Raw genomic sequence first — 71,931 nt, forward strand, 5'->3', positions numbered from 1 at the left:
GGATTCCGGAATGAAAGTATTAACCACAACAAAACAATGGCCAGACTGCCCAGGTAATGCAATCAATGACCATTATCAGGTATCCTCTGCTGTAGACCGCCTCCTTCTGTGATGTATGTATGTTTTAGGGGGGTGGTCTTGGGCTACAGGGTGGGCAGTTTTAAAAGTTTATATAAAGACTGCGCCATTGTTCAGAGTTCCCCTCCCTCCTGTGTGTGGTGAGTGGGGACCCTGTTGCAACAGTTTAATAAAGATCAGGCTTACTAGCTGCTTTGCTTCTCAGTATACTCTGGTTGGCCTCTGTTATTTTCTCCCACCAATGGGGAACCCACTTCAGGACTCTATACGGGCTCTTGGATACCCCATAAGGGAAAAGGAGCTGTTTTTTCTTACTACATTGGACTGAGGGGTACTGAACGCTGTGCTGTACTGTATATACAAGCTTAGCATAGAATGGCGGAACTCAAAACATCAACATTCCAAGAGATCTTGCTCCCCCATTAAGTTTTTAGAGAATCCCCCAACTCAGCTTTGTGTTTTTAATTATATTTTTAATTACTCATGCACCCTTAAGCACACACAATGGGCTAGCCATGGACCCCCCAAAAAAACTCTAGAAATTAATAAATGGTAGGATTTTGACTTATTGGGATAGGACAGAATAAATACAAGCATCGGAGGAATTAGCCCATGCAAAACGACCTGGCAGCTGTGACAGAGACTGGGGATTTGGAAGGTTGTTAGGGTCACTGGGTGTGATGCCACAGGAAGAGGGGGGCGGCTTTGGCATAAGGTCTAGAATAGTAGGGGGTGGGGGGAGGCGGAAAGATCTGTGCTGGCTGGCTGAAATCTTTTTGTGAGAGATTCCTTGGATTCCAGTGCTGAACTGCTCTTGGGGTTTATTAGGGGCTTGTTATATGGACTCCCTCCAACTAAATTCCTGTGTAAATATGTGAATAAATCATGTTTTTTAAAGTTTTGGCAGCATCCGTCATGTCTTCAGTTCTTAAAAGGAGGTTGAGGGCCAAGCAGATCCCAGCAGCCAAGGTCACCCAGAGTCAGTGGGTTCAGGAGGTAGGGAAGTTGCTTGCCTTTGTTTAGCTGATGGGTAGGCAAACTAAGGCCTGGGGGCCACATCCGGCCCAATCGCCTTCTCAATCCAGCCCGCAGATGGTACGGGAATCAGCCCGTTTTTACATGAGTAGAATGTGTCCTTTTATTTAAAATGCATCTCTGGGTTATTTGTGGGGCATAGGAATTCGTTCATCCCCCCCCCCAAAAAAAATCTAGTCCTGCCCTCCACATGGTCTGAGGGACGGTGGACTGGCCCACAGCTGAAAAAAGTTTGCTGACCCCTGGTTAGCTCCATCAGCAGGCAAAGGGAGGAGTGTTCTGGCCACCAAGGTGGGGATGGTCAAGGTAAAGTCTGGTGGCAAGATTTGGATTTGGAAGATGCGACAAGAGATGGGGTAGAGTGGACCACAGAGAGAAAGCAACAGAAACTCTTTTGGGACAAAGGGTATGAGTTTGGAGGCCCTGACCCAAACCCCAGGAGAGTTCTAGGGAGAGTGAATGTGTGAATTAACTAGAATAGACTGGGAACTGTGGGCGGGACTGTTGGATTTACTTAAGAGGAAGAATTCTATGGAAACTCCAGGCAAACTACTGCAGCAAAGGGAGTTGTGTCTTGGAGCCTCATCAAAGGCTCAAGGTCGTTAATTATCCATTCGAGGTGATTCCAGAGACTCGCTGGAGGAAGATGAGCCTTATCAGCTTGGCCGAGGGGAGATACCGACATTCTGCACATCCCAATCCCAAAGTGGGGAGAGACTCCTGTGATTCCTGTGCTTACCCATGATTCAGTTTCCTTGGACTGAGGGGTACTGAACACTGTGCTGTACTGTATATACAACCTTAGCATAGGATGGGGAACTCAAAACATTAATACTTGAAGAGATCTTGCTCCCCCATTGAGTTTACTGGGAAGCCCCCAACTCAGCTTTGTGTCCTGCACAGAGCAAGACAGAGAATGAGAGAGAGAGAGAGAGAGAGAGAGAGAGAGAGAGAGAGAGAGAGAGAGAGAGAGAGATCCACTTCTTCAGTGCCATTCATAATCTTGTAAACTTCTAAAATGTCCATCTTTTTCATTCCTGAATCCAAATGACACAAACATGATACACCTTTGTTACAAAATTATCAAATAACTGTGTCGTTTAGTGGCAGATCAGCCCACCATTCATCATTTGTGAGAAGGGATTGTGGAGAGAGAGAGACAGAGAGACCCAAGGATCTATGCCTTAGTCTAAGATTTTTATTTCAACAATAACAATACAAGATAAATAAAGTTCCAACTCTATGATTCTATGATTCTATGGTTCTTTTTAATAAGTTTGAATTTTAAAATTACATTCTTAATTACTCATGCACACTGAAGCAAACACGCTGGTCTGGCCATGGAAATCCCTCTCAAGATTAGATTAGGTAAGTCATGTTGGTCAATATCTAAATAGCAATACTTTCGCAAACCCCAAATGTTTGTATTGTTCTTACAGCAACTCCTTACTGATTTTATGACAAACCAACTTTAAGCAAGCATTTTCGAATTTGACCTTCTGGGTGTTGACATAAAAAGAGCCTTGCTGGATCCAGACCAAAGGTCAATTTATAGTTGTGTCCACAATGGTCAGCTAAATGCTGCCTGGAAGCCCCCAAACAATAAGGTGGCAATATAAGGCTAAGAGGTTTACATGATGACCACCGTAAAACAATTAAATTGTTCATCCAGTAAATCTCTCAGGGACAAGCAACAGAAGATGCAAAATAAGTCAATTTGTTAGTTGCTTTATCTTGCCCAGGGCAACACTCGCAGTACCTTTATCCATACACCTTTCAGATTATTTCATATCCATTTCCCCATGGCCTCCTAGATCTCTTCCAAATCATCAGAATCAAATTGCATTTCAGTTGTCCCTTGCAAAAAGTCCTCCTTTTTGTTCAACATCAGTTTGAATCTAATAAAATTCATTGAAAATTCTACAGTACTGGTAATGGGGCTTACCTCTGCCGCCACGCCACTACTGCACGATTTCTGTTCTCATCCTGAAGCAAAGTTCTTAACCCAAGGTACTAGTTCTGGGTTAGCGGAGTCTGTAACCTGAAGCGTCTGTAACCCGAGGTACCACTGTATTCCAAATATGGGAACAGCATACATGTGTAATAATGTGGTCAAGTATTATTATTATTTATTAAAATTCTGTATCACCCTTCATCCTAAGATCACAGGACAGCTCACTTTATAAAAAACAAAAAACGAACATGACATACCAACAAACAAAACAATACCCACCCCATTTTAAAAGGCTACAGATTGTTTAATTAGCCAAAGGTTTGGGAGCAGAGGACTTAATTCAGATCTCTTTTATGCATGGATTTTACAGACCTGGGATTCAACCCTTATGGAAAAACTAACTACAGTACAACAAGAATATTGTACTGAGGGGGGAGGAATCTTCTTACGAAATGGTTTGATTTTATTGAATATGCGCAATCCACTGAACATGCTTTCTGTCCACCAGCATCACATGGAATATCATGGAACGATTCATTTGTTTGACCACAACCCTAGAAAATGGTATATATTCTAAGTTCCGCTAATGTTATATTTTTGTTCCTGGAAGACTCTGCACTCTGAGAAGGGGAGTGGGATTTGGAAGGTTGCTGGGGTCACTAGGTGTGATGCTGCAGGAAGAGTTGGGGGGGGGCTTTGGCACAAGACCTCGAGTAGCAGGAGGGGAGGAGGCACCACAGTTTGTGCTGGCTGGCTGAAGTTATTTTGTGAGAGTTGCCTTGGATTCCAGTGCTGAACTCATGTAGAAAACAAGCCTCTATTGGAGCTTGTTAGGGGCTTGTTAGATGGATTCCCTCCAACTAAATTCCTATGTAAATATGAGAATAAATCATGTTTTGTAAAGCTTTGGCAGTATCCGCCCTGTCTTCAAATCTTAAAATGAGGTTGAGGGCCAAGCAGATCCCATCAGCCAAGGTCCCTCAGAGTCCATGGGTTTAGGCGATAGGGAAGTTGCTTGCCTTTATTTAGCCCCATCAGAAGGCAAAGGGCGGAGGGTTCTGGCCACCAAGGTGGGGTGGGTCAAGGAATTGTTCATAAAGTGCCGCCAGCTAAAGCCCGGTGGCAAGATTTGGATTTGGAATATGCGGCAAGAGATGGAGTAGGCTGGACGACCAGGGGGAAGCAGCAGGAATCCTGAGCTTCTGTTTTCAGGCAAACTACTGCAGCAAAGGGAATCTTTGAAGGCCCAGGCAAAGACCTCCTCGCCTCTTGGTGACAGAACGAGACCAATGACTCACACATCACAACGTATACTGGGATTTCAAATGGCCACAACTTTTATTATCAATTTCAGATGTAGGAAACCTTGGCTTAGGCATTGGGGGTCTATCCCTCTCAGCCCTGCAGCCGGGGGAACTGAGGCACAGCGAGGTTCATCAGATCAGAGGGGGCACTGCAAAATGCATGTTTACACAGCAAGGCCCCCCCCCGCACCTTTGGGGCGTTCACTGTGCCAGTCACTCCCTTCACAAACCTGCTTTAATGGGGAACCCTGAAAACACTGTTGCAAGGGGGGAAGAGTCACCATTTCACGCTCCCCTATAAGAAAGATAGACTAAAGGATTCCGCCTAAGGTCTAAAACCACTAAAGTTGTGACAATTGCTATGGGGAAGATGAAACCTGCCATGCGGGGGGAATTCCTTCCCGGTCCTTTAACAGCAACCATCATAGGACCGTAGCAACGCCTGCAAACCTGAAAAGGAGAAAGGTTAACCTATAATAAAGGTGGTGATCAAAGAGAGGGTCAGGTGGGTGGAGCTCCAGAGCCAACTGCGCACTCAGAGCAGGCTCCACCCCATATTCCAACCCCTGGAGTGGAGCAGAGTGGAGCCTGCTCACCTGCGGTCTGCTCACCTGGCCCCGCCCCCAACAGCGCTGCGGATAGGTGTGTTCGATCAGGGGGGTTGGCGGAACCCCCAACGCTCCACAGCACCGGGAAGGTGGGCCACATCCTGCAAATCTCAGTGAGGATCGGGGTTTTCTGCATGCCAGGGGCCTCAAATAGCACCCACAGAGCGCTTATTCGGACTCTAGGGACTGTGGAGTGATTTACATAGAGGCTTATATAAGAATCACTCATACAATGTTTCTGTGTGTCCAAACGTTGTTTGAGATACATAACAGTCCGGCACATGTACCAAAGATGACAGCTGGAGAAGGGGGAACATTATGGAATGATTCATTTTCAACAACACTAGAAAATTGTATATATTCCAAGTTCTGCTGATGCAATCTTTTTGTTCCTGGCAAACTCTACACTCAGGGGAGTGGGAGGGTTTTCTTGTGGTTGTTATTTCTGTACATTGTCTGAAAAAAATCAATAAATTGTGTATTTGGTTCCAATGTAGGTGGAGCAGTGTGTAGTTTCTCCTTAATCCGTAGCCTCTTCAATCCTATTTAAAGAGCAAGTGTTCACACATTTCCTTCATTCTCCACCAAGGGAAGCAGCTGCCACCTACTACAAAACTTTCTGTCTGAATACCACAAATACCGGTAAGTCTTGGAGGGATACTGGACAGGAGCGGAGAGAAACTACTTTAGAATTTGGGGCATAAGGGAGAGAGTACTTTTTTGTGGACCTAACTCTAACTACCTCTTTATAATTATAAATGATATAATCATAAACTCTAAGGTGTTTATTTCAGCAATAACAGTACAAGTTAAATGAAGTTTCTTTTAATAATCCAACAACCAGTCTACTAAAACGGACCATGTATTCTAGCAAAAAACCTTGAATCTAAAAATGACATTAATGCATATTCAAGCAGAATCTCTCTCTGCACAGCTGAAGCAAAATCCCAGGGTGTTCCAGGTGGTGCTTCTTTGTGGACCTGTAGTTTAACTACTTTTTTATAATTATTGAGTGCCAATGATATTCCCTGTGTGATATTGAAGTGAGATGGGGCCTTCCCCAGTGGCGGAGGAAGGGGGGCGGGCCACCCCCGGGTGCCATCTCTGGGAAGTGTGACAAGAGTGTTCGCCACTGAGTGTTTCTGAATAGCAATGAGTAGGGCTTCATGAGTCACCAGGAGACAATGGCTATCTCAATGCTTTGTGAAAATTTATTTCATAAAGTGGTTTTGCATTGTGTGGAAATGTATGTTTTTTGCCTATCACTGACTCTGCTGTCAGGTTATTTTAATAGGACCTCTTGAGCTCTAGAGTTATGGTAGCAGAAGAGGGAGAGAGGAATAGCCACTTCTTTGGTGTCATGCATAATCTTATAAACTTCTGTTATGCCCCTATTTTTATATTCCTGAATCAAAAACACCCAAATGGTGGAGGTTAGTGGCTGATCAGATTACCAGCCCTTCTTGTGTAGAGTGAGGAAGAGATTCCTGAATCAATAAAGAATTGGGAAATCTCTTCCCCCACAGCCCCCATAGATGTGTCCTTCCATCCTCTCCTAGCTCTGAACCTCAACAGTCTGGCACTACAGTACTATTGCTGTAGAGCATGCCCAAGGTTGTGGGTAGGCAATTAGGTTTATCTGCCCCTTCCAGTGCTGTTTGGGAGAACAGGTGGTGTCGGTTCATGCACACAAGTATATCTGCCCCTTCCAGTGCTGTATGGTTGAAAGGATGGTGTCAGTTGATGCACACAATGAGAGAAGCAGCTTCAGATCTGAATTTTGCTCCTCTTTCCAAGATATTCTGAACTGTTAGGCAGTCTCTTCCCATCACAGCTGAGATAGGAAATTAATTAGAACAGCAGTTACCAGCATGGCTCTCATGGGTGCCTGGGTGCCCTCGTATGGTGCCCACAAAAGATCTCGGTAAATATCCCCTCAAAATCAACTGGCTCAGCCTCTCCATTTAATGGGGCTTGAGTATTGAAGGCCCCCTCTTTAATATGTTCTGAACAAGGGAGAGGTGCAAAGAGCTTCTCTTTGTGAACAAGCACAGCAGTGATGGATGTTGGTGTTTTAGCCACACTGAGCCTTCAAACAAGCATTGATTTTCTGCAAAATCTGGATCTTTCGTTTCCCAAACAGCCATTCCCTAAAATCACAAGGCAAACTGCTTTTAAAAGTGATCAGCCTGTTAAACACAATATATATACCCTGGAAGGGGTGTGTGGGTCTCCTATCAAATGGAGAGAGAAATAGATAGAGAAATATGTCTTGACAAGCAGAAGAGGTTTGGTTCGTCTTTCAAAGCACATCACAATTAATTAGTAATCATTTACCTTTGGCATTATATTTGGCACTGGCAGGTATATTGTGTTAAAGCACTGAGACTGTTTTCCAAGAGGCCAGCAAATTCTGTTAATTCTTTCATTATCAAAAATAATACAAATTAATGAAAAAAGTAATTACAAAGCGTAAATAAATGATCAATTTGTGAAATCTTCTGATCTAACTGAATACATTGCTTTCTTTTCCTAGAATCAAGCACAATGCCAGAGATAGTCCCTAAGAACAAAGCCCCAGGGGTTGATTTCTGTGGGGTAGATAAATATTACTACATTGTCCGCTCGGACCTGGGCTGCTACATGAGGTCCACCAATTTCCATGAGGGCAAAGACCTTGAAGTGTTTAGCCTGCACAGTTCCTGCACAGGAGGAGATCACTACTTAGCCCATGAAGATGACCTATTCTACATCATCAAAGGAGACAACTATCGCCGTGTCAGCAACATGAATAAAGACTTAGGTTCTGTAGTATACAGCCTCCATCCCAACTGCCGCGGAGGGGACCATTACCTCTCAGCCTTTGGATCCTTCTATATCATTTTCCAGAAAAGAGGTGTTTACCGTCGGGTCACTAATATGCATGAAGATACAGATGCAGTTGAATACACACTTCACCCAACTTGCAAGGATGGTCTCTATTACTGGGGCATCAAGGATTACTATTACTTTGTAAAACCCCATGATGAATGGGGGGTCCAGTACTATAGATGCACCAACTTCCACGAAAATTTGGATGCTGTTACATACTCCTTCCATAGAGATGTTGTGAACATGCTCCCTGGAGGAATGGCTGTTAGCCGAGGCCCAGCTTATGGTAAGTGGGAAGCTATCAAGACCATCTCCAATGACTCCAACACTCCCATTGTATGGAATAAGAAGATCACTAAGAAAGTGGGATACAACAAGCAGAAGATGAGCAGTGTGGAGCACAACTGGAAGATTTCCATGACTGCCTCATATCAGTCAGGCGCACTCACTGAGGCCATTGCCAAGTACCAGTTCTCTCTCACTGCTGAGTATGGTGGGAAGAGTGTCACCACAGAGCAGGAAGACTGGAATGAAGCCACTGAGATCGAAGAAGCTATTAATTTGACCCTGCAGCCCCATGAGAAGATGTACATATGGCAATATCAGCTGGGTTTGGGCAAGGAAACGGTCTTGTTCTGCCGTGATATGAAATTTACGAATGATTCTACTCCACCTACAGATATTCCTTTGCCACCTTCCAATAAGTGAAAAGAAAAGTGTTAGGCCAAAAGGCATCTTCAAAGGCTTCCTTTCTTTTATAACATTCAATTGATTACTATGGGCTAATATTTAGACAATCTAGAGCTCTCGTAATGGGGCGTTAGCTGAGTAGTATATAGACATGCATACGCTAAACACGAAGTGAGATTAATGATTACTATTATATACTCTCATATGGACATACACATCCTGCTAGGCTACAGTTAGAAAAGCATATCCTAGTTTGTGCATGATGCAGGTGACCCAAGCTGAATGCCTTTCAGATAAGCTACTATTTCCCTGGTGCCTATGAATCCCTTTGCCAAATTTGTGCCTTCAAATAAATTTGTACCTGCTGAACTCTGGAATCTGTCCCACAGTTATACAAATCAAATAAAATGAATAATCAATGGATTAAAAATGTGTTCCGCGCACTTTTCACACTTGTGTACAAAATGATTTTCAACATATATTTTCCAGAAGACACAAATACCTTCTTCCTTTTCCAGAAGCTTTTTCCAGAGGGTATTGAGAAAGTGGGGACCTCTGTTTACAATTTCATGCTGGTGTGCCATCAGAAACCCTCACTTTTTTTCATCATAGTTGTTAGCTGGCACTAATTTTGAGGGTTGGCTTCATTCAGAGATGGGTCCAGGGGCCTGATCCAGCACCACAAGCACATTTTTATGTCGCCTTCCCAACCAAATAAAAAATCCCCCGAATTCGGCAGCAGCAAAACCAGTCTAAAGATCAGAGAGTGTTCAGGTGGTCAGAGAGATTTATGCATGTGTCCTGTGTTCACAGGCATGAGAGTGTGAGGTGACCACAGCCACTTTGGGTCACTCACCAATGACATGCTGGTCCTGGAGAGCTTCCTAAGGGTGAATGTGCCCTTATAGCTAAAAAGCAATAGCTCTTTTAGCCCTACCCCCTCGCTTTCTTAGAGGCACAAGAAGGAGCATTTCTCTTCAACTCTGGTTGCCATTTGATTACTAGCCCTAATTCAAATGCTGGTTTTGACTCATGTGGTTCAAAATCTCAGTACCTCAAGGACGTCTTATATCAGCCTACCTGAGCTCTGCAGTGATCACTTGAAGCCCTTCTCTGTGCGCCCCCTCCAAGAGAGGTGCCGAGGGGGGCAGCAAGAGAAGAGGCCTTGCCATGGTAGCCCCTGGTTGTGTAGTGCTCTCCCTCATCAGGCTTGCCCACCGCTGATGTTCTTAGCTTTTGAATGCCAGGCAAATACATTTTTTCTCCAGGCTTCAGATTCTTTGTATGGATGCAATCTTTATCCATTCCTTTTATTTATTTATTTATTTTAAGAAATTATATCCCACTTTCCACATCATAGGTCTCAGGTTGTCTTTAACAATAAAATGTACCATATACACAATTTAAAACATCACGTTAACTTCCAAAATTTAAAACCTCAACAATTTAACATATATCTCTCAGAAAAGAAAAACAACCACCAGCAGTGAGCGACGGCGCAACAGCACTTTCTCAACCTCACTTTGGGCCAGCCCTCAATTAAATATAGTGTGACCACCTCAAGGTACACCAGTTACACGAATTTCTACAATTTACCTCAGATTATCTAATGGGGGACTTTTGTGAGGTAAAACTTAATGATTTAGAGACTCAGGCAGGAGTTGATCCAACAAACAAGAAAAGTTTTATTAAGCAAAGGAAGTTTATGACACAAAGTGGGTCGGGAAACGAGTTCTTTCAGGTAGAATTTAACTTATTTACTTTAACTATAAGATGTCTCAGGTTTAAACATAACACTTTAGGCACAACTCTTCTTAAACTTCAGTTACTAAACATCAGTTGTTTCACTTCAGGAAGATAAATATTCAGGTTTCCAGAAGAGATGGCAAAATGTTCAAATCAGTTTCTGTCACTTAGATAATACAGGCTGGAAACCTGGAGGTCTCCACCTACGTCAGCCAATCGCCCAATCCCACCTGGGGAGGCATTGCCAGAGGATCGGCAGGTAGGGGGAGGGACCGCCCACAGAACAGAAGGTGAATCTTACCTGCAAAGCAGTGCCAGTTGGCTCCAGAACTTCTGCCCTCCCTCAGTTAAGCCTCCTTTTGCAGGTTAACCTTTAACCTCTTCTCCACAGGTATGTGGGTGCTGCTACGTAATGGTCACTGTTGAAGGGCTGGAAAGGAACTTTCCTGCATTGGCAGCTTTTGCCTTTCCTTTAGTAAAACATCACAACTTTGGCGGTTTCAGGCCTTGGGCAGAATCCTTTAGTCTATCTTCCTAAATGGGTGGCAGGTGAGTGAAGCGGTGACCCATGCCCCCTTTGCGGTGGTGTTCCCGGGGTTCCCCGTTAAATGGATCTTGAGGGGAGGCATTGGCCATATGCCGAGAGGTTGTCATTGCTCTCCCCTGCAATGGCAGCGAAACGGGGGGCAGGCTCTCTGCTTGAACATATGTTCTCCAGAGCCAGCCCGATCCCCACACACTCTGGATAACCCAGATGTCTCTCAGATCCCCGGCTGGAGACTGGGAAGGATAAACGCCCAATGCCTGAGCCAAAGTCTCCCTACATCTGAAACGTAATAAAGATGTGGTCAATTTTATTCTCATAGCATGTTGTCTTGAGTCAATATTCCACTGAGGGGTCACCTGGGCTTGGGGGGACTCCGCCTGTCCACGCAGTGCTTTCAACTCTATACCACTTCCTTCACAGCTTAATACTTTGGCCAAACTGACACCCAGGTAGCCTGAATTCCCACAGGATCTGCCTCTCCTGGCTCAGACTTAGCCCTCCCAGGACACTCCTGTCTGGATACCTTCCCCAGACCCTCAGCCTGGTCTCCCTATCCAAGCTGTGAGGCTCTGTCCTCTCACTATGGATAGTCTCCTCAGTGTATGTATGTTTAACTTCACTCAGCACCAGGACTCTCTATCTCCAACCTGAAACCTGTCTCTCCTCCCAAAACAAAATCCTCTCCTTTTCAACTGCCTCCCCTGGAACCTCAGCCAATCAGATGCTGTTCTTCGTTAACTATTTGCTGTCAGGAAAAAGAAAAAGAAAACACTTGGCGACCCAACGTGCCCAGCAAACAAACTTTTCCATCACACAGTGACCATTTTAACCTTCTGAGAAGCATTCAGGAAGCAAAGGCCTCCTGAATTAAAACAGTTTTGACCAGACCTCTTGAACTCAGTAGGGAGAGTGTCTGCCTAACGTCTTGTGGCAGGAGGTTCCATAGATTTGAGCCCACAACACTGAAGGCACAACTCCCTGTTGACACGAGACATGCTTGTGGTCCATAGAGAAGCATTAACCATGCTTCCCTCAGTGACCTCAGGGATACCTCAGGCTATCTCTGAGGTATCCTGGATGTAAAGTATTCAGGGATTTGTACACAAGTACAAGAACCTTGAGTACAACTCTGAACCAAGCCCGTGGCTGAAGCAAAGTCAGTGGAGGTCTTTTAACAGTGATACCCTGTGTTCATGGTGTTTGTGGTGGTCATCATGTTTCATGGCCTGAGACATTTTGGAATCTGAGGTGTGCCTCAAAGTAGCCCCCTCCCCCCATTTCCACCAGGGAAGAACGGGTGAAGGAAGATGTACATCAGGGACAAGGGAGGAAAAAATATTGACCCCTGCTGCCTCAGTACATCCTGCCGCCTGAGGCAGTCACCTCACCTTGCCTCATGGGTGGAACAGCTCTGTTCTGTCTTTGTGTTCCTCTTTCAGTTGGGGAAGGATAGATTTCCTTATTGCATTGTGGGTAGACGAACACTTTTAATTTTTACATATTTTTAAATTGCATTTGGTTGATATTTATGGTGTTTTTCAACTACTATCTCCCGGGTCCAAAAAACATGTGATGCAAAATAGAAAGCACATCAGGATTTGTACTTATTTATATAATAATGAAGTTAATGGAAATCAACATACATACATGGCCCCTGATTAACCTTAGGAAACAAATTTTCTCCTTACAGAGTGTATTTTTGCTTACAAATCCTGTCTTAAGGGTGTATTTGTGTAGGAATAGGGTGAGCCTGTGACCTGGATTCAGGAATGAAAGTATTAACCACAACAAAACAATGGCCAGACTGCCCAGGTAATGCAATCAATGACCATTATCAGGTATCCTCTGCTGTAGACTGCCTCCTCTGCTGTAGACCACCTCCTTCTGCTGTAGACCACCTCCTATGTTTTAGGGGGGTGGTCTTGGGCTACAGGGTGGGCAGTTTTAAAAGTTTATATAAAGACTGCGCCATTGTTCAGAGTTCCCCTCCCTCCTGTGTGTGGTGAGTGGGGACCCTGTTGCAACAGTTCAGATCAGGCTTACTAGCTGCTTTGTTTCTCAGTATACTCTGGTTGGCCTCTGTTATTTTCTCCCACCAATGGGGAACCCACTTCAAGACTCTATACGGGCTCTTGGATACCCCATAAGGGAAAAGGAGCTGTTTTCTCTTATTACATTGGACTGAGGGGTACTGAACACTGTGCTGTACTGTATATACAAGCTTAGCATAGGATGGGGGAACTCAAAACATCAACATTCCAAGAGATCTTGCTCCCCCATTAAGAGAATCCCCCAACTCACCTTTGTGTTTTTAATTATATTTTTAATTACTCATGCACCCTTAAGCACACACAATGGGCTAGCCATGGACCCCCCCCAAAAAACTCTAGAAATTAATAAATGGTAGGATTTTGACTTATTAGGATAGGACAGAATAAATACAAGCATCAGAGGAATTAGCCCATGCAAAACGACCTGGCAGCTGTGACAGAGACTGGGGATTTGGAAGGTTGTTAGGGTCACTGGGTGTGATGCCACAGGAAGAGGGGGGCGGCTTTGGCATAAGGTCTAGAATAGTAGGGGGTGGGGGGAGGCAGAAAGATCTGTGCTGGCTGGCTGAAATCTTTTTGTGAGAGATTCCTTGGATTCCAGTGCTGAACGGCTCTTGGGGTTTATTAGGGGCTTGTTATATGGACTCCCTCCAACTAAATTCCTGTGTAAATATGTGAATAAATCATGTTTTTTAAAGTTTTGGCAGCATCCGTCATGTCTTCAGTTCTTAAAAGGAGGTTGAGGGCCAAGCAGATCCCAGCAGCCAAGGTCACCCAGAGTCAGTGGGTTCAGGAGGTAGGGAAGTTGCTTGCCTTTGTTTAGCTGATGGGTAGGCAAACTAAGGCCTGGGGGCCGCATCCGGCCCAATCGCCTTCTCAATCCGGCCCGCAGATGGTCCGGGAATCAGCCCGTTTTTACATGAGTAGAATGTGTCCTTTTATTTAAAATGCATCTCTGGGTTATTTGTGGGGCATAGGAATTCGTTCATCCCCCCCCAAAAAAAAAATCTAGTCCTGCCCTCCACATGGTCTGAGGGACGGTGGACTGGCCCACAGCTGAAAAAAGTTTGCTGACCCCTGGTTAGCTCCATCAGCAGGCAAAGGGGGGAGTGTTCTGGCCACCAAGGTGGGGATGGTCAAGGTAAGTCTGGTGGTAAGATTTGGATTTGGAAGATGCGACAAGAGATGGGGTAGAGTGGACCACAGAGAGAAAGCAACAGAAACTCTTTTGGGACAAAGGGTATGAGTTTGGAGGCCCTGACCCAAACCCCAGGAGAGTTCTAGGGAGAGTGAATGTGTGAATTAACTAGAATAGACTGGGAACTGTGGGCGGGACTGTTGGATTTACTTAAGAGGAAGAATTCTATGGAAACTCCAGGCAAACTACTGCAGCAAAGGGAGTTGTGTCTTGGAGCCTCATCAAAGGCTCAAGGTCATTAATTATACATTCGAGGCGATTCCAGAGACTCGCTGGAGGAGCCTTATCAGCTTGGCCGAGGGGAGATACCGACATTCTGCACATCCCAATCCCAAAGTGGGGAGAGACTCCTGTGATTCCTGTGCTTACCCAGGATTCAGTTTCCTTGGTCTGAGGGGTACTGAACACTGTGCTGTACTGTATATACAACCTTAGCATAGGATGGGGGAACTCAAAACATTAATACTTGAAGAGATCTTGCTCCCCCATTGAGTTTACTGGGAAGCCCCCAACTCAGCTTTGTGTCCTGCACAGAGCAAGACAGAGAATGAGAGAGAGAGAGAGAGAGAGAGAGAGAGAGAGAGAGAGAGAGAGAGAGAGAGAGAGAGAGAGAGATCCACTTCTTCAGTGCCATTCATAATCTTGTAAACTTCTAAAATGTCCATCTTTTTCATTCCTGAATCCAAATGACACAAACATGATACACCTTTGTTACAAAATTATCAAATAACTGTGTCGTTTAGTGGCAGATCAGCCCACCATTCATCATTTGTGAGAAGGGATTGTGGAGAGAGAGAGACAGAGAGACCCAAGGATCTATGCCTTAGTCTAAGATTTTTATTTCAACAATAACAATACAAGATAAATAAAGTTCCAACTCTATGATTCTATGATTCTATGGTTCTTTTTAATAAGTTTGAATTTTAAAATTACATTCTTAATTACTCATGCACACTGAAGCAAACACGCTGGTCTGGCCATGGAAATCCCTCTCAAGATTAGATTAGGTAAGTCATGTTGGTCAATATCTAAATAGCAATACTTTCGCAAACCCCAAATGTTTGTATTGTTCTTACAGCAACTCCTTACTGATTTTATGACAAACCAACTTTAAGCAAGCATTTTCGAATTTGACCTTCTGGGTGTTGACATAAAAAGAGCCTTGCTGGATCCAGACCAAAGGTCAATTTATAGTTGTGTCCACAATGGTCAGCTAAATGCTGCCTGGAAGCCCCCAAACAATAAGGTGGCAATATAAGGCTAAGAGGTTTACATGATGACCACCGTAAAACAATTAAATTGTTCATCCAGTAAATCTCTCAGGGACAAGCAACAGAAGATGCAAAATAAGTCAATTTGTTAGTTGCTTTATCTTGCCCAGGGCAACACTCGCAGTACCTTTATCCATACACCTTTCAGATTATTTCATATCCATTTCCCCATGGCCTCCTAGGTCTCTTCCAAATCATCAGAATCAAATTGCATTTCAGTTGTCCCTTGCAAAAAGTCCTCCTTTTTGTTCAACATCAGTTTGAATCTAATAAAATTCATTGAAAATTCTACAGTACTGGTAATGGGGCTTACCTCTGCCGCCACGCCACTACTGCACGATTTCTGTTCTCATCCTGAAGCAAAGTTCTTAACCCAAGGTACTAGTTCTGGGTTAGCGGAGTCTGTAACCTGAAGCGTCTGTAACCCGAGGTACCACTGTATTCCAAATATGGGAACAGCATACATGTGTAATAATGTGGTCAAGTATTATTATTATTTATTAAAATTCTGTATCACCCTTCATCCTAAGATCACAGGACAGCTCACTTTATAAAAAACAAAAAACGAACATGACATACCAACAAACAAAACAATACCCACCCCATTTTAAAAGGCTACAGATTGTTTAATTAGCCAAAGGTTTGGGAGCAGAGGACTTAATTCAGATCTCTTTTATGCATGGATTTTACAGACCTGGGATTCAACCCTTATGGAAAAACTAACTACAGTACAACAAGAATATTGTACTGAGGGGGGAGGAATCTTCTTACGAAATGGTTTGATTTTATTGAATATGCGCAATCCACTGAACATGCTTTCTGTCCACCAGCATCACATGGAATATCATGGAACGATTCATTTGTTTGACCACAACCCTAGAAAATGGTATATATTCTAAGTTCCGCTAATGTTATATTTTTGTTCCTGGAAGACTCTGCACTCTGAGAAGGGGAGTGGGATTTGGAAGGTTGCTGGGGTCACTAGGTGTGATGCTGCAGGAAGAGTTGGGGGGGGGCTTTGGCACAAGACCTCGAGTAGCAGGAGGGGAGGAGGCACCACAGTTTGTGCTGGCTGGCTGAAGTTATTTTGTGAGAGTTGCCTTGGATTCCAGTGCTGAACTCATGTAGAAAACAAGCCTCTATTGGAGCTTGTTAGGGGCTTGTTAGATGGATTCCCTCCAACTAAATTCCTATGTAAATATGAGAATAAATCATGTTTTGTAAAGCTTTGGCAGTATCCGCCCTGTCTTCAAATCTTAAAATGAGGTTGAGGGCCAAGCAGATCCCATCAGCCAAGGTCCCTCAGAGTCCATGGGTTTAGGCGATAGGGAAGTTGCTTGCCTTTATTTAGCCCCATCAGAAGGCAAAGGGCGGAGGGTTCTGGCCACCAAGGTGGGGTGGGTCAAGGAATTGTTCATAAAGTGCCGCCAGCTAAAGCCCGGTGGCAAGATTTGGATTTGGAATATGCGGCAAGAGATGGAGTAGGCTGGACGACCAGGGGGAAGCAGCAGGAATCCTGAGCTTCTGTTTTCAGGCAAACTACTGCAGCAAAGGGAATCTTTGAAGGCCCAGGCAAAGACCTCCTCGCCTCTTGGTGACAGAACGAGACCAATGACTCACACATCACAACGTATACTGGGATTTCAAATGGCCACAACTTTTATTATCAATTTCAGATGTAGGAAACCTTGGCTTAGGCATTGGGGGTCTATCCCTCTCAGCCCTGCAGCCGGGGGAACTGAGGCACAGCGAGGTTCATCAGATCAGAGGGGGCACTGCAAAATGCATGTTTACACAGCAAGGCCCCCCCCGCACCTTTGGGGCGTTCACTGTGCCAGTCACTCCCTTCACAAACCTGCTTTAATGGGGAACCCTGAAAACACTGTTGCAAGGGGGGAAGAGTCACCATTTCACGCTCCCCTATAAGAAAGATAGACTAAAGGATTCCGCCTAAGGTCTAAAACCACTAAAGTTGTGACAATTGCTATGGGGAAGATGAAACCTGCCATGCGGGGGGAATTCCTTCCCGGTCCTTTAACAGCAACCATCATAGGACCGTAGCAACGCCTGCAAACCTGAAAAGGAGAAAGGTTAACCTATAATAAAGGTGGTGATCAAAGAGAGGGTCAGGTGGGTGGAGCTCCAGAGCCAACTGCGCACTCAGAGCAGGCTCCACCCCATATTCCAACCCCTGGAGTGGAGCAGAGTGGAGCCTGCTCACCTGCGGTCTGCTCACCTGGCCCCGCCCCCAACAGCGCTGCGGATAGGTGTGTTCGATCAGGGGGGTTGGCGGAACCCCCAACGCTCCACAGCACCGGGAAGGTGGGCCACATCCTGCAAATCTCAGTGAGGATCGGGGTTTTCTGCATGCCAGGGGCCTCAAATAGCACCCACAGAGCGCTTATTCGGACTCTAGGGACTGTGGAGTGATTTACATAGAGGCTTATATAAGAATCACTCATACAATGTTTCTGTGTGTCCAAACGTTGTTTGAGATACATAACAGTCCGGCACATGTACCAAAGATGACAGCTGGAGAAGGGGGAACATTATGGAATGATTCATTTTCAACAACACTAGAAAATTGTATATATTCCAAGTTCTGCTGATGCAATCTTTTTGTTCCTGGCAAACTCTACACTCAGGGGAGTGGGAGGGTTTTCTTGTGGTTGTTATTTCTGTACATTGTCTGAAAAAAATCAATAAATTGTGTATTTGGTTCCAATGTAGGTGGAGCAGTGTGTAGTTTCTCCTTAATCCGTAGCCTCTTCAATCCTATTTAAAGAGCAAGTGTTCACACATTTCCTTCATTCTCCACCAAGGGAAGCAGCTGCCACCTACTACAAAACTTTCTGTCTGAATACCACAAATACCGGTAAGTCTTGGAGGGATACTGGACAGGAGCGGAGAGAAACTACTTTAGAATTTGGGGCATAAGGGAGAGAGTACTTTTTTGTGGACCTAACTCTAACTACCTCTTTATAATTATAAATGATATAATCATAAACTCTAAGGTGTTTATTTCAGCAATAACAGTACAAGTTAAATGAAGTTTCTTTTAATAATCCAACAACCAGTCTACTAAAACGGACCATGTATTCTAGCAAAAAACCTTGAATCTAAAAATGACATTAATGCATATTCAAGCAGAATCTCTCTCTGCACAGCTGAAGCAAAATCCCAGGGTGTTCCAGGTGGTGCTTCTTTGTGGACCTGTAGTTTAACTACTTTTTTATAATTATTGAGTGCCAATGATATTCCCTGTGTGATATTGAAGTGAGATGGGGCCTTCCCCAGTGGCGGAGGAAGGGGGGCGGGCCACCCCCGGGTGCCATCTCTGGGAAGTGTGACAAGAGTGTTCGCCACTGAGTGTTTCTGAATAGCAATGAGTAGGGCTTCATGAGTCACCAGGAGACAATGGCTATCTCAATGCTTTGTGAAAATTTATTTCATAAAGTGGTTTTGCATTGTGTGGAAATGTATGTTTTTTGCCTATCACTGACTCTGCTGTCAGGTTATTTTAATAGGACCTCTTGAGCTCTAGAGTTATGGTAGCAGAAGAGGGAGAGAGGAATAGCCACTTCTTTGGTGTCATGCATAATCTTATAAACTTCTGTTATGCCCCTATTTTTATATTCCTGAATCAAAAACACCCAAATGGTGGAGGTTAGTGGCTGATCAGATTACCAGCCCTTCTTGTGTAGAGTGAGGAAGAGATTCCTGAATCAATAAAGAATTGGGAAATCTCTTCCCCCACAGCCCCCATAGATGTGTCCTTCCATCCTCTCCTAGCTCTGAACCTCAACAGTCTGGCACTACAGTACTATTGCTGTAGAGCATGCCCAAGGTTGTGGGTAGGCAAGTAGGTTTATCTGCCCCTTCCAGTGCTGTTTGGGAGAACAGGTGGTGTCGGTTCATGCACACAAGTATATCTGCCCCTTCCAGTGCTGTATGGTTGAAAGGATGGTGTCAGTTGATGCACACAATGAGAGAAGCAGCTTCAGATCTGAATTTTGCTCCTCTTTCCAAGATATTCTGAACTGTTAGGCAGTCTCTTCCCATCACAGCTGAGATAGGAAATTAATTAGAACAGCAGTTACCAGCATGGCTCTCATGGGTGCCTGGGTGCCCTCGTATGGTGCCCACAAAAGATCTCGGTAAATATCCCCTCAAAATCAACTGGCTCAGCCTCTCCATTTAATGGGGCTTGAGTATTGAAGGCCCCCTCTTTAATATGTTCTGAACAAGGGAGAGGTGCAAAGAGCTTCTCTTTGTGAACAAGCACAGCAGTGATGGATGTCGGTGTTTTAGCCACACTGAGCCTTCAAACAAGCATTGATTTTCTGCAAAATCTGGATCTTTCGTTTCCCAAACAGCCATTCCCTAAAATCACAAGGCAAACTGCTTTTAAAAGTGATCAGCCTGTTAAACACAATATATATACCCTGGAAGGGGTGTGTGGGTCTCCTATCAAATGGAGAGAGAAATAGATAGAGAAATATGTCTTGACAAGCAGAAGAGGTTTGGTTCGTCTTTCAAAGCACATCACAATTAATTAGTAATCATTTACCTTTGGCATTATATTTGGCACTGGCAGGTATATTGTGTTAAAGCACTGAGACTGTTTTCCAAGAGGCCAGCAAATTCTGTTAATTCTTTCATTATCAAAAATAATACAAATTAATGAAAAAAGTAATTACAAAGCGTAAATAAATGATCAATTTGTGAAATCTTCTGATCTAACTGAATACATTGCTTTCTTTTCCTAGAATCAAGCACAATGCCAGAGATAGTCCCTAAGAACAAAGCCCCAGGGGTTGATTTCTGTGGGGTAGATAAATATTACTACATTGTCCGCTCGGACCTGGGCTGCTACATGAGGTCCACCAATTTCCATGAGGGCAAAGACCTTGAAGTGTTTAGCCTGCACAGTTCCTGCACGGGAGGAGATCACTACTTAGCCCATGAAGATGACCTATTCTACATCATCAAAGGAGACAACTATCGCCGTGTCAGCAACATGAATAAAGACTTAGGTTCTGTAGTATACAGCCTCCATCCCAACTGCCGAGGAGGGGACCATTACCTCTCAGCCTTTGGATCCTTCTATATCATTTTCCAGAAAAGAGGGGTTTACCGTCGGGTCAGTAATATGCATGAAGATACAGATGCAGTTGAATACACACTTCACCCAGCTTGCAAGGATGGTCTCTATTACTGGGGCATCAAGGATTACTATTACTTTGTAAAACCCCATGATGAATGGGGGGTCCAGTACTATAGATGCACCAACTTCCATGAAAATGTGGATGCTGTTACATACTCCTTCCATAGAGATGTTGTGAACATGCTCCCTGGAGGAATGGCTGTTAGCCGAGGCCCAGCTTATGGTAAGTGGGAAGCTATCAAGACCATCTCCAATGACTCCAACACTCCCATTGTATGGAATAAGAAGATCACCAAGAAAGTGGGATACAACAAGAAGGAGATGAGCAGTGTGGAGCACAACTGGAAGATTTCCATGACTGCCTCATATCAGTCAGGCGCACTCACTGAGGCCATTGCCAAGTACCAGTTCTCTCTCACTGCTGAGTATGGTGGAAAGAGTGTCAACACAGAGCAGGAAGACTGGAATGAAGCCACGGAGATCGAAGAAGCTATTAATTTGACCCTGCAGCCCAATGAGAAGATGTACATATGGCAATACCAGCTGGGTTTGGGCAAGGAAACGGTCTTGTTCTGTCGTGATATGAAATTTTCGAGTGATTCTACTCCACCTACAGATATTCCTTTGCCACCTTCCAATAAGTGAAAAGAAAAGTATTAGGCCATTAGGCACCTTCAAAGGCTTCCTCTCTATTATATCATTTAATTGATTACTATGGGCTAATATTTAGACAATCTAGAGCTCTTGTAATGGGGAGTTAGCGGAGTAGGATATAAACGTGCATAAGCTAAAGACGAAGTGAGATTAATGATTACAGTACTAGACATATTATATACTCTCATATGGACATACACATCCTGCTAGGCTACAGTTAGAAAAGCATATCCTAGTTTGTGCATGATGCAGGTGACCCAAGCTGAATGCCTTTCAGATAAGCTACTATTACCTGGTGCCTATGAATCCCTTTGCCAAATTTGTGCCTTCATCTTAATTTGTACCTGCTGAACTCTGCTATCTGTCCCACTGTTATACAAATCAAATAAAATGAATAATCAATGATTAAAAATGTGTTCTGTGCGCTTTTCACACTTGTGTACAAAATGATTTTCAACATATATTTTCCAGAAGACACAAATACCTTCTTCCTTTTCCAGAAGCTTTTTCCAGACTTATTGAGGAAGTGGGGACCTCTGTTTACAATTTCATGCTGGTGTGCCATCAGAAACCCTCACTTTTTTTCATCATAGTTGTTAGCTGGCACCAATTTTGAGGGTTGGCTTCATTCAGAGATGGGTCCAGGAGCCTGATCCAGCACCACAAGCACATTTTTATGTCGCCTTCCCAACCAAATAAAAAATCCCCCGAATTCGACAGCAGCAAAACTAGTCTAAAGATTAGACACAGTGTTCATGTGGTCAGAGATATTTATGCATGTGTCCTGTGTTCACAGGTATGAGAGTGTGAGGTGACCACAGCCACTTAGGGTCACTCACCAATGGCATGCTGGTCCTGGAGAGCTTCCTAAGGGTGAATGTGCCCTTATAGCTAAAAAGCAATAGCTCTTTTAGCCCTACCCTCTCGCTTTCCTAGAGGCACAAGAAGGAGCATTTCTCTTCAACTCTGGTTGCCATTTGATTACTAGCCCTAATTCAAATGCTGGTTTTGACTCATGTGGTTCAAAATCTCAGTACCTCAAGGACGTCTTATATCAGCCTACCTGAGCTCTGCAGTGATCACTTGAAGCCCTTCTCTGTGCGCCCCCTCCAACAGAGGTGCCAAGGGGGGCAGCAAGAGAAGAGGCCTTGCCATGGTAGCCCATGGTTGTGTAGTGCTCTCCCTCATCAGGCTTGCCCACCGCTGATGTTCTTAGCTTTGGAATGCCAGGCAAATACATTTTTTCTCCAGGCTTCAGATTCTTTGTATGGATGCAATCTTTATCCATTCCTTTTATTTATTTATTTATTTTAAGAAATTATATCCCACTTTCCACATCATAGGTCTCAGGTTGTATTTAACAATAAACTGTACCATATACACAATTTAAAACATCACGTTAACTTCCAAAATTTAAAACCTCAACAATTTAACATATCTCTCTCAGAAAAGAAAAGCAACCACCAGCAGTGAGCGACAACAGCACTTTCTCAACCTCACATTGGGCCAGCCCTCAATATAGTGTGACCACCTCAAGGTACACCAGTTACACGAACTTCTACAATTTACCTCAGATTATCTAGTGGGGGACATGTATGAGGTAAAAATGATTTAGAGTCTCAGGCAGGAGTTGCTCAAACAAACAAGAAAAGTTTTATTAAAAAAGGAAGTTTATGACACAAAGTGGGTCGGGAAACGAGTTCTTTCAGGTAGAATTTAACTTATTTACTTTAACTATAAGATGTCTCAGGTTTAAACATAACACTTTAGGCACAACTCTTCTTAAACTTCAGTTACTAAACATCAGTTGTTTCACTTCAGGTAGATAAATATTCAGGTTTCCACAATAGATGACAAAATGTTCAAATCAGTTTCTGTCACTTAGATAATACAGGCTGGATACCTGGAGGTCTCCACCTACGTCAGCCAATCGCCCAATCCCACCTGGGGAGGCGTTGCCAGAGGATCGGCAGGTAGGGGGAGGGACCGCCCACAGAACAGAAGGTGAATCTTACCTGCAAAGCAGTGCCAGTTGGCTCCAGAACTTCTGCCCTCCCTCAGTTAAGCCTCCTTTTGCAGGTTAACCTTTAACCTCTTCTCCAGAGGTACGTGGGTGCTGCTACGTAATGGTCACTGTTGAAGGGCTGGAAAGGAACTTTCCTGCATTGGCAGCTTTTGCCTTTCCTTTAGTAAAACATCACAACTTTGGCGGTTTCAGGCCTTGGGCAGAATCCTTTAGTCTATCTTCCTAAATGGGTGGCAGGTGAGTGAAGCGGTGACCCATGCCCCCTTTGCGGTGGTGTTCCCGGGGTTCCCCGTTAAATGGATCTTGAGGGGAGGCATTGGCCATACGCCGAGAGGTTGTCATTGCTCTCCCCTGCAATGGCAGCGAAACGGGGGGCAGGCTCTCTGCTTGAGCATATGTTCTCCAGAGCCAGCCCGATCCCCACACATTCTGGATAACCCAGATGTCTCTCAGATCCCCGGCTGGAGACTGGGAAGGATAAACGCCCAATGCCTGAGCCAAGGTCTCCCTACATCTGAAACGTAATAAAGATGTGGTCAATTTTATTCTCATAGCATGTTGTCTTGAGTCAATATTCCACTGAGGGGTCACCTGGGCTTGGGGGGACTCCGCCTGTCCACGCAATGCTTTCAACTCTATACCACTTCCTTCACAGCTTAATACTTTGGCCAAACTGACACCCAGGTAGCCTGAATTCCCACAGGATCTGCCTCTCCTGGCTCAGACTTAGCCCTCCCAGGACACTCCTGTCTGGATACCTTCCCCAGACCCTCAGCCTGGTCTCCCTATCCAAGCTGTGAGGCTCTGTCCTCTCGCTATGGATAGTCTCCTCAGTGTATGTATGTTTAACTTCACTCAGCACCAGGACTCTCTATCTCCAACCTGAAACCTGTCTCTCCTCCCAAAACAAAATCCTCTCCTTTTCAACTGACTCCCCTGGAACCCCGGCCAATCAGAAGCTGTTCTTCGTTAACTATTTGCTGGCAGGAAAAAGAAAAAGAAAACACTTGGCGACCCAACGTGCCCAGCAAACAAACTTTTCCATCACACAGTGACCATTTTAACCTTCTGAGAAGCATTCAGGATGCAAAGGCCTCCTGAATTAAAACAGTTTTGACCAGACCTCTTGAACTCAGTAGGGAGAGTGTCTGCCTAACGTCTTGTGGCATGAGGTTCCATAGTTTTGAGCCCACAACACTGAAGGCACAACTCTTTGTTGACACGAGACACGCTTGTGGTCCATAGAGAAGCACTAACCATGCTTCCCCCAGTGACCTCAGGGATACCTCAGGCTATCTCTGAGGTATCCTGGATGTAAAGTATTCAGGGATTTGTACACGAGTACAAGAACCTTGAGTACAACTCTGAACCAAGCCCGTGGCTGAGGCAAAGTCAGTGGAGGTCTTTTAACAGTGATGCCATGTGTTCATGGTGTTTGTGGTGGTCATCATGTTTCATGGCCTGAGACATTTTGGCATCTGAGATGTGCCTCAAAATAGCCCCCTCCCCCCATTTCCACCAGGGAAGAACGGGTGAAGGAAGATGTACATCAGGGACAAGGGAGGACAAAATATTGACCCCTGCTGCCTCAGTACATCCTGCCGCCTGAGGCAGTCACCTCACCTTGCCTCATGGGTGGAACAGCTCTGTTCTGTCTTTGTGTTCCTCTTTCAGTTGGGGAAGGATAGATTTCCTTATTGGATTGTGGGTAGACAAACACTTTTAATTTTTACATATTTTTAAATTGCATTTGGTTGATATTTATGGTGTTTTTCAACTACTATCTCCCGGGTCCAAAAAACATGTGATGCAAAATAGAAAGCACATCAGGATTTGTACTTATTTATATAATAATGAAGTTAATGGAAATCAACATACATACATGGCCCCTGATTAACCTCAGGAAACAAATTTTCTCCTTACAGAGTGTATTTTTGCTTACAAATCCTGTCTTAAGGGTGTATTTGTGTAGGAATAGGGTGAGCCTGTGACCTGGATTCTGGAATGAAAGTATTAACCACAACAAAACAATGGCCAGACTGTCCAGGTAATGCAATCAATGACCATTATCAGGTATCCTCTGCTGTAGACCGCCTCCTTCTGTGATGTATGTATGTTTTAGGGGGGTGGTCTTGGGCTACAGGGTGGGCAGTTTTAAAAGTTTATATAAAGACTGCGCCATTGTTCAGAGTTCCCCTCCCTCCTGTGTGTGGTGAGTGGGGACCCTGTTGCAACAGTTCAGATCAGGCTTACTAGCTGCTTTGCTTCTCAGTATACTCTGGTTGGCCTCTGTTATTTTCTCCCACCAATGGGGAACCCACTTCAGGACTCTATACAGGGTCTTGGATACCCCATAAGGGAAAAGGAGCTGTTTTCTCTTATTACATTGGACTGAGGGGTACTGAACACTGTGCTGTACTGTATATACAAGCTTAGCATAGGATGGGGGAACTCAAAACATCAACATTCCAAGAGATCTTGCTCCCCCATTAAGTTTTTAGAGAATCCCCCAACTCAACTTTGTGTTTTTAATTATATTTTTAATTACTCATGCACCCTTAAGCACACAAAATGGGCTAGCCATGGCCCCCCCTAAACTCTAGAAATTAATAAATGGTAGGATTTTGACTTATTGGGATAGGACAGAATAAATACAAGCATCGGAGGAATTAGCCCATGCATAACGACCTGGCAGCTGTGACAGAGACTGGGGATTTGGAAGGTTGTTAGGGTCACTGGGTGTGATGCCACAGGAAGAGGGGGGCGGCTTTGGCATATGTCCTAGAATAGTAGGAGGTGTGGGGAGGCAGAAAGATCTGTGCTGGCTGGCTGAAATCTTTTTCTGGGAGATTCCTTGGATTCCAGTGCTGAACTGCTCTTGGGGTTTATTAGGGGCTTGTTATGTGGACTCCCTCCAACTAAATTCCTGTGTAAATATGTGAATAAATCATGTTTTTTAAAGTTTTGGCAGCATCCGTCATGTCTTCAGTTCTTAAAAGGAGGTTGAGGGCCAAGCAGATCCCAGCAGCCAAGGTCACCCAGAGTCAGTGGGTTCAGGAGGTAGGGAAGTTGCTTGCCTTTGTTTAGCTGATGGGTAGGCAAACTAAGGCCTGGGGGCCGCATCCGGCCCAATCGCCTTCTCAATCCGGCCCGCAGATGGTCCGGGAATCAGCCCGTTTTTACATGAGTAGAATGTGTCCTTTTATTTAAAATGCATCTCTGGATTATTTGTGGGGCATAGGAATTCCCTCATCCCCCCCCCCAAAATCTAGTCCTGGCCACCACATGGTCTGAGGGACGGTGGACCGGCCCACAGCTGAAAAAAGTTTGCTGACCCCTGGTTAGCTCCATCAGCAGGCAAAGGGGGGAGTGTTCTGGCCACCAAGGTGGGGATGGTCAAGGTGAAGTCTGGTGGCAAGATTTGGATTTGGAAGATGCGACAAGAGATGGGGTAGAGTGGACCACAGAGAGAAAGCAACAGAAACTCTTTTGCGACAAAGGGTATGAGTTTGGAGGCCCTGACCCAAACCCCAGGAGAGTTCTAGGGAGAGTGAATGTGTGAATTAACTAGAATAGACTGGGAACTGTGGGCGGGACTGTTGGATTTACTTAAGAGGAAGAATTCTATGGAAACTCCAGGCAAACTACTGCAGCAAAGGGAGTTGTGTCTTGGAGCCTCATCAAAGGCTCAAGGTCGTTAATTATCCATTCGAGGTGATTCCAGAGACTCGCTGGAGGAAGATGAGCCTTATCAGCTTGGCCGAGGGGAGATACCGACATTCTGCACATCCCAAAATGGGGAGAGACTCCTGTGATTCCTGTGCTTACCCAGGATTCAGTTTCCTTGGTCTGAGGGGTACTGAACACTGTGCTGTACTGTATATACAACCTTAGCATAGGATGGGGGAACTCAAAACATTAATACTTGAAGAGATCTTGCTCCCCCATTGAGTTTACTGGGAAGCCCTCAACTCAGCTTTGTGTCCTGCACAGAGCAAGACAGAGAATGAGAGAGAGAGAGAGAGAGAGAGAGAGAGAGAGAGAGAGAGAGAGAGAGATCCACTTCTTTAGTGCCATTCATAATCTTGTAAACTTCTAAAATGTCCATCTTTTTCATTCCTGAATCCAAATGACACAAACATGATACACCTTTGTTACAAAATTATCAAATAACTGTGTCGTTTAGTGGCAGATCAGCCCACCATTCATCATTTGTGAGAAGGGATTGTGGAGAGAGAGAGACAGAGAGACCCAAGGATCTATGCCATTTTTTTAAAAAAATATATTTTATTGAATTTTAACATAAATATATTTCACAAACGTACAAAAGACAAAATGAAAAAGAAAAAACAGAGAAAAGGATAAAAAGAGAGAAAAAAAGAAAAACACGAAAAACATACAACTTTAAAAGACATTGATCGACTTCCCCTTATCTCGATTTCGGAAAATATTACCTTGTTTATCTATCTGCTGTGTCTATTCCTTAATAAAACTTTTTACGTAGTAAGCGTTATCTCATGCCTACTGTGATTTCTGTAAGTACATATATGTTTCTGATCAACATTTTGATTTTCCCTTTATCTCTATTTCCATATATATCCTAAATTTATCCCATTCATTATTAAACTTTGCACTTCTTTGATTTCTTATTTTCTGTGTCAATTTAGCCAACTCCAAATAATCGGATAATTTAAGTTGCCACTCCTTTAGTGTTGGGATTTTTGGTGTTTTCCAGTACTGTGCTATGAGGGTTCTGGCGGCCGCCATTGCATATTGAAAAAAGGTTCTATCTTCTTCTTTGATATCCTTACCAATTATCCCCAGTAGGAAGGCTTCGGGTTTTTTAACAAACGTATATTTAAGAATTTTTTTTAATTCATTATAGATGGATTCCCAAAATTTTTTGAGAATCTCGCACGTCCACCACGTATGGATGAAATCGCCCTCCTTGCTCTTACATTTCCAACACAATTTATCGCCTGTTCTATACATTTTATGTAGTTTTACCGGCGTTATGTACCATCTGTACATCATCTTATATATGTTTTCCTTTAGTGTCGTGCATGCTGAGAAATTCATATCTTTACACCACAATGCCTTCCATTTGTCAAACTCTATGTTGTACCCTAGGTCTACCGCCCACTTCACCATCACATCCTTTACTTCCTCATCCTTGGTGTCCCACTCAAGCAACTGGTTGTACATTTTTGATAATAATTTTGTTTTGCTTTCTATTATTTCAATCTGAAATCTAGATTTCTTGTCATTTATTCCGATCTTATTATTAGTCTAAGATTTTTATTTCAACAATAACAATACAAGATAAATAAAGTTCCAACTCTATGATTCTATCGTTCTTTTTAATAAGTTTGAATTTTAAAATTGCATTCTTAATTACTCATGCACACTGAAGCAAACACGCTGGTCTGGCCATGGAAATCCCTCTTGAGATTAGATTAGGTAAATCATGTTGGTCAATATCTAAATAGCAATACTTTCGCAAACCCCAAATGTTTGTATTGTTCTTACAGCAACTCCTTACTGATTTTATGACAAACCAACTTTAAGCAAGCATTTTCGAATTTGGCCTTCTGGGTGTTGACATAAAAAGAGCCTTGCTGGATCCAGACCAAAGGTCAATTTATAGTTGTGTCCACAATGGTCAGCTAGATGCTGCCTGGAAGCCCCCAAACAATAAGGTGGCAATATAAGGCTATGAGGCTTACATGATGACCACCGTAAAACAATTAAATTGTTCATCCAGTAAATCTCTCAGGGACAAGCAACAGAAGATGCAAAATAAGTCAATTTGTTAGTTGCTTTATCTTGCCCAGGGCAACACTCGCAGTAGCTTTATCCATACCCGTAACAGATTATTTCATATCCATTTCCCCATGGCCTCCTAGGTCTCTTCCAAATCATCAGAATCAAATTGCATTTCAGTTGTCCCATGCAAAAAGTCCTCCTTTTTGTTCAACATCAGTTTGAACCTAATAAAATTTATTGAAAGTTCTACAGTACTGGTAATGGGGCTTACCTCTGCCGCCACGCCACTACTGCACGATTTCTGTTCTCGTCCTGAAGCAAAGTTCTTAACCCAAGGTACTAGTTCTGGGTTAGCGGAGTCTGTAACCTGAAGCGTCTGTAACCCGAGGTACCACTGTATTCCAAATATGGGAACAGCATACATGTGTAATAATGTGGTCAAGTATTATTATTATTTATTAAAATTCTGTATCACCCTTCATCCTAAGATCACAGGACAGTTCATTTTATAAAAAACAAAAAATGAACATGACATACCAACAAACAAAACAATACCCACCCCATTTTAAAAGGCTACAGATTGTTTAATTAGCCAAAGGTTTGGGAGCAGAGGACTTAATTCAGATCTCTTTTATGCATGGATTTTACAGACCTGGGATTCAACCCTTATGGAAAAACTAACTACAGTACAACAAGAATATTGTACCGAGGGGGGAGGAATCTTCTTACGAAATGGTTTGATTTTATTGAATATGCGCAATCCACTGAACATGCTTTCTGTCCACCAGCATCACATGGAATATCATGGAACGATTCATTTGTTTGACCACAACCCTAGAAAATGGTATATATTCTAAGTTCCGCTAATGTTATATTTTTGTTCCTGGAAGACTCTGCACTCTGAGAAGGGGAGTGGGATTTGGAAGGTTGCTGGGGTCACTAGGTGTGATGCTGCAGGAAGAGTTGGGGGGGGGGCTTTGGCACAAGACCTCGAGTAGCAGGAGGGGAGGAGGCACCACAATTTGTGCTGGCTGGCTGAAGTTATTTTGTGAGAGTTACCTTGGATTCCAGTGCTGAACTAATGTAGAAAACAAGCCTCTATTGGAGCTTGTTAGGGGCTTGTTAGATGGATTCCCTCCAACTAAATTCCTCTGCAAATATGTGAATAAATCATGTTTTGTAAAGCTTTGGCAGTATCCGCCCTGTCTTCAAATCTTAAAATGAGGTTGAGGGCCAAGCAGATCCCATCAGCCAAGGTCCCTCAGAGTCCATGGGTTTAGGCGATAGGGAAGTTGCTTGCCTTTATTTAGCAGCATCAGAAGGCAAAGGGCGGAGGGTTCTGGCCACCAAGGTGGGGTGGGGGTGGGTCAAGGAATTGTTCATAAAGTGCCGCCAGCTAAAGCCCGGTGGCAAGATTTGGATTTGGAATATGCGGCAAGAGATGGAGTAGGCTGGATCACAAAGAGGAAGCAGCAGGAATCCTGAGCTTCTGTTTTCAGGCAAACTACTGCAGCAAAGGCAATCTTTGAAGGCCCAGGCAAAGACCTCCTCCCCTCTTGGTGACAGAACGAGACCAAGGACTCACACACCACAACGTATACTGGGATTTCAAATGGCCACAACTTTTATTATCAATTTCAGATGTAGGAAACCTTGGCTTAGGCATTGGGGGTCTATCCCTCTCAGCCCTGCAGCCGGGGGAACTGACGCACAGCGAGGTTCATCAGATCAGAGGGGGCACTGCAAAATGCATGTTTACACAGCAAGGCCCCCCCCCCGCACCTTTGGGGCATTCACTGTGCCAGTCACTCCCTTCACAAACCTGCTTTAATGGGGAACCCTGAAAACACTGTTGCAAGGGGGGAAGAGTCACCATTTCACGCTCCCCTATAAGAAAGATAGACTAAAGGATTCCGCCTAAGGTCTAAAACCACTAAGGTTGTGACAATTGCTATGGGGAAGATGAAACCTGCCATGCGGGGGGAATTCCTTCCCGGTCCTTTAACAGCAACCATCATAGGACCGTAGCAACGCCTGCAAACCTGAAAAGGAGAAAGGTTAACCTATAATAAAGGTGGTGATCAAAGAGAGGGTCAGGTGGGTGGAGCTCCAGAGCCAACTGCGCACTCAGAGCAGGCTCCGCCCCATATTCCAACCCCTGGAGTGGAGCAGAGTGAAGCCTGCTCACCTGCGGTCTGCTCACCTGGCCCCGCCCCCAACAGCGCTGCGGATAGGTGTGTTTGATCAGGGGGTTTGACGGAACCCCCATCGCTCCACGGCACCGGGAAGGTGGGCCACATCCTGCAAATCTCAGTGAGGATCGGGGTTTTCTGCATACCAGGGGCCTCAAATTGCACCCAGCGAGCACTTATTCAGACTCTAGGGACTGTGGAGTGATTTACATAGAGGCTTATATAAGAATCACTCATACAATGTTTCTGTGTGTCCAAACGTTGTTTGAGATACGCAACAGTCCGGCACATGTACCAAAGATGAGAGCTGGAGAAGGGGGAACATTATGGAATGATTCATTTTCAACAACACTAGAAAATTGTATATATTCCAAGTTCTGCTGATGCAATATTTTTGTTCCTGGCAAACTGTACACTCAGGGGAGTGGGAGGGTTTTCTTGTGGTTCTTATTTCTGTACATTGTCTGAAAAAAATCAATAAATTGTGTATTTGGTTCCAATGTAGGTGGAGCAGTGTGTAGTTTCTCCTTAATCCGTAGCCTCTTCAATCCTATTTAAAGAGCAAGTGTTCACACATTTCCTTCATTCTCCACCAAGAGAAGCAGCTGCCACCTACTACAAAACTTTCTGTCTGAATACCACGAATACCGGTAAGTCTTGGAGGGATACTGGGCAGGAGCGGAGAGAAACTACTTTAGAATTTGGGGCATAAGGGAGAGAGTACTTTTTTGTGGACCTAACTCTAACTACCTCTTTATAATTATAAATGATATAATCATAAACTCTAAGGTGTTTATTTCAGCAATAACAGTACAAGTTAAATGAAGTTTCTTTTAATAATCCAACAACCAGTCTACTAAAACAGACCATGTATACTAGCAAAAAACCTTGAATCTAAAAATGACATTAATGCATATTCAAGCAGAATCTCTCTCTGCACAGCTGAAGCAAAATCCCAGGGTGTTCCAGGTGGTGCTTCTTTGTGGACCTGTAGTTTAACTACTTTTTTATAATTATTGAGTGCCAATGATATTCCCTGTGTGATATTGAAGTGACATGGGGCCTTCCCCAGTGGCGGAGGAAGGGGGGCGGGCCACCCCCGGGTGCCATCTCTGGGAAGTGTGACAAGAGTGTTCGCCACTGAGTGTTTCTGAATAGCAATGAGTAGGGCTTCATGAGTCACCAGGAGACAATGGCTATCTCAATGCTTTGTGAAAATTTATTTCATAAGGGAGTTTTGCATTGTGTGGAAATGTATGTTCTTTTGCCTATCACTGACTCTGCTGTCAGGTTATTTTAATAGGACCTCTTGAGCTCTAGAGTTATGGCAGCAGAAGAGGGAGAGAGGAATAGCCACTTCTTTAGTGTCATGCATAATCTTATAAACTTCTGTTATGCCCCTATTTTTATATTCCTGAATCAAAAACACCCAAATGGTGGAGGTTAGTGGCTGATCAGATTACCAGCCCTTCTTGTGTAGAGTGAGGAAGAGATTCCTGAATCAATAAAGAATTGGGAAATCTCTTCCCCCACAGCCCCCATAGATGTGTCCTTCCATCCTCTCCTAGCTCTGAACCTCAACAGTCTGGCACTACAGTACTGTTGCTGTAGAGCATGCCCAAGGTTGTGGGTAGGCAATTAGGTTTATCTGCCCCTTCCAGTGCTGTTTGGGAGAACAGGTGGTGTCGGTTCATGCACACAAGTATATCTGCCCCTTCCAGTGCTGTATGGTTGAAAGGATGGTGTCAGTTGATGCACACAATGAGAGAAGCAGCTTCAGATCTGAATTTTGCTCCTCTTCCAAGATATTCTGAACTGTTAGGCAGTCTCTTCCCATCACAGCTGAGATAGGAAATTAATTAGAACAGCAGTTACCAGCATGGCTCTCATGGGTGCCTGGGTGCCCTCGTATGGTGCCCACAAAAGATCTCGGTAAATATCCCCTCAAAATCAACTGGCTCAGCCTCTCCATTTAATGGGGCTTGAGTATTGAAGGCCCCATCTTTAATATGTTCTGAAAAAGGGAGAGGTGCAAAGAGCTTCTCTTTGTGAACAAGCACAGCAGTGATGGATGTCGGTGTTTTAGCCACACTGAGCCTTCAAACAAGCATTGATTTTCTGCAAAATCTGGATCTTTCGTTTCCCAAACAGCCATTCCCTAAAATCACAAGGCAAACTGCTTTTAAAAGTGATCAGCCTGTTAAACACAATTTATATTCCCTGGAAGGGGTGTGTGGGTCTCCTATCAAATGGAGAGAGAAATAGATAGAGAAATATGTCTTGACAAGCAGAAGAGGTTTGGTTCGTCTTTCAAAGCACATCACAATTAATTAGTAATCATTTACCTTTGACATTATATTTGGCACTGGCAGGTATATTGTGTTAAAGCACTGAGACTGTTTTCCAAGAGGCCAGCAAATTCTGTTAATTCTTTCATTATCAAAAATAATACAAATAAATGAAAAAAGTAATTACAAAGCGTAAATAAATGATCAATTTGTGAAATCTTCTGATCTAACTGAATACATTGCTTTCTTTTCCTAGAATCAAGCACAATGCCAGAGATAGTCCCTAAGAACAAAGCCCCAGGGGTTGATTTCTGTGGGGTAGATAAATATTACTACATTGTCCGCTCGGACCTGGGCTGCTACATGAGGTCCACCAATTTCCATGAGGGCAAAGACCTTGAAGTGTTTAGCCTGCACAGTTCCTGCACAGGAGGAGATCACTACTTAGCCCATGAAGATGACCTATTCTACATCATCAAAGGAGACAACTATCGCCGTGTCAGCAACATGAATAAAGACTTAGGTTCTGTAGTATACAGCCTCCATCCCAACTGCCGCGGAGGGGACCATTACCTCTCAGCCTTTGGATCCTTCTATATCATTTTCCAGAAAAGAGGTGTTTACCGTCGGGTCACTAATATGCATGAAGATACAGATGCAGTTGAATACACACTTCACCCAACTTGCAAGGATGGTCTCTATTACTGGGGCATCAAGGATTACTATTACTTTGTAAAACCCCATGATGAATGGGGGGTCCAGTACTATAGATGCACCAACTTCCACGAAAATTTGGATGCTGTTACATACTCCTTCCATAGAGATGTTGTGAACATGCTCCCTGGAGGAATGGCTGTTAGCCGAGGCCCAGCTTATGGTAAGTGGGAAGCTATCAAGACCATCTCCAATGACTCCAACACTCCCATTGTATGGAATAAGAAGATCACTAAGAAAGTGGGATACAACAAGCAGAAGATGAGCAGTGTGGAGCACAACTGGAAGATTTCCATGACTGCCTCATATCAGTCAGGCGCACTCACTGAGGCCATTGCCAAGTACCAGTTCTCTCTCACTGCTGAGTATGGTGGGAAGAGGGTCAACACAGAGCAGGAAGACTGGAATGAAGCCACTGAGATCGAAGAAGCTATTAATTTGACCCTGCAGCCCAATCAGAAGATGTACATATGGCAATATCAGCTGGGTTTGGGCAAGGAAACGGTCTTGTTCTGCCGTGATATGAAATTTACGAATGATTCTACTCCACCTACAGATATTCCTTTGCCACCTTCCAATAAGTGAAAAGAAAAGTGTTAGGCCAAAAGGCATCTTCAAAGGCTTCCTTTCTTTTATAACATTCAATTGATTACTATGGGCTAATATTTAGACAATCTAGAGCTCTCGTAATGGGGCGTTAGCTGAGTAGTATATAGACATGCATACGCTAAACACGAAGTGAGATTAATGATTACTATTATATACTCTCATATGGACATACACATCCTGCTAGGCTACAGTTAGAAAAGCATATCCTAGTTTGTGCATGATGCAGGTGACCCAAGCTGAATGCCTTTCAGATAAGCTACTATTTCCTGGTGCCTATGAATCCCTTTGCCAAATTTGTGCCTTCATCTTAATTTGTACCTGCTGAACTCTGGAATCTGTCCCACAGTTATACAAATCAAATAAAATGAATAATCAATGGATTAAAAATGTGTTCCGCGCACTTTTCACACTTGTGTACAAAATGATTTTCAACATATATTTTCCAGAAGACACAAATACCTTCTTCCTTTTCCAGAAGCTTTTTCCAGACTTATTGAGAAAGTGGGGACCTCTGTTTACAATTTCATGCTGGTGTGCCATCAGAAACCCTCACTTTTTTTCATCATAGTTGTTAGCTGGCACTAATTTTGAGGGTTGGCTTCATTCAGAGATGGGTCCAGGGGCCTGATCCAGCACCACAAGCACATTTTTATGTCGCCTTCCCAACCAAATAAAAAATCCCCCGAATTCGGCAGCAGCAAAACCAGTCTAAAGATCAGAGAGTGTTCAGGTGGTCAGAGAGATTTATGCATGTGTCCTGTGTTCACAGGCATGAGAGTGTGAGGTGACCACAGCCACTTTGGGTCACTCACCAATGGCATGCTGGTCCTGGAGAGCTTCCTAAGGGTGAAGGTGCCCTTATAGCTAAAAACCAATAGCTCTTTTAGCCCTACCCCCTCGCTGTCCTAGAGGCACAAGAAGGAGCATTTCTCTTCAACTCTGGTTGCCATTTGATTACTAGCCCTAATTCAAATGCTGGTTTTGACTCATGTGGTTCAAAATCTCAGTACCTCAAGGACGTCTTATATCAACCTACCTGAGCTCTGCAGTGATCACTTGAAGCCCTTGTCTGTGTGCCCCCTCCAACAGAGGTGCCGAGGGGGGCAGCAAGAGAAGAGGCCTTGCCAGTGGTAGCCCCTGGTTGTGTAGTGCTCTCCCTCATCAGGCTTGCCCACCGCTGATGTTCTTAGCTTTTGAATGCCAGGCAAATACATTTTTTCTCCAGGCTTCAGATTCTTTGTATGGATGCAATCTTTATCCATTCCATTTTATTTATTTATTTATTTATTTATTTATTTAAAGAAATAATATACCACTTTCCGCATCATAGGTCTCAGGTTGTATTTAACAATAAAATGTACCATATACACAACTTAAAACATCACATTAACGTCCAAAATTTAAAACCTCAACAATTTAACATATCTCTCTCAGAAAAGAAAAGCAACCACCAGCAGTGAGCGACAGCACAACAGCACTTTCTCAACCTCACTTTGGGCCAGCCCTCAATATAGTGTGACCACCTCAAGGTACACCAGTTACACGAACTTCTACAATTTACCTCAGATTATCTAGTGGGGGACATGTATGAGGTAAAAATCATTTAGAGTCTCAGGCAGGAGTTGCTCAAACAAACAAGAAAAGTTTTATTAAACAAAGGAAGTTTATGACACAAAGTGGGTCGGGAAACGAGTTCTTTCAGGTAGAATTTAACTTATTTACTTTAACTATAAGATGTCTCAGGTTTAAACATAACACTTTAGGCACAACTCTTCTTAAACTTCAGTTACTAAACATCAGTTGGTTCACTTCAGGAAGATAAATATTCAGGTTTCCAGAAGAGATGGCAAAATGTTCAAATCAGTTTCTGTCACTTAGATAATACAGACTGGAAACCTGGAGGTCTCCACCTACGTCAGCCAATCGCCTAATCCCACCTGGTGAGGCGTTGCCAGAGGATCGGCCAGGTAGGGGGAGGGACCGCCCACAGAAGAGAAGGTGAATCTTACCTGCAAAGCAGTGCCAGTTGGCTCCAGAACTTCTGCCCTCCCTCAGTTAAGCCTCCTTTTGCAGGTTAACCTTCAACCTCTTCTCCAGAGGTACGTGGGTGCTGCTACGTAATGGTCACTGTTGAAGGGCTGGAAAGGAACTTTCCTGCATTGGCAGCTTTTGCCTTTCCTTTAGTAAAACATCACAACTTTGGTGGTTTCAGGCCTTGGGCAGAATCCTTTAGTCTATCTTCCTAAATGGGAGGCGGGTGCGTGAAGCGGTGACCCACGCCCCCCTTGCGGTGGTGTTCCCGGGGTTCCCTGTTAAATGGGTCTTGAGGGGAGGCATTGGCCATATGCCAAGAGGTTGTCATTGCTCTCCCCTGCAATGGCAGCGAAACGAGGGGCAGGCTCTCTGCTTGAACATATGTTCTCCAGAGCCAGCCCGATCCCCACACATTCTGGATAACCCAGATGTCTCTCAGATCCCCAGCTGCGGACTGGGAAGGATAAACGCCCAATGCCTGAGCCAAGGTCTCCCTACATCTGAAACGTAATAAAGATGTGGTCAATTTTATTCTCATAGCATGTTGTCTTGAGTCAATGTTCCACTGAGGGGTCACCTGGGCTTGGGGGGACTCCGCCTGTCCACGCAATGCTTTCAACTCTATACCACTTCCTTCACAGCTTAATACTTTGGCCAAACTGACACCCAGGTAGCCTGAATTCCCACAGGATCTGCCTCTCCTGGCTCAGACTTAGCCCTCCCAGGACACTCCTGTCTGGATACCTTCCCCAGACCCTCAGCCTGGTCTCCCTATCCAAGCTGTGAGGCTCTGTCCTCTCGCTATGAATAGTCTCCTCAGTGTATGTATGTTTAACTTCACTCAGCACCAGGACTCTCTATCTCCAACCTGAAACCTGTCTCTCCTAACAAAACAAAATCCTCTCCTTTTCAACTGCCTCCCCTGGAACCCCAGCCAATCAGAAGCTGTTCTTCGTTAACTATTTGCTGGCAGGAAAAAGAAAAAGAAAACACTTGCCGACCCAACGTGCCCAGCAAACAAACTTTTCCATCACACAGTGACCATTTTAACCTTCTGAGAAGCATTCAGGATGCAAAGACCTCCTGAATTAAAACAGTTTTGACCAGACCTCTTGAACTCAGTAGGGAGAGTGTCTGCCTAACGTCTTGTGGCAGGAGGTTCCATAGATTTGAGCCCACAACACTGAAGGCACAACTCCCTGTTGACACGAGACACGCTTGTGGTCCATAGAGAAGCATTAACCATGCTTCCCCCAGTGACCTCAGGGAGGTATCCTGGATGTAAAGTATTCAGGGATTTGCACATGAGTACAAGAACATTGAGTACAACTCTGAACCAAGCCCGTGGCTGAGGCAAAGTCAGTGGAGGTCTTTTAACAGTGATGCCATGTGTTCATGGTGTTTGTGGTGGTCATCATGTTTCATGGCCTGAGACATTTTGGCATCTGAGATGTGCCTCAAAATAGCCCCCTCCCCCCATTTCCACCAGGGAAGAACGGGTGAAGGAAGATGTACATCAGGGACAAGGGAGGACAAAATATTGACCCCTGCTGCCTCAGTACATCCTGCCGCCTGAGGCAGTCACCTCACCTTGCCTCATGGGTGGAACAGCTCTGTTCTGTCTTTGTGTTCCTCTTTCAGTTGGGGAAGGATAGATTTCCTTATTGGATTGTGGGTAGACAAACACTTCTAATTTTTACATATTTTTAAATTGCATTTGGTTGATATTTATGGTGTTTTTCAACTACTATCTCCCGGGGCCAAAAAACATGTGATGCAAAATAGAAAGCACATCAGGATTTGTACTTATTTATATAATAATGAAGTTAATGGAAATCAACATACATACATGGCCCCTGATTAACCTCAGGAAACAAATTTTATCCTTACAGAGTGTATTTTTGCTTACAAATCCTGTCTTAAGGGTGTATTTGTGTAGGAATAGGGTGAGCCTGTGACCTGGATTCAGGAATGAAAGTATTATCCACAACAAAACAATGGCCAGACTGCCCAGGTAATGCAATCAATGACCATTATCAGGTATCCTCTGCTGTAGACTGCCTCCTCTGCTGTAGACCACCTCCTTCTGTGATGTATGTATGTTTTAGGGGGGTGGTCTTGGGCTACAGGGTGGGCAGTTTTAAAAGTTTATATAAAGACTGCGCCATTGTTCAGAGTTCCCCTCCCTCCTGTGTGTGGTGAGTGGGGACCCTGTTGCAACAGTTTAATAAAGATCAGGCTTACTAGCTGCTTTGCTTCTCAGTATAATCTGGTTGGCCTCTGTTATTTTCTCCCACCAATGGGGAACCCACTTCAGGACTCTATACGGGCTCTTGGATACCCCATAAGGGAAAAGGAGCTGTTTTCTCTTATTACATTGGACTGAGGGGTACTGAACACTGTGCTGTACTGTATATACAAGCTTAGCATAGGATGGGGGAACTCAAAACATCAACATTCCAAGAGATCTTGCTCCCCCATTAAGTTTTTAGAGAATCCCCCAACTCAGCTTTGTGTTTTTAATTATATTTTTAATTACTCATGCACCCTTAAGCACACAAAATGGGCTAGCCATGGACCCCCCCAAAAAAACTCTAGAAATTAATAAATGGTAGGATTTTGACTTATTGGGATAGGACAGAATAAATACAAGCATCGGAGGAATTAGCCCATGCAAAACGACCTGGCAGCTGTGACAGAGACTGGGGATTTGGAAGGTTGTTAGGGTCACTGGGTGTGATGCCACAGGAAGAGGGGGGCGGCTTTGGCATAAGGTCTAGAATAGTAGGGGGTGGGGGGAGGCAGAAAGATCTGTGCTGGCTGGCTGAAATCTTTTTGTGAGAGATTCCTTGGATTCCAGTGCTGAACGGCTCTTGGGGTTTATTAGGGGCTTGTTATATGGACTCCCTCCAACTAAATTCCTGTGTAAATATGTGAATAAATCATGTTTTTTAAAGTTTTGGCAGCATCCGTCATGTCTTCAGTTCTTAAAAGGAGGTTGAGGGCCAAGCAGATCCCAGCAGCCAAGGTCACCCAGAGTCAGTGGGTTCAGGAGGTAGGGAAGTTGCTTGCCTTTGTTTAGCTGATGGGTAGGCAAACTAAGGCCTGGGGGCCGCATCCGGCCCAATCGCCTTCTCAATCCGGCCCGCAGATGGTCCGGGAATCAGCCCGTTTTTACATGAGTAGAATGTGTCCTTTTATTTAAAATGCATCTCTGGGTTATTTGTGGGGCATAGGAATTCGTTCATCCCCCCCCACCAAAAAAAAATCTAGTCCTGCCCTCCACATGGTCTGAGGGACGGTGGACTGGCCCACAGCTGAAAAAAGTTTGCTGACCCCTGGTTAGCTCCATCAGCAGGCAAAGGGGGGAGTGTTCTGGCCACCAAGGTGGGGATGGTCAAAGTAAAGTCTGGTGGCAAGATTTGGATTTGGAAGATGCGACAAGAGATGGGGTAGAGTGGACCACAGAGAGAAAGCAACAGAAACTCTTTTGGGACAAAGGGTATGAGTTTGGAGGCCCTGACCCAAACCCCAGGAGAGTTCTAGGGAGAGTGAATGTGTGAATTAACTAGAATAGACTGGGAACTGTGGGCGGGACTGTTGGATTTACTTAAGAGGAAGAATTCTATGGAAACTCCAGGCAAACTACTGCAGCAAAGGGAGTTGTGTCTTGGAGCCTCATCAAAGGCTCAAGGTCGTTAATTATACATTCGAGGCGATTCCAGAGACTCGCTGGAGGAAGACGAGCCTTATCAGCTTGGCCGAGGGGAGATACCGACATTCTGCACATCCCAATCCCAAAGTGGGGAGAGACTCCTGTGATTCCTGTGCTTACCCAGGATTCAGTTTCCTTGGTCTGAGGGGTACTGAACACTGTGCTGTACTGTATATACAACCTTAGCATAGGATGGGGGAACTCAAAACATTAATACTTGAAGAGATCTTGCTCCCCCATTGAGTTTACTGGGAAGCCCCCAACTCAGCTTTGTGTCCTGCACAGAGCAAGACAGAGAATGAGAGAGAGAGAGAGAGAGAGAGAGAGAGAGAGAGATCCACTTCTTCAGTGCCATTCATAATCTTGTAAACTTCTAAAATGTCCATCTTTTTCATTCCTGAATCCAAATGACACAAACATGATACACCTTTGTTACAAAATTATCAAATAACTGTGTCGTTTAGTGGCAGATCAGCCCACCATTCATCATTTGTGAGAAGGGATTGTGGAGAGAGAGAGACAGAGAGACCCAAGGATCTATGCCTTAGTCTAAGATTTTTATTTCAACAATAACAATACAAGATAAATAAAGTTCCAACTCTATGATTCTATGATTCTATGGTTCTTTTTAATAAGTTTGAATTTTAAAATTACATTCTTAATTACTCATGCACACTGAAGCAAACACGCTGGTCTGGCCATGGAAATCCCTCTCAAGATTAGATTAGGTAAGTCATGTTGGTCAATATCTAAATAGCAATACTTTCGCAAACCCCAAATGTTTGTATTGTTCTTACAGCAACTCCTTACTGATTTTATGACAAACCAACTTTAAGCAAGCATTTTCGAATTTGACCTTCTGGGTGTTGACATAAAAAGAGCCTTGCTGGATCCAGACCAAAGGTCAATTTATAGTTGTGTCCACAATGGTCAGCTAAATGCTGCCTGGAAGCCCCCAAACAATAAGGTGGCAATATAAGGCTAAGAGGTTTACATGATGACCACCGTAAAACAATTAAATTGTTCCTCCAGTAAATCTCTCAGGGACAAGCAACAGAAGATGCAAAATAAGTCAATTTGTTAGTTGCTTTATCTTGCCCAGGGCAACACTCGCAGTAGCTTTATCCATACCCGTAACAGATTATTTCATATCCATTTCCCCATGGCCTCCTAGATCTCTTCCAAATCATCAGAATCAAATTGCATTTCAGTTGTCCCTTGCAAAAAGTCCTCCTTTTTGTTCAACATCAGTTTGAATCTAATAAAATTCATTGAAAATTCTACAGTACTGGTAATGGGGCTTACCTCTGCCGCCACGCCACTACTGCACGATTTCTGTTCTCATCCTGAAGCAAAGTTCTTAACCCAAGGTACTAGTTCTGGGTTAGCGGAGTCTGTAACCTGAAGCGTCTGTAACCCGAGGTACCACTGTATTCCAAATATGGGAACAGCATACATGTGTAATAATGTGGTCAAGTATTATTATTATTTATTAAAATTCTGTATCACCCTTCATCCTAAGATCACAGGACAGTTCACTTTATAACAAACAAAAAACGAACATGACATACCAACAAACAAAACAACACCCACCCCATTTTAAAAGGCTACAGATTGTTTAATTAGCCAAAGGTTTGGGAGCAGAGGACTTAATTCAGATCTCTTTTATGCATGGATTTTACAGACCTGGGATTCAACCCTTATGGAAAAACTAACTACAGTACAACAAGAATATTGTACCGAGGGGGGGAGGAATCTTCTTACGAAATGGTTTGATTTTATTGAATATGCACAATCCACTGAACATGCTTTCTGTCCACCAGCATCACATGGAATATCATGGAACGATTCATTTGTCTGACCACAACCCTAGAAAATGGTATATATTCTAAGTTCCGCTAATGTTATATTTTTGTTCCTGGAAGACTCTGCACTCTGAGAAGGGGAGTGGGATTTGGAAGGTTGCTGGGGTCACTAGGTGTGATGCTGCAGGAAGAGTTGGGGGGGGGGGCTTTGGCACAAGACCTTGAGTAGCAGGAGGGGAGGAGGCACCACAGTTTGTGCTGGCTGGCTGAAGTTATTTTGTGAGAGTTGCCTTGGATTCCAGTGCTGAACTAATGTAGAAAACTAGCCTCTATTGGAGCTTGTTAGGGGCTTGTTAGATGGATTCCCTCCAACTAAATTCCTATGTAAATATGAGAATAAATCATGTTTTGTAAAGCTTTGGCAGTATCCGCCCTGTCTTCAAATCTTAAAATGAGGTTGAGGGCCAAGCAGATCCCATCAGCCAAGGTCCCTCAGAGTCCATGGGTTTAGGGCGATAGGGAAGTTGCTTGCCTTTATTTAGCTCCATCAGAAGGCAAAGGGCGGAGGGTTCTGGCCACCAAGGTGGGGTGGGTCAAGGAATTGTTCATAAAGTGCCCCCAGCTAAAGCCCGGTGGCAAGATTTGGATTTGGAATATGCGGCAAGAGATGGAGTAGGCTGGACGACCAGGGGGAAGCAGCAGGAATCCTGAGCTTCTGTTTTCAGGCAAACTACTGCAGCAAAGGGAATCTTTGAAGGCCCAGGCAAAGACCTCCTCGCCTCTTGGTGACAGAACGAGACCAATGACTCACACATCACAACGTATACTGGGATTTCAAATGGCCACAACTTTTATTATCAATTTCAGATGTAGGAAACCTTGGCTTAGGCATTGGGGGTCTATCCCTCTCAGCCCTGCAGCCGGGGGAACTGAGGCACAGCGAGGTTCATCAGATCAGAGGGGGCACTGCAAAATGCATGTTTACACAGCAAGGCCCCCCCCCCCGCACCTTTGGGGCGTTCACTGTGCCAGTCACTCCCTTCACAAACCTGCTTTAATGGGGAACCCTGAAAACACTGTTGCAAGGGGGGAAGAGTCACCATTTCACGCTCCCCTATAAGAAAGATAGACTAAAGGATTCCGCCTAAGGTCTAAAACCACTAAAGTTGTGACAATTGCTATGGGGAAGATGAAACCTGCCATGCGGGGGGAATTCCTTCCCGGTCCTTTAACAGCAACCATCATAGGACCGTAGCAACGCCTGCAAACCTGAAAAGGAGAAAGGTTAACCTATAATAAAGGTGGTGATCAAAGAGAGGGTCAGGTGGGTGGAGCTCCAGAGCCAACTGCGCACTCAGAGCAGGCTCCTCCCCATATTCCAACCCCTGGAGTGGAGCAGAGTGGAGCCTGCTCACCTGCGGTCTGCTCACCTGGCCCCGCCCCCAACAGCGCTGCGGATAGGTGTGTTCGATCAGGGGGGTTGGCGGAACCCCCAACGCTCCACAGCACCGGGAAGGTGGGCCACATCCTGCAAATCTCAGTGAGGATCGGGGTTTTCTGCATGCCAGGGGCCTCAAATAGCACCCACAGAGCGCTTATTCGGACTCTAGGGACTGTGGAGTGATTTACATAGAGGCTTATATAAGAATCACTCATACAATGTTTCTGTGTGTCCAAACGTTGTTTGAGATACATAACAGTCCGGCACATGTACCAAAGATGACAGCTGGAGAAGGGGGAACATTATGGAATGATTCATTTTCAACAACACTAGAAAATTGTATATATTCCAAGTTCTGCTGATGCAATATTTTTGTTCCTGGCAAACTCTACACTCAGGGGAGTGGGAGGGTTTTCTTGTGGTTGTTATTTCTGTACATTTTCTGAAAAAAATCAATAAATTGTGTATTTGGTTCCAATGTAGGTGGAGCAGTGTGTAGTTTCTCCTTAATCCGTAGCCTCTTCAATCCTATTTAAAGAGCAAGTGTTCACACATTTCCTTCATTCTCCACCAAGAGAAGCAGCTGCCACCTACTACAAAACTTTCTGTCTGAATACCACAAATACCGGTAAGTCTTGGAGGGATACTGGACAGGAGCGGAGAGAAACTACTTTAGAATTTGGGGCATAAGGGAGAGAGTACTTTTTTGTGGACCTAACTCTAACTACCTCTTTATAATTATAAATGATATAATCATAAACTCTAAGGTGTTTATTTCAGCAATAACAGTACAAGTTAAATGAAGTTTCTTTTAATAATCCAACAACCAGTCTACTAAAACAGACCATGTATTCTAGCAAAAAACCTTGAATCTAAAAATGACATTAATGCATATTCAAGCAGAATCTCTCTCTGCACAGCTGAAGCAAAATCCCAGGGTGTTCCAGGTGGTGCTTCTTTGTGGACCTGTAGTTTAACTACTTTTTATAATTATTGAGTGCCAATGATATTCCCTGTGTGATATTGAAGTGACATGGGGCCTTCCCCAGTGGCGGAGGAAGGGGGGCGGGCCACCCCCGGGTGCCATCTCTGGGAAGTGTGACAAGAGTGTTCGCCACTGAGTGTTTCTGAATAGCAATGAGTAGGGCTTCATGAGTCACCAGGAGACAATGGCTATCTCAATGCTTTGTGAAAATTTATTTCATAAAGTGGTTTTGCATTGTGTGGAAATGTATGTTTTTTGCCTATCACTGGCTCTGCTGTCAGGTTATTTTAATAGGACCTCTTGAGCTCTAGAGTTATGGTAGCAGAAGAGGGAGAGAGGAATAGCCACTTCTTTGGTGTCATGCATAATCTTATAAACTTCTGTTATGCCCCTATTTTTATATTCCTGAATCAAAAACACCCAAATGGTGGAGGTTAGTGGCTGATCAGATTACCAGCCCTTCTTGTGTAGAGTGAGGAAGAGATTCCTGAATCAATAAAGAATTGGGAAATCTCTTCCCCCACAGCCCCCATAGATGTGTCCTTCCATCCTCTCCTAGCTCTGAACCTCAACAGTCTGGCACTACAGTACTGTTGCTGTAGAGCAGGCCCAAGGTTGTGGGTAGGCAAGTAGGTTTATCTGCCCCTTCCAGTGCTGTTTGGGAGAACAGGTGGTGTCGGTTCATGCACACAAGTATATCTGCCCCTTCCAGTGCTGTATGGTTGAAAGGATGGTGTCAGTTGATGCATACAATGAGAGAAGCAGCTTCAGATCTGAATTTTGCTCCTCTTTCCAAGATATTCTGAACTGTTAGGCAGTCTCTTCCCATCACAGCTGAGATAGGAAATTAATTAGAACAGCAGTTACCAGCATGGCTCTCATGGGTGCCTGGGTGCCCTCGTATGGTGCCCACAAAAGATCTCGGTAAATATCCCCTCAAAATCAACTGGCTCAGCCTCTCCATTTAATGGGGCTTGAGTATTGAAGGCCCCATCTTTAATATGTTCTGAAAAAGGGAGAGGTGCAAAGAGCTTCTCTTTGTGAACAAGCACAGCAGTGATGGATGTCGGTGTTTTAGCCACACTGAGCCTTCAAACAAGCATTGATTTTCTGCAAAATCTGGATCTTTCGTTTCCCAAACAGCCACTCCCTAAAATCACAAGGCAAACTGCTTTTAAAAGTGATCAGCCTGTTAAACACAATATATATACCCTGGAAGGGGTGGGTGGGTCTCCTATCAAATGGAGAGAGAAATAGATAGAGAAATATGTCTTGACAAGCAGAAGAGGTTTGGTTCGTCTTTCAATGCACCTCACAATTAATTAGTAATCATTTACCTTTGGCATTATATTTGGCACTGGCAGGTATATTGTGTTAAAGCACTGAGACTGTTTTCCAAGAGGCCAGCAAATTCTGTTAATTCTTTCATTATCAAAAATAATACAAATAAATGAAAAAAGTAATTACAAAGCGTAAATAAATGATCAATTTGTGAAATCTTCTGATCTAACTGAATACATTGCTTTCTTTTCCTAGAATCAAGCACAATGCCAGAGATAGTCCCTAAGAACAAAGCCCCAGGGGTTGATTTCTGTGGGGTAGATAAATATTACTACATTGTCCGCTCGGACCTGGGCTGCTACATGAGGTCCACCAATTTCCATGAGGGCAAAGACCTTGAAGTGTTTAGCCTGCACAGTTCCTGCACAGGAGGAGATCACTACTTAGCCCATGAAGATGACCTATTCTACATCATCAAAGGAGACAACTATCGCCGTGTCAGCAACATGAATAAAGACTTAGGTTCTGTAGTATACAGCCTCCATCCCAACTGCCGCGGAGGGGACCATTACCTCTCAGCCTTTGGATCCTTCTATATCATTTTCCAGAAAAGAGGTGTTTACCGTCGGGTCACTAATATGCATGAAGATACAGATGCAGTTGAATACACACTTCACCCAACTTGCAAGGATGGTCTCTATTACTGGGGCATCAAGGATTACTATTACTTTGTAAAACCCCATGATGAATGGGGGGTCCAGTACTATAGATGCACCAACTTCCACGAAAATTTGGATGCTGTTACATACTCCTTCCATAGAGATGTTGTGAACATGCTCCCTGGAGGAATGGCTGTTAGCCGAGGCCCAGCTTATGGTAAGTGGGAAGCTATCAAGACCATCTCCAATGACTCCAACACTCCCATTGTATGGAATAAGAAGATCACTAAGAAAGTGGGATACAACAAGCAGAAGATGAGCAGTGTGGAGCACAACTGGAAGATTTCCATGACTGCCTCATATCAGTCAGGCGCACTCACTGAGGCCATTGCCAAGTACCAGTTCTCTCTCACTGCTGAGTATGGTGGGAAGAGGGTCAACACAGAGCAGGAAGACTGGAATGAAGCCACTGAGATCGAAGAAGCTATTAATTTGACCCTGCAGCCCAATCAGAAGATGTACATATGGCAATATCAGCTGGGTTTGGGCAAGGAAACGGTCTTGTTCTGCCGTGATATGAAATTTACGAATGATTCTACTCCACCTACAGATATTCCTTTGCCACCTTCCAATAAGTGAAAAGAAAAGTGTTAGGCCAAAAGGCATCTTCAAAGGCTTCCTTTCTTTTATAACATTCAATTGATTACTATGGGCTAATATTTAGACAATCTAGAGCTCTCGTAATGGGGCGTTAGCTGAGTAGTATATAGACATGCATACGCTAAACACGAAGTGAGATTAATGATTACTATTATATACTCTCATATGGACATACACATCCTGCTAGGCTACAGTTAGAAAAGCATATCCTAGTTTGTGCATGATGCAGGTGACCCAAGCTGAATGCCTTTCAGATAAGCTACTATTTCCTGGTGCCTATGAATCCCTTTGCCAAATTTGTGCCTTCATCTTAATTTGTACCTGCTGAACTCTGGAATCTGTCCCACAGTTATACAAATCAAATAAAATGAATAATCAATGGATTAAAAATGTGTTCCGCGCACTTTTCACACTTGTGTACAAAATGATTTTCAACATATATTTTCCAGAAGACACAAATACCTTCTTCCTTTTCCAGAAGCTTTTTCCAGACTTATTGAGAAAGTGGGGACCTCTGTTTACAATTTCATGCTGGTGTGCCATCAGAAACCCTCACTTTTTTTCATCATAGTTGTTAGCTGGCACTAATTTTGAGGGTTGGCTTCATTCAGAGATGGGTCCAGGGGCCTGATCCAGCACCACAAGCACATTTTTATGTCGCCTTCCCAACCAAATAAAAAATCCCCCGAATTCGGCAGCAGCAAAACCAGTCTAAAGATCAGAGAGTGTTCAGGTGGTCAGAGAGATTTATGCATGTGTCCTGTGTTCACAGGCATGAGAGTGTGAGGTGACCACAGCCACTTTGGGTCACTCACCAATGGCATGCTGGTCCTGGAGAGCTTCCTAAGGGTGAAGGTGCCCTTATAGCTAAAAACCAATAGCTCTTTTAGCCCTACCCCCTCGCTGTCCTAGAGGCACAAGAAGGAACATTTCTCTTCAACTCTGGTTGCCATTTGATTACTAGCCCTAATTCAAATGCTGGTTTTGACTCATGTGGTTCAAAATCTCAGTACCTCAAGGACGTCTTATATCAACCTACCTGAGCTCTGCAGTGATCACTTGAAGCCCTTGTCTGTGTGCCCCCTCCAACAGAGGTGCCGAGGGGGGCAGCAAGAGAAGAGGCCTTGCCAGTGGTAGCCCCTGGTTGTGTAGTGCTCTCCCTCATCAGGCTTGCCCACCGCTGATGTTCTTAGCTTTTGAATGCCAGGCAAATACATTTTTTCTCCAGGCTTCAGATTCTTTGTATGGATGCAATCTTTATCCATTCCATTTTATTTATTTATTTATTTATTTATTTATTTATTTATTTATTTATTTAAAGAAATAATATACCACTTTCCGCATCATAGGTCTCAGGTTGTATTTAACAATAAAATGTACCATATACACAACTTAAAACATCACATTAACGTCCAAAATTTAAAACCTCAACAATTTAACATATCTCTCTCAGAAAAGAAAAGCAACCACCAGCAGTGAGCGACAGCACAACAGCACTTTCTCAACCTCACTTTGGGCCAGCCCTCAATATAGTGTGACCACCTCAAGGTACACCAGTTACACGAACTTCTACAATTTACCTCAGATTATCTAGTGGGGGACATGTATGAGGTAAAAATGATTTAGAGTCTCAGGCAGGAGTTGCTCAAACAAACAAGAAAAGTTTTATTAAACAAAGGAAGTTTATGACACAAAGTGGGTCGGGAAACGAGTTCTTTCAGGTAGAATTTAACTTATTTACTTTAACTATAAGATGTCTCAGGTTTAAACATAACACTTTAGGCACAACTCTTCTTAAACTTCAGTTACTAAACATCAGTTGGTTCACTTCAGGAAGATAAATATTCAGGTTTCCAGAAGAGATGGCAAAATGTTCAAATCAGTTTCTGTCACTTAGATAATACAGACTGGAAACCTGGAGGTCTCCACCTACGTCAGCCAATCGCCTAATCCCACCTGGTGAGGCGTTGCCAGAGGATCGGCCAGGTAGGGGGAGGGACCGCCCACAGAAGAGAAGGTGAATCTTACCTGCAAAGCAGTGCCAGTTGGCTCCAGAACTTCTGCCCTCCCTCAGTTAAGCCTCCTTTTGCAGGTTAACCTTCAACCTCTTCTCCAGAGGTACGTGGGTGCTGCTACGTAATGGTCACTGTTGAAGGGCTGGAAAGGAACTTTCCTGCATTGGCAGCTTTTGCCTTTCCTTTAGTAAAACATCACAACTTTGGTGGTTTCAGGCCTTGGGCAGAATCCTTTAGTCTATCTTCCTAAATGGGAGGCGGGTGCGTGAAGCGGTGACCCACGCCCCCTTTGCGGTGGTGTTCCCGGGGTTCCCTGTTAAATGGGTCTTGAGGGGAGGCATTGGCCATATGCCAAGAGGTTGTCATTGCTCTCCCCTGCAATGGCAGCGAAACGAGGGGCAGGCTCTCTGCTTGAACATATGTTCTCCAGAGCCAGCCTGATCCCCACACATTCTGGATAACCCAGATGTCTCTCAGATCCCCAGCTGCGGACTGGGAAGGATAAACGCCCAATGCCTGAGCCAAGGTCTCCCTACATCTGAAACGTAATAAAGATGTGGTCAATTTTATTCTCATAGCATGTTGTCTTGAGTCAATGTTCCACTGAGGGGTCACCTGGGCTTGGGGGGACTCCGCCTGTCCACGCAATGCTTTCAACTCTATACCACTTCCTTCACAGCTTAATACTTTGGCCAAACTGACACCCAGGTAGCCTGAATTCCCACAGGATCTGCCTCTCCTGGCTCAGACTTAGCCCTCCCAGGACACTCCTGTCTGGATACCTTCCCCAGACCCTCAGCCTCGTCTCCCTATCCAAGCTGTGAGGCTCTGTCCTCTCGCTATGAATAGTCTCCTCAGTGTATGTATGTTTAACTTCACTCAGCACCAGGACTCTCTATCTCCAACCTGAAACCTGTCTCTCCTAACAAAACAAAATCCTCTCCTTTTCAACTGCCTCCCCTGGAACCCCAGCCAATCAGAAGCTGTTCTTCGTTAACTATTTGCTGGCAGGAAAAAGAAAAAGAAAACACTTGCCGACCCAACGTGCCCAGCAAACAAACTTTTCCATCACACAGTGACCATTTTAACCTTCTGAGAAGCATTCAGGATGCAAAGACCTCCTGAATTAAAACAGTTTTGACCAGACCTCTTGAACTCAGTAGGGAGAGTGTCTGCCTAACGTCTTGTGGCAGGAGGTTCCATAGATTTGAGCCCACAACACTGAAGGCACAACTCCCTGTTGACACGAGACACGCTTGTGGTCCATAGAGAAGCATTAACCATGCTTCCCCCAGTGACCTCAGGGAGGTATCCTGGATGTAAAGTATTCAGGGATTTGCACATGAGTACAAGAACATTGAGTACAACTCTGAACCAAGCCCGTGGCTGAGGCAAAGTCAGTGGAGGTCTTTTAACAGTGATGCCATGTGTTCATGGTGTTTGTGGTGGTCATCATGTTTCATGGCCTGAGACATTTTGGCATCTGAGATGTACCTCAAAATAGCCCCCTCCCCCCATTTCCACCAGGGAAGAACGGGTGAAGGAAGATGTACATCAGGGACAAGGGAGGACAAAATATTGACCCCTGCTGCCTCAGTACATCCTGCCGCCTGAGGCAGTCACCTCACCTTGCCTCATGGGTGGAACAGCTCTGTTCTGTCTTTGTGTTCCTCTTTCAGTTGGGGAAGGATAGATTTCCTTATTGGATTGTGGGTAGACAAACACTTCTAATTTTTACATATTTTTAAATTGCATTTGGTTGATATTTATGGTGTTTTTCAACTACTATCTCCCGGGGCCAAAAAACATGTGATGCAAAATAGAAAGCACATCAGGATTTGTACTTATTTATATAATAATGAAGTTAATGGAAATCAACATACATACATGGCCCCTGATTAACCTCAGGAAACAAATTTTATCCTTACAGAGTGTATTTTTGCTTACAAATCCTGTCTTAAGGGTGTATTTGTGTAGGAATAGGGTGAGCCTGTGACCTGGATTCAGGAATGAAAGTATTATCCACAACAAAACAATGGCCAGACTGCCCAGGTAATGCAATCAATGACCATTATCAGGTATCCTCTGCTGTAGACTGCCTCCTCTGCTGTAGACCACCTCCTTCTGTGATGTATGTATGTTTTAGGGGGGTGGTCTTGGGCTACAGGGTGGGCAGTTTTAAAAGTTTATATAAAGACTGCGCCATTGTTCAGAGTTCCCCTCCCTCCTGTGTGTGGTGAGTGGGGACCCTGTTGCAACAGTTTAATAAAGATCAGGCTTACTAGCTGCTTTGCTTCTCAGTATAATCTGGTTGGCCTCTGTTATTTTCTCCCACCAATGGGGAACCCACTTCAGGACTCTATACGGGCTCTTGGATACCCCATAAGGGAAAAGGAGCTGTTTTCTCTTATTACATTGGACTGAGGAATTAGCATCGGAGGAATTAGCCCATGCAAAACGACCTGGCAGCTGTGACAGAGACTGGGGATTTGGAAGGTTGTTAGGGTCACTGGGTGTGATGCCACAGGAAGAGGGGGGGCGGCTTTGGCATATGTCCTAGAATAGTAGGAGGTGTGGGGAGGCAGAAAGATCTGTGCTGGCTGGCTGAAATCTTTTTCTGGGAGATTCCTTGGATTCCAGTGCTGAACTGCTCTTGGGGTTTATTAGGGGCTTGTTATGTGGACTCCCTCCAACTAAATTCCTGTGTAAATATGTGAATAAATCATGTTTTTTAAAGTTTTGGCAGCATCCGTCATGTCTTCAGTTCTTAAAAGGAGGTTGAGGGCCAAGCAGATCCCAGCAGCCAAGGTTACCCAGAGTCAGTGGGTTCAGGAGGTAGGGAAGTTGCTTGCCTTTGTTTAGCTGATGGGTAGGCAAACTAAGGCCTGGTGGCCGCATCTGGCCCAATCGCCTTCTCAATCCGGCCCGCAGATGGTCCGGGAATCAGCCCGTTTTTACATGAGTAGAATGTGTCCTTTTATTTAAAATGCATCTCTGGGTTATTTGTGGGGCATAGGAATTCGTTCATCCCCCCCCACCAAAAAAAAATCTAGTCCTGCCCTCCACATGGTCTGAGGGACGGTGGACTGGCCCACAGCTGAAAAAAGTTTGCTGACCCCTGGTTAGCTCCATCAGCAGGCAAAGGGGGGAGTGTTCTGGCCACCAAGGTGGGGATGGTCAAAGTAAAGTCTGGTGGCAAGATTTGGATTTGGAAGATGCGACAAGAGATGGGGTAGAGTGGACCACAGAGAGAAAGCAACAGAAACTCTTTTGGGACAAAGGGTATGAGTTTGGAGGCCCTGACCCAAACCCCAGGAGAGTTCTAGGGAGAGTGAATGTGTGAATTAACTAGAATAGACTGGGAACTGTGGGCGGGACTGTTGGATTTACTTAAGAGGAAGAATTCTATGGAAACTCCAGGCAAACTACTGCAGCAAAGGGAGTTGTGTCTTGGAGCCTCATCAAAGGCTCAAGGTCGTTAATTATACATTCGAGGCGATTCCAGAGACTCGCTGGAGGAAGACGAGCCTTATCAGCTTGGCCGAGGGGAGATACCGACATTCTGCACATCCCAATCCCAAAGTGGGGAGAGACTCCTGTGATTCCTGTGCTTACCCAGGATTCAGTTTCCTTGGTCTGAGGGGTACTGAACACTGTGCTGTACTGTATATACAACCTTAGCATAGGATGGGGGAACTCAAAACATTAATACTTGAAGAGATCTTGCTCCCCCATTGAGTTTACTGGGAAGCCCCCAACTCAGCTTTGTGTCCTGCACAGAGCAAGACAGAGAATGAGAGAGAGAGAGAGAGAGAGAGAGAGAGAGAGAGAGAGAGATCCACTTCTTCAGTGCCATTCATAATCTTGTAAACTTCTAAAATGTCCATCTTTTTCATTCCTGAATCCAAATGACACAAACATGATACACCTTTGTTACAAAATTATCAAATAACTGTGTCGTTTAGTGGCAGATCAGCCCACCATTCATCATTTGTGAGAAGGGATTGTGGAGAGAGAGAGACAGAGAGACCCAAGGATCTATGCCTTAGTCTAAGATTTTTATTTCAACAATAACAATACAAGATAAATAAAGTTCCAACTCTATGATTCTATGATTCTATGGTTCTTTTTAATAAGTTTGAATTTTAAAATTACATTCTTAATTACTCATGCACACTGAAGCAAACACGCTGGTCTGGCCATGGAAATCCCTCTCAAGATTAGATTAGGTAAGTCATGTTGGTCAATATCTAAATAGCAATACTTTCGCAAACCCCAAATGTTTGTATTGTTCTTACAGCAACTCCTTACTGATTTTATGACAAACCAACTTTAAGCAAGCATTTTCGAATTTGACCTTCTGGGTGTTGACATAAAAAGAGCCTTGCTGGATCCAGACCAAAGGTCAATTTATAGTTGTGTCCACAATGGTCAGCTAAATGCTGCCTGGAAGCCCCCAAACAATAAGGTGGCAATATAAGGCTAAGAGGTTTACATGATGACCACCGTAAAACAATTAAATTGTTCATCCAGTAAATCTCTCAGGGACAAGCAACAGAAGATGCAAAATAAGTCAATTTGTTAGTTGCTTTATCTTGCCCAGGGCAACACTCGCAGTACCTTTATCCATACCCGTAACAGATTATTTCATATCCATTTCCCCATGGCCTCCTAGATCTCTTCCAAATCATCAGAATCAAATTGCATTTCAGTTGTCCCTTGCAAAAAGTCCTCCTTTTTGTTCAACATCAGTTTGAATCTAATAAAATTCATTGAAAATTCTACAGTACTGGTAATGGGGCTTACCTCTGCCGCCACGCCACTACTGCACGATTTCTGTTCTCATCCTGAAGCAAAGTTCTTAACCCAAGGTACTAGTTCTGGGTTAGCGGAGTCTGTAACCTGAAGCGTCTGTAACCCGAGGTACCACTGTATTCCAAATATGGGAACAGCATACATGTGTAATAATGTGGTCAAGTATTATTATTATTTATTAAAATTCTGTATCACCCTTCATCCTAAGATCACAGGACAGTTCACTTTATAACAAACAAAAAACGAACATGACATACCAACAAACAAAACAACACCCACCCCATTTTAAAAGGCTACAGATTGTTTAATTAGCCAAAGGTTTGGGAGCAGAGGACTTAATTCAGATCTCTTTTATGCATGGATTTTACAGACCTGGGATTCAACCCTTATGGAAAAACTAACTACAGTACAACAAGAATATTGTACCGAGGGGGGAGGAATCTTCTTACGAAATGGTTTGATTTTATTGAATATGCACAATCCACTGAACATGCTTTCTGTCCACCAGCATCACATGGAATATCATGGAACGATTCATTTGTTTGACCACAACCCTAGAAAATGGTATATATTCTAAGTTCCGCTAATGTTATATTTTTGTTCCTGGAAGACTCTGCACTCTGAGAAGGGGAGTGGGATTTGGAAGGTTGCTGGGGTCACTAGGTGTGATGCTGCAGGAAGAGTTGGGGGGGGGCTTTGGCACAAGACCTTGAGTAGCAGGAGGGGAGGAGGCACCACAGTTTGTGCTGGCTGGCTGAAGTTATTTTGTGAGAGTTGCCTTGGATTCCAGTGCTGAACTAATGTAGAAAACTAGCCTCTATTGGAGCTTGTTAGGGGCTTGTTAGATGGATTCCCTCCAACTAAATTCCTATGTAAATATGAGAATAAATCATGTTTTGTAAAGCTTTGGCAGTATCCGCCCTGTCTTCAAATCTTAAAATGAGGTTGAGGGCCAAGCAGATCCCATCAGCCAAGGTCCCTCAGAGTCCATGGGTTTAGGGCGATAGGGAAGTTGCTTGCCTTTATTTAGCTCCATCAGAAGGCAAAGGGCGGAGGGTTCTGGCCACCAAGGTGGGGTGGGTCAAGGAATTGTTCATAAAGTGCCCCCAGCTAAAGCCCGGTGGCAAGATTTGGATTTGGAATATGCGGCAAGAGATGGAGTAGGCTGGACGACCAGGGGGAAGCAGCAGGAATCCTGAGCTTCTGTTTTCAGGCAAACTACTGCAGCAAAGGGAATCTTTGAAGGCCCAGGCAAAGACCTCCTCGCCTCTTGGTGACAGAACGAGACCAATGACTCACACATCACAACGTATACTGGGATTTCAAATGGCCACAACTTTTATTATCAATTTCAGATGTAGGAAACCTTGGCTTAGGCATTGGGGGTCTATCCCTCTCAGCCCTGTAGCCGGGGGAACTGAGGCACAGCGAGGTTCATCAGATCAGAGGGGGCACTGCAAAATGCATGTTTACACAGCAAGGCCCCCCCCCCGCACCTTTGGGGCGTTCACTGTGCCAGTCACTCCCTTCACAAACCTGCTTTAATGGGGAACCCTGAAAACACTGTTGCAAGGGGGGAAGAGTCACCATTTCACGCTCCCCTATAAGAAAGATAGACTAAAGGATTCCGCCTAAGGTCTAAAACCACTAAAGTTGTGACAATTGCTATGGGGAAGATGAAACCTGCCATGCGGGGGGAATTCCTTCCCGGTCCTTTAACAGCAACCATCATAGGACCGTAGCAACGCCTGCAAACCTGAAAAGGAGAAAGGTTAACCTATAATAAAGGTGGTGATCAAAGAGAGGGTCAGGTGGGTGGAGCTCCAGAGCCAACTGCGCACTCAGAGCAGGCTCCGCCCCATATTCCAACCCCTGGAGTGGAGCAGAGTGGAGCCTGCTCACCTGCGGTCTGCTTACCTGGCCCCGCCCCCAACAGCGCTGCGGATAGGTGTGTTCGATCAGGGGGGTTGGCGGAACCCCCAACGCTCCACAGCACCGGGAAGGTGGGCCACATCCTGCAAATCTCAGTGAGGATCGGGGTTTTCTGCATGCCAGGGGCCTCAAATAGCACCCACAGAGCGCTTATTCGGACTCTAGGGACTGTGGAGTGATTTACATAGAGGCTTATATAAGAATCACTCATACAATGTTTCTGTGTGTCCAAACGTTGTTTGAGATACATAACAGTCCGGCACATGTACCAAAGATGACAGCTGGAGAAGGGGGAACATTATGGAATGATTCATTTTCAACAACACTAGAAAATTGTATATATTCCAAGTTCTGCTGATGCAATATTTTTGTTCCTGGCAAACTCTACACTCAGGGGAGTGGGAGGGTTTTCTTGTGGTTGTTATTTCTGTACATTGTCTGAAAAAAATCAATAAATTGTGTATTTGGTTCCAATGTAGGTGGAGCAGTGTGTAGTTTCTCCTTAATCCGTAGCCTCTTCAATCCTATTTAAAGAGCAAGTGTTCACACATTTCCTTCATTCTCCACCAAGAGAAGCAGCTGCCACCTACTACAAAACTTTCTGTCTGAATACCACAAATACCGGTAAGTCTTGGAGGGATACTGGACAGGAGCGGAGAGAAACTACTTTAGAATTTGGGGCATAAGGGAGAGAGTACTTTTTTGTGGACCTAACTCTAACTACCTCTTTATAATTATAAATGATATAATCATAAACTCTAAGGTGTTTATTTCAGCAATAACAGTACAAGTTAAATGAAGTTTCTTTTAATAATCCAACAACCAGTCTACTAAAACAGACCATGTATTCTAGCAAAAAACCTTGAATCTAAAAATGACATTAATGCATATTCAAGCAGAATCTCTCTCTGCACAGCTGAAGCAAAATCCCAGGGTGTTCCAGGTGGTGCTTCTTTGTGGACCTGTAGTCTAACTACTTTTTTATAATTATTGAGTGCCAATGATATTCCCTGTGTGATATTGAAGTGACATGGGGCCTTCCCCAGTGGCGGAGGAAGGAGGGTGGGCCACCCCCGGGTGCCATCTCTGAGGAAGTGTGACAAGAGTGTTCGCCACTGAGTGTTTCTGAATAGCAATGAGTAGGGCTTCATGAGTCACCAGGAGACAATGGCTATCTCAATGCTTTGTGAAAATTTATTTCATAAAGTGGTTTTGCATTGTGTGGAAATGTATGTTTTTTGCCTATCACTGACTCTGCTGTCAGGTTATTTTAATAGGACCTCTTGAGCTCTAGAGTTATGGTAGCAGAAGAGGGAGAGAGGAATAGCCACTTCTTTAGTGTCATGCATAATCTTATAAACTTCTGTTATGCCCCTATTTTTATATTCCTGAATCAAAAACACCCAAATGGTGGAGGTTAGTGGCTGATCAGATTACCAGCCCTTCTTGTGTAGAGTGAGGAAGAGATTCCTGAATCAATAAAGAATTGGGAAATCTCTTCCCCCACAGCCCCCATAGATGTGTCCTTCCATCCTCTCCTAGCTCTGAACCTCAACAGTCTGGCACTACAGTACTATTGCTGTAGAGCATGCCCAAGGTTGTGGGTAGGCAAGTAGGTTTATCTGCCCCTTCCAGTGCTGTTTGGGAGAACAGGTGGTGTCGGTTCATGCACACAAGTATATCTGCCCCTTCCAGTGCTGTATGGTTGAAAGGATGGTGTCAGTTGATGCACACAATGAGAGAAGCAGCTTCAGATCTGAATTTTGCTCCTCTTTCCAAGATATTCTGAACTGTTAGGCAGTCTCTTCCCATCACAGCTGAGATAGGAAATTAATTAGAACAGCAGTTACCAGCATGGCTCTCATGGGTGCCTGGGTGCCCTCGTATGGTGCCCACAAAAGATCTCGGTAAATATCCCCTCAAAATCAACTGGCTCAGCCTCTCCATTTAATGGGGCTTGAGTATTGAAGGCCCCATCTTTAATATGTTCTGAAAAAGGGAGAGGTGCAAAGAGCTTCTCTTTGTGAACAAGCACAGCAGTGATGGATGTCGGTGTTTTAGCCACACTGAGCCTTCAAACAAGCATTGATTTTCTGCAAAATCTGGATCTTTCGTTTCCCAAACAGCCATTCCCTAAAATCACAAGGCAAACTGCTTTTAAAAGTGATCAGCCTGTTAAACACAATATATATACCCTGGAAGGGGTGAGTGGGTCTCCTATCAAATGGAGAGAGAAATAGATAGAGAAATATGTCTTGACAAGCAGAAGAGGTTTGGTTCGTCTTTCAATGCACCTCACAATTAATTAGTAATCATTTACCTTTGGCATTATATTTGGCACTGGCAGGTATATTGTGTTAAAGCACTGAGACTGTTTTCCAAGAGGCCAGCAAATTCTGTTAATTCTTTCATTATCAAAAATAATACAAATTAATGAAAAAAGTAATTACAAAGCGTAAATAAATGATCAATTTGTGAAATCTTCTGATCTAACTGAATACATTGCTTTCTTTTCCTAGAATCAAGCACCATGCCAGAGATAGTCCCTAAGAACAAAGCCCCAGGGGTTGATTTCTGTGGGGTAGATAAATATTACTACATTGTCCGCTCGGACCTGGGCTGCTACATGAGGTCCACCAATTTCCATGAGGGCAAAGACCTTGAAGTGTTTAGCCTGCACAGTTCCTGCACAGGAGGAGATCACTACTTAGCCCATGAAGATGACCTATTCTACATCATCAAAGGAGACAACTATCGCCGTGTCAGCAACATGAATAAAGACTTAGGTTCTGTAGTATACAGCCTCCATCCCAACTGCCGCGGAGGGGACCATTACCTCTCAGCCTTTGGATCCTTCTATATCATTTTCCAGAAAAGAGGTGTTTACCGTCGGGTCAGTAATATGCATGAAGATACAGATGCAGTTGAATACACACTTCACCCAGCTTGCAAGGATGGTCTCTATTACTGGGGCATCAAGGATTACTATTACTTTGTAAAACCCCATGATGAATGGGGGGTCCAGTACTATAGATGCACCAACTTCCATGAAAATGTGGATGCTGTTACATACTCCTTCCATAGAGATGTTGTGAACATGCTCCCTGGAGGAATGGCTGTTAGCCGAGGCCCAGCTTATGGTAAGTGGGAAGCTATCAAGACCATCTCCAATGACTCCAACACTCCCATTGTATGGAATAAGAAGATCACTAAGAAAGTGGGATACAACAAGCAGAAGATGAGCAGTGTGGAGCACAACTGGAAGATTTCCATGACTGCCTCATATCAGTCAGGCGCACTCACTGAGGCCATTGCCAAGTACCAGTTCTCTCTCACTGCTGAGTATGGTGGGAGGAGTGTCAGCACAGAGCAGGAAGACTGGAATGAAGCCACTGAGATCGAAGAAGCTATTAATTTGACCCTGCAGCCCCATGAGAAGATGTACATATGGCAATATCAGCTGGGTTTGGGCAAGGAAACGGTCTTGTTCTGCCGTGATATGAAATTTACGAATGATTCTACTCCACCTACAGATATTCCTTTGCCACCTTCCAATAAGTGAAAAGAAAAGTGTTAGGCCAAAAGGCATCTTCAAAGGCTTCCTTTCTTTTATAACATTCAATTGATTACTATGGGCTAATATTTAGACAATCTAGAGCTCTCGTAATGGGGCGTTAGCTGAGTAGTATATAGACATGCATATGCTAAACACGAAGTGAGATTAATGATTACTATTATATACTCTCATATGGACATACACATCCTGCTAGGCTACAGTTAGAAAAGCATATCCTAGTTTGTGCATGATGCAGGTGACCCAAGCTGAATGCCTTTCAGATAAGCTACTATTTCCCTGGTGCCTATGAATCCCTTTGCCAAATTTGTGCCTTCAAATAAATTTGTACCTGCTGAACTCTGGAATCTGTCCCACAGTTATACAAATCAAATAAAATGAATAATCAATGGATTAAAAATGTGTTCCGCGCACTTTTCACACTTGTGTAAAAAATGATTTTCAACATATATTTTCCAGAAGACACAAATACCTTCTTCCTTTTCCAGAAGCTTTTTCCAGAGGGTATTGAGAAAGTGGGGACCTCTGTTTACAATTTCATGCTGGTGTGCCATCAGAAACCCTCACTTTTTTTCATCATAGTTGTTAGCTGGCACTAATTTTGAGGGTTGGCTTCATTCAGAGATGGGTCCAGGGGCCTGATCCAGCACCACAAGCACATTTTTATGTCGCCTTCCCAACCAAATAAAAAATCCCCCGAATTCGGCAGCAGCAAAACCAGTCTAAAGATCTGAGAGTGTTCAGGTGGTCAGAGAGATTTATGCATGTGTCCTGTGTTCACAGGCATGAGAGTGTGAGGTGACCACAGCCACTTTGGGTCACTCACCAATGACATGCTGGTCCTGGAGAGCTTCCTAAGGGTGAAGGTGCCCTTATAGCTAAAAAGCAATAGCTCTTTTAGCCCTACCCCCTCGCTTTCTTAGAGGCACAAGAAGGAGCATTTCTCTTCAACTCTGGTTGCCATTTGATTACTAGACCTAATTCAAATGCTGGTTTTGACTCATGTGGTTCAAAATCTCAGTACCTCAAGGACGTCTTATATCAGCCTACCTGAGCTCTGCAGTGATCACTTGAAGCCCTTCTCTGTGCGCCCCCTCCAAGAGAGGTGCCGAGGGGGGCAGCAAGAGAAGAGGCCTTGCCATGGTAGCCCCTGGTTGTGTAGTGCTCTCCCTCATCAGGCTTGCCCACCGCTGATGTTCTTAGCTTTTGAATGCCAGGCAAATACATTTTTTCTCCAGGCTTCAGATTCTTTGTATGGATGCAATCTTTATCCATTCCTTTTATTTATTTATTTATTTTAAGAAATTATATCCCACTTTCCACATCATAGGTCTCAGGTTGTCTTTAACAATAAAATGTACCATATACACAATTTAAAACATCACGTTAACTTCCAAAATTTAAAACCTCAACAATTTAACATATATCTCTCAGAAAAGAAAAACAACCACCAGCAGTGAGCGACGGCGCAACAGCACTTTCTCAACCTCACTTTGGGCCAGCCCTCAATTAAATATAGTGTGACCACCTGAAGGTACACCAGTTACACGAATTTCTACAATTTACCTCAGATTATCTAATGGGGGACTTTTGTGAGGTAAAACTTAATGATTTAGAGACTCAGGCAGGAGTTGATCCAACAAACAAGAAAAGTTTTATTAAGCAAAGGAAGTTTATGACACAAAGTGGGTCGGGAAACGAGTTCTTTCAGGTAGAATTTAACTTATTTACTTTAACTATAAGATGTCTCAGGTTTAAACATAACACTTTAGGCACAACTCTTCTTAAACTTCAGTTACTAAACATCAGTTGTTTCACTTCAGGAAGATAAATATTCAGGTTTCCAGAAGAGATGGCAAAATGTTCAAATCAGTTTCTGTCATTTAGATAATACAGGCTGGAAACCTGGAGGTCTCCACCTACGTCAGCCAATCGCCTAATCCCACCTGGTGAGGCGTTGCCAGAGGATCGGCCAGGTAGGGGGAGGGACCGCCCACAGAACAGAAGGTGAATCTTACCTGCAAAGCAGTGCCAGTTGGCTCCAGAACTTCTGCCCTCCCTCAGTTAAGCCTCCTTTTGCAGGTTAACCTTTAACCTCTTCTCCAGAGGTACGTGGGTGCTGCTACGTAATGGTCACTGTTGAAGGGCTGGAAAGGAACTTTCCTGCATTGGCAGCTTTTGCCTTTCCTTTAGTAAAACATCACAACTTTGGCGGTTTCAGGCCTTGGGCAGAATCCTTTAGTCTATCTTCCTAAATGGGTGGCAGGTGAGTGAAGCGGTGACCCATGCCCCCTTTGCGGTGGTGTTCCCGGGGTTCCCCGTTAAATGGATCTTGAGGGGAGGCATTGGCCATACGCCGAGAGGTTGTCATTGCTCTCCCCTGCAATGGCAGCGAAACGGGGGGCAGGCTCTCTGCTTGAGCATATGTTCTCCAGAGCCAGCCCGATCCCCACACATTCTGGATAACCCAGGTGTCTCTCAGATCCCCAGCTGGAGACTGGGAAGGATAAACGCCCAATGCCTGAGCCAAGGTCTCCCTACATCTGAAACGTAATAAAGATGTGGTCAATTTTATTCTCATAGCATGTTGTCTTGAGTCAATATTCCACTGAGGGGTCACCTGGGCTTGGGGGGACTCCGCCTGTCCACGCAATGCTTTCAACTCTATACCACTTCCTTCACAGCTTAATACTTTGGCCAAACTGACACCCAGGTAGCCTGAATTCCCACAGGATCTGCCTCTCCTGGCTCAGACTTAGCCCTCCCAGGACACTCCTGTCTGGATACCTTCCCCAGACCCTCAGCCTCGTCTCCCTATCCAAGCTGTGAGGCTCTGTCCTCTCGCTATGAATAGTCTCCTCAGTGTATGTATGTTTAACTTCACTCAGCACCAGGACTCTCTATCTCCAACCTGAAACCTGTCTCTCCTCCCAAAACAAAATCCTCTCCTTTTCAACTGACTCCCCTGGAACCCCGGCCAATCAGAAGCTGTTCTTCGTTAACTATTTGCTGGCAGGAAAAAGAAAAAGAAAACACTTGCCGACCCAACGTGCCCAGCAAACAAACTTTTCCATCACACAGTGACCATTTTAACCTTCTGAGAAGCATTCAGGATGCAAAGGCCTCCTGAATTAAAACAGTTTTGACCAGACCTCTTGAACTCAGTAGGGAGAGTGTCTGCCTAACGTCTTGTGGCAGGAGGTTCCATAGATTTGAGCCCACAACACTGAAGGCACAACTCCCTGTTGACACGAGACACGCTTGTGGTCCATAGAGAAGCATTAACCATGCTTCCCCCAGTGACCTCAGGGAGGTATCCTGGATGTAAAGTATTCAGGGATTTGCACATGAGTACAAGAACATTGAGTACAACTCTGAACCAAGCCCGTGGCTGAGGCAAAGTCAGTGGAGGTCTTTTAACAGTGATGCCATGTGTTCATGGTGTTTGTGGTGGTCATCATGTTTCATGGCCTGAGACATTTTGGCATCTGAGATGTGCCTCAAAATAGCCCCCTCCCCCCATTTCCACCAGGGAAGAACGGGTGAAGGAAGATGTACATCAGGGACAAGGGAGGACAAAATATTGACCCCTGCTGCCTCAGTACATCCTGCCGCCTGAGGCAGTCACCTCACCTTGCCTCATGGGTGGAACAGCTCTGTTCTGTCTTTGTGTTCCTCTTTCAGTTGGGGAAGGATAGATTTCCTTATTGGATTGTGGGTAGACAAACACTTTTAATTTTTACATATTTTTAAATTGCATTTGGTTGATATTTATGGTGTTTTTCAACTACTATCTCCCGGGGCCAAAAAACATGTGATGCAAAATAGAAAGCACATCAGGATTTGTACTTATTTATATAATAATGAAGTTAATGGAAATCAACATACATACATGGCCCCTGATTAACCTCAGGAAACAAATTTTATCCTTACAGAGTGTATTTTTGCTTACAAATCCTCTCTTAAGGGTGTATTTGTGTAGGAATAGGGTGAGCCTGTGACCTGGATTCTGGAATGAAAGTATTAACCACAACAAAACAATGGCCAGACTGTCCAGGTAATGCAATCAATGACCATTATCAGGTATCCTCTGCTGTAGACCGCCTCCTTCTGTGATGTATGTATGTTTTAGGGGGGTGGTCTTGGGCTACAGGGTGGGCAGTTTTAAAAGTTTATATAAAGACTGCGCCATTGTTCAGAGTTCCCCTCCCTCCTGTGTGTAGTGAGTGGGGACCCTGTTGCAACAGTTTAATAAAGATCAGGCTTACTAGCTGCTTTGCTTCTCAGTATACTCTGGTTGGCCTCTGTTATTTTCTCCCACCAATGGGGAACCCACTTCAGGGCTCTATACGGGCTCTTGGATACCCCATAAGGGAAAAGGAGCTGTTTTCTCTTATTACATTGGACTGAGGGGTACTGAACACTGTGCTGTACTGTATATACAAGCTTAGCATAGGATGGGGGAACTCAAAACATCAACATTCCAAGAGATCTTGCTCCCCCATTAAGTTTTTAGAGAATCCCCCAACTCAACTTTGTGTTTTTAATTATATTTTTAATTACTCATGCACCCTTAAGCACACAAAATGGGCTAGCCATGGCCCCCCCTAAACTCTAGAAATTAATAAATGGTAGGATTTTGACTTATTGGGATAGGACAGAATAAATACAAGCATCGGAGGAATTAGCCCATGCATAACGACCTGGCAGCTGTGACAGAGACTGGGGATTTGGAAGGTTGTTAGGGTCACTGGGTGTGATGCCACAGGAAGAGGGGGGCGGCTTTGGCATATGTCCTAGAATAGTAGGAGGTGTGGGGAGGCAGAAAGATCTGTGCTGGCTGGCTGAAATCTTTTTCTGGGAGATTCCTTGGATTCCAGTGCTGAACTGCTCTTGGGGTTTATTAGGGGCTTGTTATGTGGACTCCCTCCAACTAAATTCCTGTGTAAATATGTGAATAAATCATGTTTTTTAAAGTTTTGGCAGCATCCGTCATGTCTTCAGTTCTTAAAAGGAGGTTGAGGGCCAAGCAGATCCCAGCAGCCAAGGTCACCCAGAGTCAGTGGGTTCAGGAGGTAGGGAAGTTGCTTGCCTTTGTTTAGCTGATGGGTAGGCAAACTAAGGCCTGGGGGCCGCATCTGGCCCAATCGCCTTCTCAATCCGGCCCGCAGATGGTCCGGGAATCAGCCCGTTTTTACATGAGTAGAATGTGTCCTTTTATTTAAAATGCATCTCTGGATTATTTGTGGGGCATAGGAATTCCCTCATCCCCCCCCCCAAAATCTAGTCCTGGCCACCACATGGTCTGAGGGACGGTGGACCGGCCCACAGCTGAAAAAAGTTTGCTGACCCCTGGTTAGCTCCATCAGCAGACAAAGGGGGGAGTGTTCTGGCCACCAAGGTGGGGATGGTCAAAGTAAAGTCTGGTGGCAAGATTTGGATTTGGAAGATGCGACAAGAGATGGGGTAGAGTGGACCACAGAGAGAAAGCAACAGAAACTCTTTTGGGACAAAGGGTATGAGTTTGGAGGCCCTGACCCAAACCCCAGGAGAGTTCTAGGGAGAGTGAATGTGTGAATTAACTAGAATAGACTGGGAACTGTGGGCGGGACTGTTGGATTTACTTAAGAGGAAGAATTCTATGGAAACTCCAGGCAAACTACTGCAGCAAAGGGAGTTGTGTCTTGGAGCCTCATCAAAGGCTCAAGGTCGTTAATTATCCATTCGAGGTGATTCCAGAGACTCGCTGGAGGAAGATGAGCCTTATCAGCTTGGCCGAGGGGAGATACCGACATTCTGCACATCCCAAAATGGGGAGAGACTCCTGTGATTCCTGTGCTTACCCAGGATTCAGTTTCCTTGGTCTGAGGGGTACTGAACACTGTGCTGTACTGTATATACAACCTTAGCATAGGATGGGGGAACTCAAAACATTAATACTTGAAGAGATCTTGCTCCCCCATTGAGTTTACTGGGAAGCCCTCAACTCAGCTTTGTGTCCTGCACAGAGCAAGACAGAGAATGAGAGAGAGAGAGAGAGAGAGAGAGAGAGAGATCCACTTCTTTAGTGCCATTCATAATCTTGTAAACTTCTAAAATGTCCATCTTTTTCATTCCTGAATCCAAATGACACAAACATGATACACCTTTGTTACAAAATTATCAAATAACTGTGTCGTTTAGTGGCAGATCAGCCCACCATTCATCATTTGTGAGAAGGGATTGTGGAGAGAGAGAGACAGAGAGACCCAAGGATCTATGCCATTTTTTAAAAAAAAATATATTTTATTGAATTTTAACATAAATATATTTCACAAACGTACAAAAGACAAAATGAAAAAGAAAAAACAGAGAAAAGGATAAAAAGAGAGAAAAAAAGAAAAACACGAAAAACATACAACTTTAAAAGACATTGATCGACTTCCCCTTATCTCGATTTCGGAAAATATTACCTTGTTTATCTATCTGCTGTGTCTATTCCTTAATAAAACTTTTTACGTAGTAAGCGTTATCTCATGCCTACTGTGATTTCTGTAAGTACATATATGTTTCTGATCAACATTTTGATTTTCCCTTTATCTCTATTTCCATATATATCCTAAATTTATCCCATTCATTATTAAACTTTGCACTTCTTTGATTTCTTATTTTCTGTGTCAATTTAGCCAACTCCAAATAATCGGATAATTTAAGTTGCCACTCCTTTAGTGTTGGGATTTTTGGTGTTTTCCAGTACTGTGCTATGAGGGTTCTGGCGGCCGCCATTGCATATTGAAAAAAGGTTCTATCTTCTTCTTTGATATCCTTACCAATTATCCCCAGTAGGAAGGCTTCGGGTTTTTTAACAAACGTATATTTAAGAATTTTTTTTAATTCATTATAGATGGATTCCCAAAATTTTTTGAGAATCTCGCACGTCCACCACGTATGGATGAAATCGCCCTCCTTGCTCTTACATTTCCAACACAATTTATCGCCTGTTCTATACATTTTATGTAGTTTTACCGGCGTTATGTACCATCTGTACATCATCTTATATATGTTTTCCTTTAGTGTCGTGCATGCTGAGAAATTCATATCTTTACACCACAATGCCTTCCATTTGTCAAACTCTATGTTGTACCCTAGGTCTACCGCCCACTTCACCATCACATCCTTTACTTCCTCATCCTTGGTGTCCCACTCAAGCAACTGGTTGTACATTTTTGATAATAATTTTGTTTTGCTTTCTATTATTTCAATCTGAAATCTAGATTTCTTGTCATTTATTCCGATCTTATTATTAGTCTAAGATTTTTATTTCAACAATAACAATACAAGATAAATAAAGTTCCAACTCTATGATTCTATCGTTCTTTTTAATAAGTTTGAATTTTAAAATTGCATTCTTAATTACTCATGCACACTGAAGCAAACACGCTGGTCTGGCCATGGAAATCCCTCTTGAGATTAGATTAGGTAAATCATGTTGGTCAATATCTAAATAGCAATACTTTCGCAAACCCCAAATGTTTGTATTGTTCTTACAGCAACTCCTTACTGATTTTATGACAAACCAACTTTAAGCAAGCATTTTCGAATTTGGCCTTCTGGGTGTTGACATAAAAAGAGCCTTGCTGGATCCAGACCAAAGGTCAATTTATAGTTGTGTCCACAATGGTCAGCTAGATGCTGCCTGGAAGCCCCCAAACAATAAGGTGGCAATATAAGGCTATGAGGCTTACATGATGACCACCGTAAAACAATTAAATTGTTCATCCAGTAAATCTCTCAGGGACAAGCAACAGAAGATGCAAAATAAGTCAATTTGTTAGTTGCTTTATCTTGCCCAGGGCAACACTCGCAGTAGCTTTATCCATACCCGTAACAGATTATTTCATATCCATTTCCCCATGGCCTCCTAGGTCTCTTCCAAATCATCAGAATCAAATTGCATTTCAGTTGTCCCATGCAAAAAGTCCTCCTTTTTGTTCAACATCAGTTTGAACCTAATAAAATTTATTGAAAGTTCTACAGTACTGGTAATGGGGCTTACCTCTGCCGCCACGCCACTACTGCACGATTTCTGTTCTCGTCCTGAAGCAAAGTTCTTAACCCAAGGTACTAGTTCTGGGTTAGCGGAGTCTGTAACCTGAAGCGTCTGTAACCCGAGGTACCACTGTATTCCAAATATGGGAACAGCATACATGTGTAATAATGTGGTCAAGTATTATTATTAATTATTAAAATTCTGTATCACCCTTCATCCTAAGATCACAGGACAGTTCATTTTATAAAAAACAAAAAATGAACATGACATACCAACAAACAAAACAATACCCACCCCATTTTAAAAGGCTACAGATTGTTTAATTAGCCAAAGGTTTGGGAGCAGAGGACTTAATTCAGATCTCTTTTATGCATGGATTTTACAGACCTGGGATTCAACCCTTATGGAAAAACTAACTACAGTACAACAAGAATATTGTACCGAGGGGGGAGGAATCTTCTTACGAAATGGTTTGATTTTATTGAATATGCGCAATCCACTGAACATGCTTTCTGTCCACCAGCATCACATGGAATATCATGGAACGATTCATTTGTTTGACCACAACCCTAGAAAATGGTATATATTCTAAGTTCCGCTAATGTTATATTTTTGTTCCTGGAAGACTCTGCACTCTGAGAAGGGGAGTGGGATTTGGAAGGTTGCTGGGGTCACTAGGTGTGATGCTGCAGGAAGAGTTGGGGGGGGGCTTTGGCACAAGACCTCGAGTAGCAGGAGGGGAGGAGGCACCACAATTTGTGCTGGCTGGCTGAAGTTATTTTGTGAGAGTTGCCTTGGATTCCAGTGCTGAACTAATGTAGAAAACAAGCCTCTATTGGAGCTTGTTAGGGGCTTGTTAGATGGATTCCCTCCAACTAAATTCCTCTGCAAATATGTGAATAAATCATGTTTTGTAAAGCTTTGGCAGTATCCGCCCTGTCTTCAAATCTTAAAATGAGGTTGAGGGCCAAGCAGATCCCATCAGCCAAGGTCCCTCAGAGTCCATGGGTTTAGGCGATAGGGAAGTTGCTTGCCTTTATTTAGCAGCATCAGAAGGCAAAGGGCGGAGGGTTCTGGCCACCAAGGTGGGGTGGGGGTGGGTCAAGGAATTGTTCATAAAGTGCCGCCAGCTAAAGCCCGGTGGCAAGATTTGGATTTGGAATATGCGGCAAGAGATGGAGTAGGCTGGACGACCAGGGGGAAGCAGCAGGAATCCTGAGCTTCTGTTTTCAGGCAAACTACTGCAGCAAAGGCAATCTTTGAAGGCCCAGGGAAAGACCTCCTCCCCTCTTGGTGACAGAACGAGACCAAGGACTCACACACCACAACGTATACTGGGATTTCAAATGGCCACAACTTTTATTATCAATTTCAGATGTAGGAAACCTTGGCTTAGGCATTGGGGGTCTATCCCTCTCAGCCCTGCAGCCGGGGGAACTGAGGCACAGCGGGGTTCATCAGATCAGAGGGGGCACTGCAAAATGCATGTTTACACAGCAAGCCCCCCCCACGCACCTTTGGGGCCGTTCACTGTGCCAGTCACTCCCTTCACAAACCTCCTTTAATGGGGAACCCTGAAAACGCTGTTGCAAGGGGGGAAGAGTCACCATTTCACGCTCCCCTATAAGAAAGATAGACTAAAGGATTCCGCCTAAGGTCTAAAACCACTAAAGTTGTGACAATTGCTATGGGGAAGATGAAACCTGCCATGCGGGGGGAATTCCTTCCCGGTCCTTTAACAGCAACCATCATAGGACCGTAGCAACGCCTGCAAACCTGAAAAGGAGAAAGGTTAACCTATAATAAAGGTGGTGATCAAAGAGAGGGTCAGGTGGGTGGAGCTCCAGAGCCAACTGCGCACTCAGAGCAGGCTCCGCCCCATATTCCAACTCCTGGAGTGGAGCAGAGTGAAGCCGGCTCACCTGCGGTCTGCTCACCTGGCCCCGCCCCCAACAGCGCTGCGGATAGGTGTGTTCGATCAGGGGGGTTGGCGGAACCCCCAACGCTCCACAGCACCGGGAAGGTGGGCCACATCCTGCAAATCTCAGTGAGGATCGGGGTTTTCTGCACGCCAGGGGCCTCAAATAGCACCCACAGACGCTTATTCGGACTCTAGGGACTGTGGAGTGATTTACATAGAGGCTTATATAAGAATCACTCATACAATGTTTCTGTGTGTCCAAACGTTGTTTGAGATACATAACAGTCCGGCACATGTACCAAAGATGACAGCTGGAGAAGAGGGAACATTATGGAATGATTCATTTTCAACAACACTAGAAAATTGTATATATTCCAAGTTCTGCTGATGCAATCTTTTTGTTCCTGGCAAACTCTACACTCAGGGGAGTGGGAGGGTTTTCTTGTGGTTGTTATTTCTGTACATTGTCTGAAAAAAATCAATAAATTGTGTATTTGGTTCCAATGTAGGTGGAGCAGTGTGTAGTTTCTCCTTAATCCGTAGCCTCTTCAATCCTATTTAAAGAGCAAGTGTTCACACATTTCCTTCATTCTCCACCAAGAGAAGCAGCTGCCACCTACTACAAAACTTTCTGTCTGAATACCACGAATACTGGTAAGTCTTGGAGATTTACTGGGCAGGAGCGGAGAGAAACTACTTTAGAATTTGGGGCATAAGGGGCTTCTTTGTGGACCTGTAGTTTAACTACTTTTTTATAATTATTGAGTGCCAATGATATTCCCTGTGTGATATTGAAGTGACATGGGGCCTTCCCCAGTGGCCGCGGAAGGGGGGCGGCCCCCCTCCCGGGTGCCATCTCTGAGGAAGTGTGACAAGAGTGTTCGCCACTGAGTGTTTCTGAATAGCAATGAGTAGGGCTTCATGAGTCACCAGAAGACAATGGCTATCTCAATGCTTTGTGAAAATTTATTTCATAAGGGAGTTTTGCATTGTGTGGAAATGTATGTTCTTTTGCCTATCACTGACTCTGCTGTCAGGTTATTTTAATAGGACCTCTTGAGCTCTAGAGTTATGGCAGCAGAAGAGGGAGAGAGGAATGCAGTAGCCACTTCTTTAGTGTCATGCATAATCTTATAAACTTCTGTTATGCCCCTATTTTTATATTCCTGAATCAAAAACACCCAAATGGTGGAGGTTAGTGGCTGATCAGATTACCAGCCCTTCTTGTGTAGAGTGAGGAAGAGATTCCTGAATCAATAAAGAATTGGGAAATCTCTTCTCTTCCCCCACAGCCCCCATAGATGTGTCCTTCCATCCTCTCCTAGCTCTGAACCTCAACAGTCTGGCACTACAGTACTATAGCTGTAGAGCATGCCCAAGGTTGTGGGTAGGCAAGTAGGTTTATCTGCCCCTTCCAGTGCTGTATGGTTGAAAGGATGGTGTCAGTTTAATCAAACAATGAGAGAAGCAGCTTCAGATCTGAATTTTGCTCCTCTTTCCAAGATATTCTGAGCTGTTAGGCAGTCTCTTCCCATCACAGCTGAGATAGGAAATTAATTAGAACAGCAGTTACCAGCATGGCTCTCATGAGTGCCTGGCTGCCCTCGTATGGTGCCCACAAAAGATCTTGGTAAATATCCCCTCAATATCTTTTTTTTAAAAAAAAAAAATATTTATTGGAGTTTTTAGAAAGAAAAAAAAATACAATGATAGTAAACAATGTTGTTTTGTTTTAACAAAATTTCATAACATCCTTGAACTTCCTCACGCCTCCCGCTCCCACTTGCATCATTAATAAATTTTTGTCAAGCAAATTATCATCTTATTTCCAAATTTGTAATCGCCTATTTAAATACAATAAAATAATTCTCCTACAAATTTGTTTCTCTCAATGTCTCTTATCATCAAATTCTAAACTATTTTAATGATGGCCAATTATTTATAACCAAGCATCCTTCTTAACATTCCACTAAATCACAATATTTCTGTAAATAAGTCTTGAACTTCTTCCAATCTTCTTCAATCCTTTCTTCTCCCAGGTCTCGGATTCTGCCAGTCATCTCCGCCAGTTGCATATAGTCCATCAGTTGCATCTGCCATTCTTCCAGTGTGGGTAGATCTTGGGTTTTCCAGTTCTTGGCGAGTAGTATCCTTGCTGCTGTTGTTGCATACATGAAAAATGTTCTATCTTTCTTTAACACCTTCTGGTCGACAATGCCCAGAAGAAAGGCCTCTGGTTTCTTGGTAAAGGTATACTTAAATACTTTTTTCAACTCATTGTATATCATTTCCCAGA

At 44.0% G+C, this 71,931-nt stretch overlaps 4 protein-coding genes across 4 annotated transcripts; all 4 read left to right on the plus strand.

Moving 5' to 3' along the window:
- The first annotated feature begins 5,537 nt into the window (after positions 1-5,537).
- LOC309354646 (uncharacterized protein) lies at positions 5,538-8,901 on the plus strand. The gene is made up of 2 exons (XM_081884900.1): positions 5,538-5,621; positions 7,516-8,901. Exon 2 carries the CDS (start codon positions 7,527-7,529, stop codon positions 8,556-8,558), a length of 1,032 nt encoding a protein of 343 aa, XP_081741026.1. The 5' UTR covers positions 5,538-5,621; positions 7,516-7,526; the 3' UTR covers positions 8,559-8,901.
- A 9,243-nt stretch (positions 8,902-18,144) lies between these two features.
- On the plus strand, positions 18,145-21,567 carry LOC309355632 (uncharacterized protein). Its single transcript, XM_081886595.1, has 2 exons — positions 18,145-18,228; positions 20,123-21,567. Exon 2 carries the CDS (start codon positions 20,134-20,136, stop codon positions 21,163-21,165), a length of 1,032 nt encoding a protein of 343 aa, XP_081742721.1. The 5' UTR covers positions 18,145-18,228; positions 20,123-20,133; the 3' UTR covers positions 21,166-21,567.
- Positions 21,568-31,689: 10,122 nt separating this feature from the next.
- On the plus strand, positions 31,690-35,156 carry LOC309354976 (uncharacterized protein). The gene is made up of 2 exons (XM_081885287.1): positions 31,690-31,808; positions 33,703-35,156. Exon 2 carries the CDS (start codon positions 33,714-33,716, stop codon positions 34,743-34,745), a length of 1,032 nt encoding a protein of 343 aa, XP_081741413.1. The 5' UTR covers positions 31,690-31,808; positions 33,703-33,713; the 3' UTR covers positions 34,746-35,156.
- A 9,092-nt stretch (positions 35,157-44,248) lies between these two features.
- Positions 44,249-47,739, plus strand: LOC309355354 (uncharacterized protein). The gene is made up of 2 exons (XM_081886118.1): positions 44,249-44,392; positions 46,286-47,739. The coding sequence occupies exon 2, from the start codon at positions 46,297-46,299 to the stop codon at positions 47,326-47,328; it is 1,032 nt and encodes a 343-aa protein (XP_081742244.1). The 5' UTR covers positions 44,249-44,392; positions 46,286-46,296; the 3' UTR covers positions 47,329-47,739.
- Positions 47,740-71,931: the final 24,192 nt, after the last annotated feature.

Source organism: Podarcis melisellensis (assembly GCF_964234715.1).
Source record: "Podarcis melisellensis genome assembly, chromosome: 13".
Taxonomy (NCBI): domain Eukaryota; kingdom Metazoa; phylum Chordata; class Lepidosauria; order Squamata; family Lacertidae; genus Podarcis; species Podarcis melisellensis.

What these genes read in the sequence shown, in the direction of transcription:
- LOC309355632 (XM_081886595.1), top strand. Translation starts at nt 20,134, where the DNA reads ATGCCAGAGATAGTCCCTAAGAACAAAGCCCCAGGGGTTGATTTCTGT.
- LOC309354976 (XM_081885287.1), top strand. Translation starts at nt 33,714, where the DNA reads ATGCCAGAGATAGTCCCTAAGAACAAAGCCCCAGGGGTTGATTTCTGT.
- LOC309354646 (XM_081884900.1), top strand. Translation starts at nt 7,527, where the DNA reads ATGCCAGAGATAGTCCCTAAGAACAAAGCCCCAGGGGTTGATTTCTGT.
- LOC309355354 (XM_081886118.1), top strand. Translation starts at nt 46,297, where the DNA reads ATGCCAGAGATAGTCCCTAAGAACAAAGCCCCAGGGGTTGATTTCTGT.